The sequence below is a fragment of the Citrus sinensis genome, chromosome 3, assembly GCF_022201045.2.
Source record: "Citrus sinensis cultivar Valencia sweet orange chromosome 3, DVS_A1.0, whole genome shotgun sequence".
NCBI lineage: Eukaryota > Viridiplantae > Streptophyta > Magnoliopsida > Sapindales > Rutaceae > Citrus > Citrus sinensis.
The window spans coordinates 36,906,530-36,978,618 of record NC_068558.1 but is presented as its reverse complement, the minus strand read 5'-3'; the positions used below and the strand labels follow the sequence as shown (position 1 = coordinate 36,978,618).

At 34.3% G+C, this 72,089-nt stretch overlaps 5 protein-coding genes across 10 annotated transcripts in view; 1 reads left to right on the top strand and 4 right to left on the bottom strand.

The window, feature by feature from the left end:
* The first annotated feature begins 20,196 nt into the window (after positions 1-20,196).
* Positions 20,197-23,077, top strand: LOC107177059 (uncharacterized). 4 transcript variants are annotated; one of them, XM_052438968.1, is made up of 8 exons: positions 20,201-20,382; positions 20,476-20,526; positions 21,217-21,370; positions 21,640-21,744; positions 21,825-22,082; positions 22,167-22,217; positions 22,312-22,368; positions 22,592-23,077. In XM_052438968.1, the coding sequence occupies exons 3-8, from the start codon at positions 21,251-21,253 to the stop codon at positions 22,877-22,879; spliced, it is 879 nt and encodes a 292-aa protein (XP_052294928.1). In that variant the 5' UTR covers positions 20,201-20,382; positions 20,476-20,526; positions 21,217-21,250; the 3' UTR covers positions 22,880-23,077. The 4 variants fall into 4 exon arrangements, with proteins under 4 accessions (XP_052294929.1, XP_052294932.1, XP_052294928.1 ...); XM_052438969.1 differs by lacking the exon at positions 22,167-22,217 and having other exon boundaries at positions 20,197-20,382; XM_052438972.1 differs by lacking the exon at positions 21,640-21,744 and having other exon boundaries at positions 20,200-20,382.
* Positions 23,078-44,175: 21,098 nt separating this feature from the next.
* On the bottom strand, positions 44,176-44,679 carry LOC102619707 (protein SRC2-like; the record flags this gene model as incomplete). The annotated part of the gene is made up of 1 exon (XM_052436047.1): positions 44,176-44,679. A coding segment is annotated over one exon (504 nt), but the record flags the coding sequence as incomplete, so codon positions are not given.
* A 6-nt stretch (positions 44,680-44,685) lies between these two features.
* On the bottom strand, positions 44,686-49,833 carry LOC102614549 (uncharacterized). Of its 3 annotated transcripts, XR_008052850.1 has the most exons (6): positions 48,835-49,070; positions 48,626-48,670; positions 48,189-48,542; positions 46,317-47,826; positions 45,692-46,059; positions 44,686-44,805 (listed from the first exon to the last, which is right to left on the bottom strand). XR_008052850.1 is itself a non-coding variant. In XM_052436430.1 (4 exons), exons 2-4 carry the CDS (start codon positions 48,949-48,951, stop codon positions 47,458-47,460), a joined length of 840 nt encoding a protein of 279 aa, XP_052292390.1. In that variant the 5' UTR covers positions 48,952-48,959; positions 49,688-49,833; the 3' UTR covers positions 47,164-47,457. The 3 variants fall into 3 exon arrangements, 2 of the variants coding, with proteins under 2 accessions (XP_052292390.1, XP_052292391.1); XM_052436430.1 differs by lacking the exons at positions 44,686-44,805; positions 45,692-46,059; positions 48,626-48,670 and adding an exon at positions 49,688-49,833 and having other exon boundaries at positions 47,164-47,826; positions 48,835-48,959; XM_052436431.1 differs by lacking the exons at positions 44,686-44,805; positions 45,692-46,059 and having other exon boundaries at positions 47,164-47,826; positions 48,621-48,670; positions 48,835-49,064.
* A 14,322-nt stretch (positions 49,834-64,155) lies between these two features.
* On the bottom strand, positions 64,156-65,506 carry LOC127900808 (uncharacterized). The gene is made up of 3 exons (XM_052436046.1): positions 65,324-65,506; positions 64,978-65,137; positions 64,156-64,784 (listed from the first exon to the last, which is right to left on the bottom strand). Exons 1-3 carry the CDS (start codon positions 65,504-65,506, stop codon positions 64,156-64,158), a joined length of 972 nt encoding a protein of 323 aa, XP_052292006.1.
* A 4,137-nt stretch (positions 65,507-69,643) lies between these two features.
* LOC107175415 (uncharacterized) overlaps positions 69,644-72,089 on the bottom strand; it is a 2,909-nt gene continuing 463 nt past the window's right edge. The window contains exons 2-5 of the mRNA XM_052436456.1: positions 71,900-72,024; positions 71,446-71,490; positions 70,984-71,337; positions 69,644-70,667 (exon numbers count right to left, since the gene is read on the bottom strand). Coding sequence (XP_052292416.1) covers positions 70,032-70,667; positions 70,984-71,337; positions 71,446-71,490; positions 71,900-72,007 — 1,143 coding nt within the window. The 5' untranslated portion in view covers positions 72,008-72,024 and the 3' untranslated portion in view covers positions 69,644-70,031. The remainder of the gene's footprint in view (positions 70,668-70,983; positions 71,338-71,445; positions 71,491-71,899; positions 72,025-72,089) is intronic.

The following is a 72,089-nucleotide window of genomic DNA, read 5'->3' as shown; positions in this document are numbered from 1 at the left end:
GTTTGTTGCTGCTTATATACGTTATCTCAGCGCTAGCAGATATCCAATATGAATCGAAGCTCGCAACTATCCAATCTCTATTGTATCAAATAATAAATAATATGAATAAAAACCGTATCTTATGTTTTTGATTTTGACTAGACGCACGTACCTTGGCCGAATTATAGGTGAAATTGTAGCAGGTTGAATTGCCTGTGGGGCGAGACAACAAGTTGAAGCAAAATGAATGGCAATTAAAATTGACTAAAAGACATGACATCGAACTCAAAAGTAATATCCGAACATTTTGTCCAAATTGGGCACGACTCAACAAGATGACTCACTTCCTTTACAGTACTTCAAATAAATTATGAGATCAAAGAATTAATTAGTTAATACGGAATTAGTATGTTTGGTAAGTTTGTTAATAATAATATTATACTACATTAAAAAAGAAAGTTTTATTAACAAAATTTCCTTATTCCATAATTAATCTTTAAAAACTTAATCTCGATTTTTATTTTATAAGAAACAATGCAATAGGATATCCGGTATTGTGCCTATAAGTTCCCCCCACCCCCAATTGGTAGGTCCAATCCCTGTCATTTTCCTACGTGTTAATAAAATGAAACAAAGCCAAGACTTGAAGGATGCTTATTGTCTTGGAAGATCCGATTTATCACTTGCAATTTCGGATCAAATTTCCGACTACTGAAAAGCCTCTACTTATTTTTTTATTTTTTATTTTTTATTTTTTTAAATTATGGGTGTCAGGGTGTGCAAAGTCCAAATTAATTTTTACTATTAGATTTTATAAGATGTTCAATAATATTAAAGATGAAATTAATATTCAAAATCAGATTTTGAAAAATAATCCCATTCCCTAAAAATGTAAGATGATTATTTTGAAAAACTACTCTACCCTTAGGATACGGTGATTTTACAAAAAATAATTTTAAAAAGAACTTACCAAACACTAGATTTAATTTTTTAATTTTTAATCTCACAAATTAATTTGAAACCTCTCGTCAGCATTCTTAAAGGGGCGCAGGATTAAAAATAAAATAGCCATGAGAGGCATTTATTATGCTATTTTGGTAGTCCGCCTAAGATACATATACTTTGCTAACCCATAATCCGAAGGAATTCAGTCAATGCAATATGGCGTTATTATCAAATAAAAATTATATATGATCTCAAAATCAGCTTCATTTAGTTTTCAACACGACATCTTTGGACCTCCCAGGAAGAAAAATGATTGAACGTGATTTTGGTTTTCGAATGATTCGAAATATTTGGCACGGCAAAAAATTATGTTCCCAAAAACAAAGAGAAATTGACATGTACGTATGAAGCCAATATTGACTTTTAAAAATGATTATAAAGACCAATAAAAATAAAATTTTTGAATTCAAATGATAAATAATTGTTTAATCATCTAATCTCGAATTTTTTTTTTAAAAATAAAAGTGATGTAGTAAATATTATTTTTTAAAAGTACTTTCCTTACCGATGAATCATAAGTTTATTGGTATCACATGTGCATGAAGTAAATAATCGTTCAATATTAATGATAGTAAAAATTTAGAGAATAACGTAAAAGACTTGATCGAGGATAATTTTAACGGATTTTTTTATTTTAAGTATCGATAAACTACTAATTACAATATTCACACCGGTGTTTAAAAAAAAAAAATCATTTGTGCAGGGAGTCAATGAAATTTTCGAAATTAAACCAGATGGTCTTTTTTATCACAATTGAATGGGGAGGATATCCGAAACTGTGCCCATTTTTTCTAATTGGTAGGTTTACATACGCGTCAAGAAATTAAAGTAAACAAAGCAAAGACATGAAGGAAGCCTGTTGTCGGAGGATCCGATTGGTGACTTGCAATTTCTTTTAATTCTTCAAGGAAACAGAGTGAAGCCAAGTTAATTAGCCAACAATTGGATCAAAAACTCTTAGTGCTTTTTTATTTTACTAAACTCCTGATAACAATCAAACATTTATTATTTATATAGACAAAAAGCATCAGAGGACATCTGTCCCAAGCATAAAGTTATGAATCAACTTGTATTTTGGCTGAACATGAAAAATCTACTTGATTATTAATTATTTATCACATGTTGCATATCAGATTTGTTCAAAATTTAATTTATATCAGACAAAAATACTGTAAAGACATGTGTGTTTTATGTAATTTTTGAAAATATAAGGACTAACTTAGCAATTGACTCAAAATATAGGAAATGAAAAAACATTTATACTTGAAACAAATAGTTTATTTCATCTAATTTTCATGTTTTAAGTTTAGGGATGAGGGTATTTCCTCCACCCCACTATTATTGTAAATCCATCCCACTTCTAGAAAATAATTACAAAGAGTTTACAATATATTTTAAAAAATATTAATCAATGAAAGTTTTGTACAGTTAATCAATTAAATTCTGCTATTAATTTTTTCTTAAATTCTTTGACTATCTTTGATCATAAACTTTAATGTAAGTCTAATTTTACTATTTTATTATTATGATATAAAACGACCAAATTACTCCAATAAACATGAGATATTGTATATAATAATTTAGGTATTTAATTTTATGATTTGTAATCTAATATTTTTCAAATGAAATCTAGTTATTATTTTCACTACCCTTATGTGTAAATGACATAAATTTGACAGCCCAATAATTTACATGAGTATTGTGCCATAAAGACACTATGTTAGTTTAATTAAAGATTAACAATCATACTAATAAGGTAGTATTAGAAATAATGAGTTTAATATAAAATTAAAAAAATATTCAAAGTTCTTCTTTATTTGAATTTTTTAAAAAATAATGTTCATTTTTCATAATTACTTTCTAAAAATGATGTGGGGTATCTTGGAGCAACCAATGACAAAAGATCACTCAATCCAACACAATTGATCACAAGATCAATTGATTAACACCATAATGTCTTGTATCAAGCAATCACGGTATGATCCTATTGGGTTGGCCAAAATCCAACCCGATCAGGTTGGAGTTTTCATCCGCATCTAGTCCAAACCCGAATTATTTTAGATCGGGTTGGTATATTCGCCCACTCTTAAAATTTAATTACACATGTCATCCATATATAAATTAATTTTATTATTTTTGATGTATTGTAAAAATTCTCTTTACAAGAGTTCTAAAGATGCTTGAATCCTCTAATCACATTCACAATAACTAGGACATACTAATTTTCTGCCAATCGGAAAACTTGAAAACAAAAAATGAAAATGAAAAAAAAAAGGGCAATTGTATCGGATATATCCGCTCGATGGTTGGGCTTCCAAGATGTTGAGGGCTAAGATTCATTTCTATCCTCACAAGAAACTTCATAGCATATTCAAGTCATTTTACCTTCTTCATTTGGCGTGGGACACATCTTTCTGTCTGTTTCTGAAGGAATCGAAGCGGATTTAATAAAATCCGAAGCAATTTAACAAATGCAAACTTTCTGGTGTCACTACCAAACTCAATGTTGACGGAGCACAAAGTCCATCGGATTTTTAATATCCGTTGATGAGTTCGACATTTTACATGACATGACACATGAACACAGAGTTGGCTTTTACAATTCGGACCTAAGAAATATCCAAAAATATAGAACGGAGTAGGGTAGATTAGGGAAAATGTTCCATTTGTAAGACATAATATTATTTTACTCTTTAGAAATATTAATTTACCTTTATACAACAACTATAATGGTGTAATTTGACATGCCAAATCTGAAAAATGAATGATAAGGAACAGATTTTACTGGAGACATAGAAAATAAGGCAACCAGTGAAAAAATAAATGATTAAGAGTAGATTTTAACAGAAATAGATATATAACATGGATCTTTTAAATAATTTTTAAAGATACAAAGACTAATTAGATAATTGACTTAAATGATTAGGATTAAATGAGTATTTACGGAATATTTTACTATCTTTTGAGTGGGACAGGACACACATTTTTTGTTTTGTTTTTTGAATGACTTACCATCTACAAATATTTATAATCTGGAAATTTACTGTGAGAGAGGAAATTAAATCTCCATAGCTCTCACCTTTGTGAGTCAGTGAGAGGATTGATTACCACCACGCCAAAGCCTTGCTGAGTTGCTGGCGTGGGACACATCTTCTGCATGAAAAAAAGTGAAAGTGAATAAGACTTGGTGTAATTAAAACAACTTTTCAAGACTTATTTCTCTTCAGCAGATAAAAAGAAAATATATATTGGTGGAACCCATGTTGTTCATTACTCTCTAATTAAATCGAAGTTATCGAACTCGATCTAGTATCCGAACATTTTCCCCATTATCAACATTAACAAATATCATTATAAAATTAAAATAAACATGCAAGCACTTTACATAGATAGGGACGTAAATAGTTGAAACTCGTACCGAAGAAGATCCGACCCCATCTCACTCTATAAATAGCAGCATCGTCACATCGCTTAGTCACAGCTTTTCCAAAACAATTAACACACAATTTTTCTGTAAATCAAACCCACCAAAACCCACCATGGACGAAGAGGCCAATCAAGTCTTTGAATGGCAGAATGTGATCATGGCGTTTTGCTTTTCATCATCCGTCGAGATCGCTATCCTGTTCGCTGAAACTAACTCGGAGCTTTCTCCTTCATTCTATGTGCTTTCATTTGCTATCTTGCTGACATTTCTTTTTCTCTTTGTTTCAAAACTTATCGCCCAGAAGTTTGCCGTTGCATCCCAAGTGCTAGAGAAAGCTGCTATCATCGTTGCTGCCACAGCATTGGTCTTGGTCACCACCATCCCGTATTCCTCGAACAAGCTCAAGTATGCAGCCTGGGCTCTCTACGCCGCCTCGTTGCTTACCATCTTCATCTGCAATTTCAAAGATGAAATTGTCAAGCTCAAAAGGTTTTGTCCAACAGGCTCTACTGTCATTTGCTTTCTCAACAAATATGTCTGTTTCGGTCAATCTTGATACCAGGTGCGTTTGATGAGTATATCTGCGCGTGTTTCCAGTTATAGTTGTTGTTGTATCACTGCATGTAAGTTGTGTTATTTCAAAACTCGTTAATATAAGAGTTTGTGTTATTGTGTTGTATTATATGTGAAACTGAGTTACTTAATAATAATATCCGTCTTGTGTGCTTTAAAATTATAGTTTGTTGCTGCTCATATATGTTATCTCAGCGCTAGCAGATATCCGATATCAATCAAAACTGGCAACTATCCGATTTCTATTGTATCGAATAATAAATAATATTAATAAAAACGGTATCTTATGTTTTTGATTTTGAGTAGACACATGTACCTTGGCCGAATTATAGCTGAAATCGTATTAATCTTGAAATCGGATATATCCGAATTGAGCTTTGACTAAACGCGTGTTTTGCGACTAATGTATGCAGCAGGTTGAATTGCCTGTGGGGCAAAGACAGCAAGTTGAAGCAAAATGAATGGTAACTAAAATTAACTAAAAGACATGGAATCGAACTCGAAAGTAATATCCGAACATTTCTCCAAATATGGCCGACTAAACAAGATGACTCACTTCCTCTACAGCACTTCAAATAAATTATGAGATCAAACAATTAATTAGTTAATACGAAATTAGTATGTTTGGTAAGTTTGTTAATAATAATATTATAATGCATTAAAAAAGAAAGTTTTGTTAACAAAATATCCTTATTCCAAATTAATCTTTAAAATTTAATCTCGATTTTTATTTTATAGGATACAATTAATGCAATCGGACATCCGGAATTGTGCCTGTAAGTTTCTTTTTGTTTTTCTAATTGGTAGGTCCAATCCCTGTCACTTTCCTACGTGTTAAGAAAATGAAAAAAAGCCAACACTTGAAGGATGCTTATTGTCTCGGAGGATCCGTTTGATCACTTCCAATTCCTTAATTATCGAAGGCCACGTTGAGAAGCCAACTGCCCCACTTTCGGATCGAATTTCGGAGTTCGGACTATGGAAAGGCCTTTACTTATCTTCTATACTTTTAATTTTTTAAAATTTTAATTATGGGTGTGCAAAATTTAAATTAATTTTTATTATTAAATTTTTTAGGATGTTCAATAATATTAAAGATGAAACAAATACTCTAATTAGATTTAAAAAAATAATTTCATTCTCTTAAAATATAATTTTAAAAGAACTTATCAAACATTAAAATTAATTTTTAATTTCACAAATTGACTTTAAACCTCCCATCAGCGTTCTTAAAGGGGCACTGAATTACAAATAAGATAGCCACTTAGGCTATTTTGGTAGTCCACCTTTGATACGCACACACATATAGCCGAACCATAGTCCAAAGGAAAACAGTCATTGCAATATGGCGTTATTATCAAATAAAAATTATAGATTTGATTTCAAAATCAGATTCATTTGGTTTTCAACACGACAACTTCGGACCTCCGAAGAAAAAAGATTGAACATGATTTTGGTTTTCGAATGATTTGAAATATTAGGTGTGGCAAAAAATATCTTCCCAAAATCATTTGTGTAGGGAGTCAATCGGATTTTCGAAGTTAAACCCGATGGTCTTTTTGATCACAATCGAATGGGGAGAATATCAGAAACCGTGCCAACCTTTTCTAATTGGTAGGTCCAAGCCTATCATTTTCATACGTCTCAAGAAATTAAAATAAACAAAGCAAAGACATCAACGAAGCCTGTTCGGAGGATCGGATTGGTGACTTGCAGTTCCTTTTAATTCTTCAAGGAAACAGAGTGAAGCCAAGAATTGGATCAAAAACTCGTAGTGCTTTTATATTTTACCATACTCCTGATGACAATCAAATATTTATTATTTATATATACAAAAGAAAAACGAATGAAAAAATTGTATATATATATTTTTTAATATTGATATTATCATCATCAGTCTGCCACCACACCAATGCACGGTTGACATTGACAGTTTAAGGAGACTCATCACTCTCTGTGTATATTTATTTGCAGGTGAAAGTAAGTTCCGCCTAACTACTTGGATTTCACCCCGAAAAAGAAAGGTTTGGGCCGCCTCTGTCCACAATTATGGGCTTGGCCCATTTTTCATGCAGGAGGGTTGGGCTAGGATCTTTGTTTGGGTTTAGACTTGATTTGATGGCAACTACTTAAAAAGAGTCTCTATTATCACAGTCAGTACACATTCTCGTGCTAATAGCTATGGGGTTGGGGTGTTTATTAGAACAATTTTTCCTTTAACCAAATTTTTCAGATTTACTTAAGTCGCTGGTTTGAACTAAGTTTCTGGCTCCTGTCAAAGGGTTTTTCCAAACATCAGAGGACATCTGTCACAAGCATAAAGTTATGAAGCAATTTGTAGTTTGGCTGAACATGAAAAATCTACCTGACTAGTGACTATTAATTATTCATCGCATGTTGCATATCAGATTTGTTTAAATTTTAATTTATATCAGACAAAAATATTATTATCTTTAAAAGTTAAAATCCAATCACAGAAGTAAAGTAATTTTTGAAAATATAAGGGCTAACTTGACAATTGGTTCAAAATGTGGGAAATAAAAAAAAAATCATTTATCCTTGAAACAGATAATCCATTTCGTCTAGTTTTCATGTTTTTAGTTTAGGAATGTGGATATTTTCACTGCACTGTTTTTTGTAAATTCATCCCACTTTTAGAAAATAATTATAATGAGTCTATAATTTTTTTAAAAAATATAAATCAATAAAAGTTTTGTATAGCTGATCAATTAGATCCTTATACTAATTTTTTCTTAGATTCTTTGATCATCTTTGATCATAAACTTTAATGTAAGTTTTATTTTATTATTTTATTACTATGATATAAAACGGCCAAATTATTCCAATAAACATGAGATATTGTATCTAATAATTTAGGTATTTAATTTTGTGACTTGTAATCTAATATTTTTCAAATGAAATCTTGTTATTATTTTCACTACCCTTATGTGTAGATGACATAGATTTGACAACCCAATAATTTACATGAATATTGTGTCATAAAGACACTATGTTATTTTAATTAAAGGTTAGTAATCATACTAATAAGGTAATATTAGAAACAATGAATTTAGTGTAAAATTAAAAAAAAATATATTGAAGTTAAAGTAAATTCTTGATAGTTCTACCTTATGCCAAAGTAACCTTTCTAATCAAATATAATAAAAAAAATCTAAGTTACAAATAAGTAAGTTAAGATAGATTTTAATTAATTAATTCTCTAAAATTCTTCTTTATTTGAAATTTTTTTAAAATGATGTTCATTTTTTTATAATTATTTTCTGAAAATGAGAAATGTTTAAAAAAATTATGGGGTGGAAATATCATTACCCTAAGTTTAGGTAGAGACATTTTCAGAATTTCCACGTACTATTTGCATAATGACAGCCCAACTGAAAGTTCATCCGATTAATGTCAAACTTATCCCCGACATAACGAATTTGTACATTGTTTGCATCTTCCTTCTATCCAAACTTCATTTGCTGAGTTTCTTAATGCAAGGTTTACCATGTGATGGCTGCTTCATTAGTGTATCTTGGCACATAATTTGCTTTGAAAGGATTCTTAGGGAGAAACAAATCCTTGACTTCATAAATGACCCACCCACTTCACTTCTACGACTAATATTACTTTCAATGAGATGCTTCACATTCATGCATCCGATTCAACAATTGGTGGAGTGAACACTGTTTCAGTGGCAAGTTCCAAGCCTTTCTGAATTGCAATAGCTTCTGAGAATTCCACATCCCTTCAGAAGCTAAAAAGCAGATACAATTAAGAATTGTTCTTTAAACTTTTAATACGAGCCACTACAGACAATTTTAATCCCCAGTTCCCCCCCCCCCACCCCCCCCACCCCCAACATACAAAAAGCTAAGCCATAAGTTCTAATTTCTTTAGATTTCAATTTCCAAATGCCATAATTGATTTTGGTGGTAGGCCATTTTCAATGAAAGAACCACCGTCATTAAAAAAAAAAAAAAACCGATAAAATTACCTAAGAATAAAATTGTAACTGAAACAAAAAAATAACTAATTATGGTTTTATTATACAGAATGTGGGGTGGAGTGATCATCACCTTTAAGTTTAATTTTTTTTAAGTTTTCAAGATGTACAATTTAAGCATTTTTTTAATTAATTTTTCTTTATTTTGTCTTGTCTTTTTGAAATAAATATTGTGCCCACAAATTATTATATGTTTTTTTTTTACAGATTTTGATTTTGACCGCTTTACATTTGTAGTTTCTCCTTTCTACTCCACTTAAACTAAAATATTAATTCCGTAACTTCACTTAATTAAAGAAATTATAACTACCAATTAAAAAAAATGATGACTATCACCAAATACCACTTACCCACCGGAGTACATTAGTCAACTTTATGAACTTTCTCTTCTTCCAATACTTGGAGCAGAGTTATAAAAATCCCTCGACGGTCAACAATAAATGCTGATCATTATTCATCTACTATTGCCGCTCAAGTAAATTTTGCTTAACAAAAAGGAACAAGCAGCTCCTTATGATGCACCCAAATATTGAAGTAGACAAACTTAGCTTGGGTCATTTACAGGAGAATTTTAAAATATTTCTAAGGTATCATATTAATTATACAATAAATAAATGATGTTATGATATACACGTACTTATTTTAAAAAATCAGCATATGAGTGATAATTATATAAAATTCAACTACATGTATTATATTAGTTGCATTACCTCCAATGTATTATAGAATTCCTCCATTTAGAGGTACTTTTCTCTTGTTTGTGTATATATAAGCTTGATGTATATATTTATTTTGTGTGCATATAGTTAAAAATAAACAGTTGATACACAAACTAAATGTGTTATCGAAATATTTATTTTGTATTATCTAAATAGTTAATTCAATTACATGTGTCATACACAAAATATTCATTTTATATTACTTCTAATCTAATATAGAATTCCTCCATCTAAAAAAGGAAAGGACAATTAATAGTTAATACACAAAATAAATATTGACCTAATATATATATATATTTGGAATGGACAATCAATTTATTATTAGTTTACAATTTTATCTATTGAATTTTTATATTTTTCTTTTAGAAATACTGCATAATTTCAACTCTCCTTGTGCATGGTAATTAATAACAAAAACTTTTACATCTTCTCTCCCACTCTCGATCTCTAGACTATTTCCTTGCAACTGAATCAGCAAATTAAAAAAAAAAATTACAAGTATCAATTGTATTCTTAAAGACTATTTCTACTATTTGACATGAACAATCACATTTTGAATTATAACTTGAACTATTATAATAAAATTATAGATATTATATCGATCACTTGAGAAAATAAATTATACTTAATTAGGTCCCTAGTATTCAAACTTAGGTTTGGTATTGAGGTTGGACAGTCATAATTCAAAAGTTACAATATTAATTTTTTTGGTAAATATTAACTACCGTACATTGAAAATTAATTTACTTTAATCCTGCATTTGTATGATGAAATACTTATAATATCTTTACTATTTTTATCAAAATTAATATTTAAAAGTCATATACATTATCAACTGTTATTTAATAATTACAAATTTTTCTATAACTATGACTTAATACAGTACTTCAATACAATACAGGACCTTAGATCACCACACATACAAATTATGACTAACAATCACCCACCCATTAGAGAAGACTCAGCCGCCGGATTACATTAGTCATCTTTATGAATTTTCTCTTCTTGCTCCACTTGGAGAAGAGTTATAAAAATCCCTAAATTGTCAACAATAAAAGCATAAAATCTTCCATATTCATTAGTTCACTTGATCAGTATTCATCAAATGTTTCTGCTCAAGTTATTTTTGCTTGGCAAAAAGACCAAGAAACTCCTTATGATTCTCTCAAATACTGAAGTGGAAAAACCTTAGCCCGCGTCATCAACAGGTACCTGTACCTTTCTCTTGTATATATAAACATGGGCTAGGATCAATTGTCCTGCCCTGTTTTCTATTGCAAATTATTATGTAATATACGACCTATTAGATCAAACCACTTAGAATGATTGTCTTTACTACATGTTATTTCTTGATTCCAGTTTCTGTATATTAAGCTAACCGTGTCACAATACAAATATAAGCATATGAAATGAGATCACACCTGTTTACATTCTGAAAATGAAGCTTAAATCCTTGATGATTCTCACTTTAACACTTAGGTTCCTTTTATTTTTTAATTACCCATTACATCCCTAACTGCTGACATTGTAATCATGAATATAACACTCTTGTGAAATAAGATTTGTAATTATACAAGTTAAATCTACTCTTGCTAGTATTAATCTGATCTAGATCTCATAGTAGTTTAGTACTCCTTTAAATACTTGATAAAACTCTTTTATGCCTAAGCAAAACTTTGAAATCGATTTGGGCTCCTTGAATATTTAAAGGCGCATAAATGCTATATCCCATCAAGATTATATTTAAATATTGCTGTTTCTAAAATTTACCTTATAAATGACTGTGTATAGGAAATCTCTCTAATCACAGAAGAGAATACTGACTTTGATCATGAGATGGTGAAACCAACAGTGCACAACTCATCAAATTTACCAACCAAACGAAGAAAGCTGGTGTCAAGAGTGTGGGAGGACTTTGCAAAGGTTAAAGAAGGAAAAGGAAATGAAAGGGCTGTCTGCAACCATTGCAAAAAATCTTTTGTAGGTTCATGCAAAAAGCGGAACCACACACACTTGAAGAATCATTTGAAATGTTGTCGAGGTAAAATAAGTGAAGAACGAACCGCAGATGAAGAAACCTGTGTGATTGATCCTTTAGAAATGGTAAATATGATTATCAAGTGTGGGCTTACGTTGAAGTCCATAAAGACAGATGTATGCCACATTTATCGAGTTGAGAAGGAAAAGCTCTGCAGATGTTTGAGTGATCTCTCATGTCGTATTAGCTTCACGATTGATGCTATGTGGATCCCTTTTGATAATTATATGTGCGTGGCAGGCTACTTTATTGATGATAGTAAGATTCTTGGCTTGAAGTACCTGGAATGTAAAAGGGATCCTTTGGAAACTCTTAAAGGTTTGTTGTTGGATTAGAAAATTGGCAAGAATATATGTTCTGTAATTGCAGAGAATATTGATGATGTTGATGAGATAAAAGTTGGCTAAGTGATCGAGGTAATTTATTTCCTGTCAATGGTGAGTGGCTACAATTTGGTTACTTAGTAAATATTCTTACTTCCGAGAATGTAAGTGAAATCGCAATTGAAGTGATTCAGAAGATAAGGGGTTTGTTTCATTATGTGTTTGCGAGATTATCTAATGAAAATAAGTTCCAAAAGGCAGTTGGAAGGGCCACGTCTCTAGGCAAGAAAGCAAGTTCCGAAGATGTTAATCCTACAAGCTTTGGGATTAAATGACTTCAAATTGCTGGAGACTGCAGTGGAGTTCAGAGAGGCATTTGATGAGCTAGAGCAGATAGATTCCGATTTCAAGTCGATAAATTTGACAAAGGAGGATTGGAATGAGGCCGAAGCTGTATGCCAGTGTTGGAAAGAGTTAAATGATTTTCCTCATAGCTTCTCCGAAAGCATATTTCCCCCCGCGCATTTATATTTCTCTAAAGTTTGCGAGATTTATACGACATTGCTGGTTTGGGATAAAAACGAATCGTGGTCCGTTCGACAAATTGGATCATCTATAAGAAGAAAATTTGCCAACGAATATTGGAGAGATTCAATCTTAGTTATGGCAATTATGGGAGTTCTTGATCCGCGATTCAAGATGGACATCGTAGAACATTGGTGCAAGAAAATTTATGGCAGTGATCATGAGATACAACTCAGAAAAATCATTGATGAGGTTACCATTGTTTATAATGATTATTCAAGTTCCAGTATGGGTGATAATGCTAGCTCTGTTATACGCGGAATGCGGAATTAAGCGCACCAAATAATTATAAAAAAATAAAAAACACAAGAATTAAGTGGTTCGGTAATTAAACCTACATCCATGGGAGCAAGAGAAAAATAATTGTATTATTAACAATTATTTGAGTACAAATTTAAGTAAAGAAATCTCACTTTCCCTGAACCCAAATACACCCAGTACTCTCACACACACTCTCCAATTGCTCACACTCTCAGAACTCTCAAAAGCTTAAAAAACTAATAAGCTTAACAATTTTTGGGATGATATACAAATGAAGAATGCATCTCTATTTATAGCAAAAAACGTTGCACTATTGCACCATCCGCTTTGCAATTTGTCAATTCTCCTATCTGTCAATTTGACAAATTTTGCTAACCTTTCTCATTTCTCTTCATTTGGTGAAGGATTGTCAAAAGCCAAATATTTTACAGCTTGCAATTTGGTGCCGACTTTGAAAAACAAAAGCAATGCATGCGGTTCACTTTTTTTTTTCAACCAAAACTCTTTGACTTTTCAATAAGCTCATCAGCTTCACATGAAATGTCAGGCCACCCCGGGGATGATGTTGATCAGTCACCAAATTTAGAACTTAATCGGTATGTAAAAGAGCCTAAATTTCCTTGGCTTGATGATTTTGATAGATTAACTTGGTGGCGTATGAATGCTCAAAATTTTCCAATACTTGCAAGGATGGCTCGTGATTTTTTAGCAATACCTTTTTCAACTACTCTTTCAAATTCTGCCCTGAAGGCTAAAATGCAGAATCTTGTTTACTCTGTAGATCTTGGTTCTGATATCAAGGAGGCTTTCATATGCACAAAATTCTGGTTAGAAAATCCTTGACATAAACATGTATACTTACTAATTTGTTCTTTCAAACAATTAAGTCTTATGTTTTAATATTTCCTTATGTTTATCATGTTTTAAGTCATATTTTAGTGGTTAAATTCATCATTTGAGTAAGCCTACTTTAAACTCATTTTATCTTTGAAAAATCAATTTCAACACAACATAGACTTTCACTGCAAGCCAATACTAACGAATAAGGCGAAAACACTATCTGCATAACCACTCCAAGCTGACCCTAACTAGCTCTCTAAATCAGTTAATCATGGAATTTCAAAATATTTGACCTCAGGATCCCTAAAGGATACTTGAATCCAAGCATGACACGTGTCATAATAAAGGAGAGCGTAATCAACCATACATCATATACTCCACAGCTTGCATTCTTCGATTAGTTGTTAATGTCTTTAGTTTATGACTTCGAATACATGAAATGAGATTGCGTAAAGAACTTCATATTATGCTCTAGTTATGTTTTTCATTTTTTGAAATTATTAAACAGACTAAGTAGAATTCAGGGTTAATGTAATCAGTTATGCTGTGAACTTTATATCCTTATACTAATCTGCCTTTTTTTTTTTTTGGAAAGTACCGATCTGGCATTTTTTATCGGCTTGTTAGTAACACATTCAGTATTAATTATTTTAATTAATCTTCTGGAATCGAATAGGTGCCTTTGATGAAAGGGGGTATGTTGGAGCAATCAATGGCAAAAGATCACTCAATCCAACACAATTCATCACAAGATCAATTGATTAACGCCCTAATGTCTTGTCTCAAGCAAGATATACACCTAGAAACTAAGGGATCAAGAATTCAAATGAAATCAAATCAAAGCAAATAGACGCAGGAAACGCAGACTCTGCACAAGAGCATTCAACACCAGAACAAACTTCCTTTTCTCTTTTATTCAAAATATCTATGAATCCATAATACAAGAGAAAATGCAAAGCTTCAAAACAAGCTATATAACAGATCAAAGAACAACGAATGAGGACGTTACAAGCTTGTGAACAATGCCCAACAGTCAGCCTTTGTAAAGGCTTAGATGAACTTCAGTCAACATATCAAGTTTGCAGATGACACGACAGTTTAATAAAACTGATTTTCCCGCTCACTTACGAAACTTCAGTCTTATTGTGAACTGACCCCTAATGTTCATCAAGCTTTTCAAATTCATCCTCATTCTTATTACCGGTCAATCCTAGGAACTCCAAAAATCTTAAAAGGACACCATATGTGTTGCCAACATGTTGTGTAAAAAGTGATAAATGTTGTGCGCAGAATGCGGAATCAAGCGCACCAAATAATTACAGAAAAATAAAAAGCACAAAATTTACGTGGTTCGGTAATTAAACATATATCCACAGAGACAAGAAAAAATAATTATTTATTTAAAAATTAATATATTACAAATATTTGAGTAACGAATCTTACTTTCCAGAAACCCAAATATACCCAGTATTCTCACACTCTGTAAGAAAAATAAATTCCCTAGACACATTTCTCTTACTTCTCTAAAAAGCTTAGAAACTTATAAGCTTAACAAATATTTAGGATACACAAACCTCTCTGAATGAAGCTCTATATAGTTAAGCTTCACTGCAAAAAGTCTTAAAGTAGTTGGCAAAAGTCCTGCAATTTGGTGCTGACTTGAAAAACAAAAGAAATGCATGTGGCTCACCTTTTCTTTTTCAACCAATTTGAATATACTCACCAAAATTTTTTAACTTTTCAACAATAAAGTAATTGCGCTGCCCGTGGTAAAAGTAATTAGCTTAATATACAGTTGATTATATGAATTCATTCACAGATCATATTATTGGATGAGAGGAGTCCTGAATGCAACAAAATCCCAAATGTAATCCCAAATATAATATAAGCATCAAAATATAAAGAGAAATTATCACTGCACCACCACTTTTTTACCTTATATTCATTCAACTAACAAAAAATTCTAACATGTTCACTGTACTACCTTTTTTTAAAAATTTGTGTCAATTAGCCACTTTTTAACTAATATCGTTAAATACTTTAAATGAAATGATAATTTTACCCCTAAATAAATTAAAAAATCATTTTATTTTACAAAAACTTTGAAAAATAAAAAAATTATAATTATAAAAATACCCCTAAATTTAATAAAAAATAAATCCCAAACAAAGGTGCACAGCTGATTTTTATTTAATTTAGATTTTGTAAAATTTTAATAATTATTTTTATTAAAAAATTATAATTTTGTAAAATTTTAATAAAAATGACTGAATTTATTTATTAAAAATTATAATTTTACAAAATTTTATTAAAATAACTAAATTTATTTCTTAAAAAATAAATCCCAAAATTTTAATAATTTAGGGGATTTTTATTAAATCCCCAAATTTTGTAATTATTTTATAATTATAATTTTTATTTAGATTTTTATTAAAAATAAAAATTCTAATTTTGGGATTTATTTTTTTATTAAAACTAGGGTATTTTTATAATTATAATTTTCTTATTTTTCCAAGTTTTTGTGAAATAAAATGGTCTTTTAATTTATTAGGGATAAAATTATCATTTCATTTAAATTATTTAACGGTGTTAGTTAAAAAGTGGCTAGTTGATTAAAAAAAAAAAAAAAAGGCGGTGCAGAGAACATGTTAGAACTTTTTGGTGGTTGGATGAATATAAGACAAAAAAAAAGTGGTGCAGTGATAATTTCTCTTTTTTTAATATATGTGCAATTATTTCAAAAATAATATTATTTCTTTTTCTATTAAGAATTAGGTACTAAGTTATTATGTTATTAAGAATTATTATCGGAGTAGAATTTCTTTGTCTCTATATAATGAAGGCAATCCCTAGTTTGATTAATAAATAATAACAAGTCCTTAAAAAAAACTCTCGCTTCTCCATCTGGCTACTTCTCCTCGTTATTCTTCTCTTCAATTCGTTGCTTCCAAATTGCTAATCTGTGGGCAGCAGCCTATCAAAGATTCTACCAAACACACCATATGGCTCTTTCCGATCAATTGGCAACCGCGCATGAAGATATCTCGACAGAGAAAGTACGATCTTGGCTTTATCGTTCTTCTTCGCTGGAGACGACAAGAATAATCGAAGTGACAACCGATTATGCTGAAGATGTTGAAAATCCCAATTGTACTGAAAATAGATCACCACCGTATGGGTTGGCATCCCCTCAGGCTGAAGGACAGCTCCGTTTCCCTAGATTGGACATGATATGCCTCTTTCTCGGTGTTGAAGTCTGTCTAGCTGCACTGCTGATTCTGTCGAAGGCTGGCACATCTTTATCAGAGGCTGCCAACTCTCTCTTATTTGTGGCCAAGATTTTAGGTTTTGCTGGGCTTCTTTCTTGCCTTGGAGCTTGTATTGTCCAGCGTAGCCGCAGAGCTTCTCGACTGATGAGTGCAATGGGATGTGCTGCCAACTTTTGTGGATTCTTGTCAATCCTGGGGACGCTATTTACTGTAAATCTCACGCTATGGCTCATTGGTGCTCTCTGCGTGTTGCCTATTTCGCCATACATTTTTTTTCATTTAATCGATCTGTTTGAGTGGATGTCTTTCCCTCCTCATGACGGTTGATGACTTCATTACTTGTGCTATTTACATGCTTCCATGATCCCATATCTGTTTTACCTTTTGCTAAAAAACTTCCATGTAAGTTTATGATTGTGTTTTGAATAAAAATTATAGTTGTTTCATTTGCTTTGTTCAGAAATGCTCAAATAGCAAACAAGCACAGCAATGCTCTGCTACTTATCCACAGACAATTGGTGTAAGGCTCTAAATATTACTAAATACTTGTGTATCTAAATTACATACATGTTATCAATACAATTTCTTATATGTACAAGAAGCATCATCTAATCTATTCTAACTAAAAGATAAATCATGTTACACGTCGGTCTGCAAATATAGGGTGTTACCAGCATCCTTCATGTCGTGTTACACATCAAGCAATATTTTCTGTTGCCAACATTGAGCCTGCTTTCAAGATGGTTGGACCTCTCTCCTGTCCATGGTTTAGGAGAAGTATCACCAACAGACCCACTTCTTTTGGCTTGGAAAATACCCAACGTCAGTCTCTTTATTTGGTACTTTCTCACTCAATTTATAAATTGCACATCAATTACAATATGGTTTGCTTTCATGGCACATTGGATGAGCATGTCAACTCAGAAGCTCCCTGAGCTAAAGCTTCATACTCAGATTCAGTGTTTGATCTAGCTGCAACTATCTGTTTTCTGGAGCACCATCATCTGGTATTTCCTCACAACAAATCAAGATTTCCACTGACCAATCTCCTGACATCTATGCCCGATGCTGAGTCCGCATTACTGAGGCCTGGCAAAAAAATGAATATAGCTGAGCTCAATGATCTTGATGAGGTCACTCAATTAGAGATAGAGGGCTTTCGAATGGGTATGTATCTAAGATTGGGGATACATGATCTTCCTTTTGAGATGGTCAAATAATTTTACCCCTGCCATTCTGTTTTGGCTGGAGGAATTAGTCTTGGTGAGGAAAACTTGGATACATACAGGTAAGAATATTCGAATAACGTTTTAATGTGCAGTGGTGAATTTTTTTTTTTCCTCCACTTTCCCTTCATTTGGGTTGTCTTTTCATTTTGTCTTTTCTAAGTTACCACTCGAGGCTTTGTGGATGTTTTTTGGTTAAATATATTTAGGTATTGGTAATTACTAACTGCTGAAGTCAAACAACAGATTCAGTCTTCCTGGAAAAGAAAACTGGCTCCTGAATTATTAAATAATGCTTTTTGCTTGTCACTTAGTTTAGTTTCCTCGATGCCTGAAACCATATCCGGATGATGGGTCAAAGTTTGTTTTTGGCATCTTTGTGGGTTTCTTTTACTAAACAATTTCAGTATAAATCTTCGTTCTTCATTCTTAGAGATTTGAAGTTGTTATAGTTTCATTTGTATAGTCCTATAGTTTTGTTTTGATTATAGAATGATGTAATGAGTCGACTGCTGCTGCACTACCGAACTTCTCATGGTTCTTCTCTTGTTAATAAGATTTTATCCTTTTATTTTATTAAAAATGATCGCTTACAAGTTCACAGATAAATTTATCGGATTAACTTTGGTAGAATAACCAGATTTACTGTTTTATTGTAATTTTGATAGGTAATGTTATTATTTAATTAACAATATCTCTAGTTGACAAGATGTTTCAGTTTCGTTGCTTCTTCAAGTTTAGGTTGAAGTGACGCAGATGGCATGACATTCTCAAGACTAGAGATGCCACTATTGTTTCTATTGGATGGAGACGTTTCCAAACTATGCCTGTTTATGCCATAAGAGAACTGTTATATGTGGTACTGCATGCTGCAGTACACTCCACAACACATGCATTGCCTTGCCACTTTCTGGGGTTGTCTCGCCCCTCCTCAGATCTGGGTGGTTGCTGTTCAGAATTTATCCAACAATCAGGTTTGAGTCTCTTCCTGTTCCTATCGACTTGTCGCAAAAAAAAAAAAAAAAAAAAAATCTTGATCTAGAAATGCAAATTTCTGTAGTTTTCATGCTAGGAATATATTTCACCTCACGTATATATATATATTTTAAAGGGTGGCGCGAGCCTGGGAGGGTTGTTAATTTTACATTCTGTAATAAACCAACCAAACATCTTTCATTTTGTTCGTCAGACTGCATTTCGGATTACAGCAGCTGCAGTTGTATTTGCATTCAACCATGAAATAAAGATAAAGTAGAAAATCAAACTGCTTGGTTATCCCTGCAAGATATTTGAGAAAAAATAACTTATCGAGATATGTTTACTTAAGATCTTGAAGTAGCTCAATGTGTAGGTAAAGAGGCTCGCACAGTCAGTGGAATCCGTGGGCAAGTGAAAAAGGTGTGCATTGAATGAGGAAGTTGATATCCATGTTTCTGGTTCTTATTGTGTCTTTTTGGTGAATGAGGAAGTTTATATCCATGTTTCTGGTTCTTATAGTGTCTTTTTGGTTTGTGCCATTACATTTACTTGTCCGTACGTGATAGAAAAGTACAACATCTGTATTTCTTCTCGAAATTTATTTTTTCCACTAAATTTCTTAATTTTGGCTCCGTATATGGTCAGAATCTTTGACTGTAGTTGATGTTGTTCGCTCATTAATATTTTTTCTAATGCACACTACAAGAGTTATTATTTACGACATCACATATACAGCATTCTTTGAAGAAATGCTGTAATAAGTAATATTGACAGATTTTATTTAAAAAAAAAGCTGTAAAAAAATCTTAAGTTTTGATTCATTGTGGTGTTAGAATTAGAAACGTGTTAAAAAAATTAAACAAAGTTGAGACAAAAGAAATTATTTATTACTAGCTGGCCCACACTAAACTCCATGCACCCTCCATTACTCCATTCTATATATTTTGCTTATTACGAAACCCACGCCAAAAGCTTTTTTTATCATTTTTTTAACTCAAACAAAAAACCCAACTCACGCCAAAAGCTCACCCAAATCTAGAAACCCACGCCAAAAGCTTTTGTTATCATTTTTTCAACTCAAACAAAAAACCCAACTCACCACGCCAAAAGCTCACCCAAATCCAGAACGAGCACTCATTATTTGAAATTTCTTGTAAGTCTTCTCTCATTATCTTAGTTGCATATGTTAATTTCTTAATCTTTTAAGATTTTTTCCTCAATTTCTTAAGATTTCAATTTATTTCAGCTTGGGCTTTGATTTTACAGAGGCAAAAATTGTCTTCAGCTTCCTATTCTGGTAATTTCTTAATCTCTATCTTCATATTTCAATTTATTTGATTTCAACGAGATTGTTCTAGCTGTTTAATTGTTTTAATTTGGTTAAATTACTATGTTCTTTTTTTTTGAGATATTTGATTAAATCGACTAAGTTGAGATTTGAAATTTTTTATATGACACTTTAATTGTTCTTTTTAAAGTGTGCCATGTACTTGGTGAATTTGAGCTTTAAGAAAAAACTTATAATATTGAATGTTGTTGAATCAAATTCCTCTGTAAACTTTTATTTTATATATATATTCTTCAGTCTATGATATATATAGTTATTGCTACATATCAAATTGAAGAGAGAAGTAGAATCAATAAATGTGTATACATTGAAACCCCATACCATACTATGTCTTCTGAAAAAATAGGCATATCAATCACATTATAATTACAGTACATAGCTACTTGTGTAACCTGTTTGACAATCTGCACCAAAACTACACCTTCAATACAAAAAGAGAATACATGGAAGCTAATATTCAGCTTGGGAGCCCCTATGTTACAATTAATGTAACATACACACTCAACAACAACCACACAAATAATGGGCCCACACAATTTGTGTGGTTGTTGTTGAGTGTGTATGTTACATTAATTGTAACATAGCATTTGCCATTCAGCTTTAGATTGAGACAGTGTTGGGAATTCCCTTTTTGGTCAGCCCACCTTCTCTAGAGCGTTCTGAGGTGTTAGTCATGCTGAGGGCCAGTTTTACAAGAAAGCTTGAGGCATTGAAAAGCTTGAAACCAAGGAACATAAAATCTGAGCAACAATGGCAAAGGTTTATTAAAGAGAGAGTTTCTGCTGAGTTTAAAGTAAGTTTCTTTCCCAATTAATGTACAAGTATAGTTTCTTATTCATGTACAAGAATAGTGTCATTAATCTAACATATCTTCTTACTATAGTTGAAGAGTAAGAGGTTTAAAAAAATGAGATCAAAACAAACTAACATCCACAGGACAAAGTCGAAAAGGGATGGCTCGTTTAAGACATGAAATGGTTAGAAAAATCATATCATTAAGTTTATTTATTATTAAACAAAAAATTAGATGAGTAATCAAATGTTCTCCACTACATATTTTAGATGCAAGAGAGACCAAACTCACCGATAACTAGAGTTGATGTGTGGATTCGTGCACATACTAAGAAGGATGAGACTGTAATTAATGAGGATGTTGCTGAAAAACTAGTGATATATTCATTTCTGATTTTTTAGTTCTTTATTCTTATTTTTTTGCTATTAACAATCAAAATTCTCCATGGATTCAGAAAAAAATTAATGAATATCAGAGGACACAAGTGAGTGAAGATGCCTCAACAATTCACGGTGATGCTCTGACCCATGTGCTAGGAAAAGAACGTAATGGGCGTGTACGAGGGGCTGGATCTGGAGTTACAGCAACGTTGATGAATTTAGAAGCACTTAGCAAGTCTCATACTGCACAAAATAAAATGGAACTAAAAGATCTCAAAAAACTATTCGAGGAACTCAAGGCTGCATTCATTAAGAACACTAGCAAACAAGCGGTAATAAATATGATTAAGAAAATTTATGTTCCATATAGTTAGAAGCAACACTTGATTAATAATAGTTTTTTCATATATTTTTAGGATCGAATTGACATAGATAGCATGATGAAAAATTCTCGAGACATTCGACTAGTAAGTTAATATTTTACTATTAGCTTTGAATTATGTAATATGTAAACCAAGTATTTTGCTTACGTGAATTGTTCTTTCTTTATGATATTTTCAGGATCACAATGAGACAAGCCACAAAAGGAAATGTTTGGAAGACACTTCACATGCGAAAGTAAGTGATGATTTTTATGAGTTTTATAAATGCTATGCATCATTTATTGTTGATCCTCAAAACTCTGTTTTACACTAAAATGAATAGATTTTTGAGTTGCTGCTGATAAAGAACCATTCTCTTTATGAAAAAAAATGATTAGAACTTTGAGCTTGGAAAAACCGTTTGAATTTATTCATATTATTTGTTTGCCTCTAATCAGATTTTTTATTTGTTATTATAGAAAGCTAAAACATGTGGAAGCACTTTCACAAATATTGAAAATGCTCGTTGTAGATTACTAGATTGGATGGGAACAGGAAAAGTTGTAGGGGAAGGAACAATTGCATCAAGAGATCCACTTGCCAAAGTACATCATATATGTCTTGGACCAGATTGCTGGAAAGTTTGGGTGACAATTGCAATGGTTGAAGATACTCCCTTCTATCGTGCTACATCTGAGTTTCATGTTGTTAGTGATGCAATTGGAAGCACAATTGCTTGGCCAAAAAACTACATCTTGTTGGAGTAGGCTTATAGTTTCTAATTTTGTTCATACATATACTTGAATCTTACAAGTCAGGGAAAAAAAAAAAACATTAACTTGGGCAAGAGTTTCAGTTTACACTTTGAGTATTATATTTAGTGTAGAGATTTAACAATCTTCAACCAAATTTTTGTTGTATGGATGCCAAGTTCAAATGATTTTATGGAGATTATTTTCAATTGATTGAACTGTTATCAATTTTACTGCCAGCAGATTTCCATATTTATTTACTAATTTTTGCAGCAATTTACTCTTATAGCAAATGGCCTAGAAAACTGCATTTTAATAATGTCGTTATTATTATTTTATGCAGCGTTTCTTACAGCAGTTGAAAAATGCTACAAAAGTTTAATGTTATTTACTGCATCCTTCATTAGGACATTTTTATAAATGTTGTAATTGTGTTTTTGCAGCATTTTTGAATGGTTGTAAAAGATAATATTTCTTGTAGTGGCAAGTGAATGCATATCCTAGTAACTTGTAATTTGATTATCTTCTCAGGCTGCTAAAGAAGAGATAGGTAGCCAACCCAAAGGGAGGGAGGGCATCCTAGAAAAGGGATTGCCAGGTGCACCTTTGAGTGAGACTTCTGCTGAGCAACATTAGGGAGAGAGGTCAACCCTAGGAACTCCAAAAATCTTAAAAGGACACCATAGGTATAGCCAATGTGTTGTGTAAAAAGTGATAAGTGATTGCCCTGCCCGTGGTAAAAGTAGTTAGCTTAATATACAGTTGATCATATGAATTCATTCACAGATCATATTATTGGATGAGAGGAGTCCTGAATGCAACAAAATTCCCAATGTAATCGAACTATTTGATGTAGATTATTTATAAATGATATGTGTTCACTGTCCAACAATGAAGGACAAAACTTAATTGACTTACAAAAAGTAGATAAAACACCATTTCTTACTAAAATAAAGAATTTCATTCAAGAATTTTATAATATTAGTATTTGAAAAAAAGGACTGAGCTACGGAGCAATTCGTGCACCATAACCATTCTTTTTGTCTTTTTTGACTGCACCCCTTAATCTCTTCTATATTTATAGTTTATTAATTTAATTTTTTTCCTCTTTCGTCAACCCTCACCTCTACATCTTCCCCATTTTTTCCATTTCAATTAAACTTGTAATTAATCAATTGCAATCAATAAGAGAAACTTGACATTGTCATTAAATAAAAGAAAATCACATAAGCAATAATGAATTGAAACTTTTTATATAAAAGAAAATCACGTAAATATATTTTTGTACACATAATCTATTCATCATACAATGAAATTCAGGTGTAAGTAAATCATTTTTTTTTATGTTTTATTATTTGTCTTCTTCCCCTCTTCTCCTCCATGTGTCTCTCCACTTTCTCCTTAAATAATTTAACTCTAGGGCTTTCTAATAATTGGATTATTATTATTATTATTATTGTTGTTGTTGTTGTTGTATCAGTAAAACTCCTCTTATTATGTTAATGAGTTTCTTTTCTTAGGTAAAAAGGATATTTTAACAAATGATAAAAAATGAGAGCTTTAACCAAATTTCAAAATCTATCTTAGTTTTCATTCTCTTTGATGCATTTGATATGTTTGATCTCTTGATTATAACTTATAAAAGTGGGTACTATAACACAATGATGATGATTAGTGATTCGTGTTGAGAGAATTTGGGGAAAAAAAAATATTGGCACAAAATTTTGCAAACTTTAACTTTTTTAAATTTTCAACAATTATCATGGATTGCATTGTTAATAAACAAACAAATACATCCCTGTCTTTGAAACTACTTTTGTGTTGGATTTAATAGTAGTAGAACAAAAAGACAAAAAGAGGGGTGCGGTGTACCCGCTACACCATAGGTAGATCCGAGTGGGCAAAGCTTACCTTACATTAGCTGTATGTTACAGCTAAAAATTTTTAAACCCTTGAAAAAGATAATAATTATTGAAAAGGTCAATAATTTTTATAGTTTTACTTTACACCCCTAAGCTGCAGCCAAGTAATAGAACCGTTAGTCTTTTAATTTTTTTTTAAGTTCTCCATTTATATTTATAGCAAATTTAGTACTAAATTACTCAACTTGTTTTTCTATTTTATTTAATTGAATCTCTAACTTATTTAATCTTATATCTAATGAGTATTTATTGATTATATTAATGGTCTCTTATTTTAATATATCATGATAATCAATATTGAAGCCTTTTATGAATTATTTAATTTTATTAAATTCTTTACTTAGTTGATCTCTTAACTTATTAATTTATTTTATATTTCCTTCATTGAAATTATTAATTTCTAATATTTTGTTTACCCTTTCTATATCATTTATAGATTAATTTGAGCTTTCTAATTTATTTAATAAATACAATGACATTTAATTTAATTGATTATTTCTCCACATGTTTGAATCATTGATCAGATCAAATGGTTGAAATCTTTCGTTAAAGGTTTTGGTAATTTATTCACTGTAACATCTTTTTAATAATTCATTAGATTTATAAGATATATATCACATATAATATCTCTTATAATTCAAGATACTAAATTTAGATTAAAAAATCTGTGTGACATCACTGATAGTATGTATTTAGGATGAAAAATAGATTGAATGTGTGTGTGTGTGTCTATGTGTTTGTTAGAAGAAAAATCTAGTCTATGTCTCAAGAGAGAAAATAAATTATAAATGTAGGTACAAAATTTATTCAGAATTTGTGATTTTTATGAATATAATAATAATAATTTAAATCTTTATAAAAATATAATAAAAACTTTATAAAGTTTTAAAAATAATTATAGAAGAGATGGATGAGAAAACCATTAATTATAAAAAAATTAATGAGGACTTATTTGAAAAAATAAGTAAATATATGATTAGAAATGAAATTTTTTATAAATAACAATTACACATGTACTTCGTTTTAGGTTAAAATTATTTTTATCCATTAGATTTAAGAAATATCAAAATCAATGACATATATTTATTGATTGTTTGTTACATTATTTGTAAGGTAAGCTTTGCCCAAAGAGTGATGCTATTAGCCCGCAAGTACTGTCCGTCTGTCCCTTTTGGGGATTTGGAGCAGGTTGGTCCAGTACAATGAATAAATTATGACAAGACAACCATATCCATATCACACAAAAATTAAGCTGGTCGGCTAGCCTGGTCGAATTCCCCCTTAATAATGAATTAAGGAAGATTATCAATTCCCTCTTTATTGTAATTAATATATATTATTTATTTTTTTAATGGACAATAATTCCCCTAACAGCATTCCTTTATAATATCATTCTTATTTTTAAATATATTTTTACTTATATTTATTATAAATTAAATAAATCATATGAATAAAAATTGAATAAAAAATTATTGAAAACAAGAAATACATGTTTTGATGTTAAAAAAAAATCAATTTTTTTTCTTGCACTTTTTATTTTGTAAACATCTTCTTCTAATAAATATTTTATAATATTTTAAAACTAAATGTAAACAGTAGAAGAAAAATATTTATTACTTTTTTAATAATTTTTTATTTATCATTCAAGTTTTTTGTAATAATTTTTTATCATTTTATAATAATTTTCTTATATATTTATTAGAAGAAAATGTTTATAAAATAAAAAAAGTACAAGAAAAATATTTTATTATTGATTTTTTTCACATCAAAACATTTTTTTTATTTTAATACTTGTTTTTTATTTTAATTTCCATTCATTTAATTTATTTAATCTATAATAAATATGAATAAAAGGTGTATTTAAAAATAAAGATAATATTGTAAACTTATAAAAGATTATTTACTATTATAAAAATAATAAGAGGCAAATGGTATATATTAATGACAAACAATTGTTTTAATCTTTAAAAACATGTACATATGTTATGACCATAGTACGGTACATCACACAAAAAATGTATGATGTATTCCATTTCATGCACTGTAAGACGTGAACTCGAGCCACCCTTTGGACTCATTTAAAAGTATAGAGTCAAGCCAATTTTATAACGAGTGATGTCTTGTACTTGTATTGGTTTGTTTTAGACAACATTAATGATGATGAAGCAGCAAACTTCAATAGTACTCTGTTGAGTATTTACATAATCACACTACCTTCAATAGCACCATGTTAATTCCTTAAGAAACCTGTATTTATATTTCTCAAGAAATCCTGTAAGAACAAAATTCATTTTTAACAAAACCTTTTCACATCATTAATTTGAAGCTTTTGTAAGATCACTGGGAATAACTTTCAATTTCCTTCCGACTTCTTTGGCTTTTTAACAACTATTTGCTTTTAGATTCTTTTTAGTATGCAGAATTTATTACACATGTCTTTTGTTTTTTTTTTAATTTCTAATGGCAATGGATCTTGGGCCCTTATATATATCCTTTGCTATTACACGACCAATTAATTTTTGGCTAAGAATCATTTTCGACATCATCCGATTTTGATTTAAAGGACTAATAGAAAATCCTCAGACAGTGCCACAATTTGTTCTATGTACAATAATATGGATGTGTGTGTGTGTATATATATATATATATATGACAGTAACAACAAGTCAATCTTACTCACTATGAAGATTAAAGGCACAAAAAGACAAAAATTAGGTCCCTTGCAACAAGGAAATTTTATAATACATTAGAGGTGTCATGTCAGTCATACAACAAGCAAATTATACTATGACATGTGTACATTTATTTTAAAAAATAAAAAATATCATGCAAGTGGTAGTTATATTAAATTCAATAGGGGTAGGCAAATATGGGTTTAGATCGGGATCGGATCTACCTGATCAAGTTAAAAACAAAAAAAAAAGCAATCTGAGCTCAATTCAAACTTGTAGTTTGATTCGATCCGATTCGAATATAGTTCTGATCAAATTGAGAATTTTGTGTCATAGGTGGCTTTTGTGTCCATGGTATTTCAGATCGGTCCGATCCAACAATGATATGATCCAATTGGGATGCCCAAAATCAAATTCGATTAAGTTGGAGTCTTTATCCACATTCGGTCCAACCCCGAATTTTTTAGATTAGGTTGGTATATTCGTTCACTCTTAAAATTCAATTATACATGTCATACATACATTAATTAATTGTATTACTTCTAATGTATTGTAGAATTTCTCCTTGCAGGGGTTCTAAAGGTGCCTGAATCCTCTAATCACATTCACAATAGCTACGACCTACTAATTTTTTGCCAATCGGAAAACTTAAAAACAAAAAATGAAAAAGAAAAAAAAAAGGCAATTTTATCGGATATACCCGCTTGATGGTTGGGCTTCCAAGATGTTGAGGGGTAAGATTCATTTCTATCCTCACAAGAAACTTCATAGCATATTCAAGTCATTTTACCTTTTTCATTTGGCGTGGAACACATCTTTCTGTCTGCTTTTGAAGAAATCGAAGCGGATTTAAGAAAATCCGAAGGAATTCAACAAATACAAACTTTCTGGTGTCACTATCAAACTCAATGTTGACGAAGGACATAAGTCCATCGGATTTTTTATATCCATTGATGAGTTCGACCGTTTTAGATGACATGACACAAAAACACAGAGTTGGCTTTTACAATTCGGATCTAAGAAATATCCGAAAATATAAAACGGAGTAGGGTAGATGTACACAAATGTTTTGGGTAAATGTTCCATTTGTAAGACAAAATATTATTTTACTCTTTAGAAATATTATTTTACCTTTATACAACAACTATAGTGGTGTAATTTTGACATGCAACATGTGAAAAATGAATGATAAGGAATAGATTTTACTGCAGACAAATAGAACATAAGGCAACCGGTGAAAAATTAAATGATAAAGAGTAGATTTTAGCAGAAATAAATATACAGCGTGGATCTTTTAAATAATTTTTAAAGATATTAAAGACTAATTAGATAATTGACTTAAATGATTGGGATTAAATGAGTATTTACCGAATCTTTTATTATCTTTTGAGTGGGACAGGACACAATTTTTTTTTTTTTGAATGACTTGCCATCTACAAATATTTATAATCTGGAAATTTACAGTGAGAAAGGAAATTAAATCTCCATAGCTCTCACTTTTGTGAGGCACTGAGAGGATTGATTACCACCACGCCAAAGCCTTGTTGGCGTAGGACACATCTTCTGTGTAGTGTTTTAACCTGCTCTATAACATGCAAGACAAATAAAAACACTTCCCAGGACCTTTGATAAAGAACTATACAAGATGCACAGAAGAAGAATGAACCCAGGCAAGTGAACACAATGTGCCCAAGAACTAGAAAGAATAGAGAAACAAGAAAATAACCAAGTAACAGACAATACAAGAATCGATTACGTGGTTCAGTTGCACCAATTGGTACAACCTACATCCACGGGAAAAGTTTTCTGCAGAGCTTTTATTTCTCAGCAATGGAGGATCTTTCTTACAGAGATTGGTTTACAAGATTTCAGAGAACTCTCAATCCTTTCACTGAAATCTCTCTCTCTCTCTTCTTGAATTCACAAGCTCTAGCTAATTTGTTTCATCAGCCTGCTCTTATAGCTAACAGAGCAACTAACCAGCTAAACCCAGATCGAATAGATTGCTTACACGTAGCATAACCAACTTAACGAACTGAGGCGAGCCGTTCACGCATCTGTCACGTGCATCACTTATAAGCTTCCTTTAAACGACATGATTGAACTGCCGTTTCAAGCTTTAATCTTAAGTGATAACACACGTGCTTTTCACGTGTCTTTCAATTGCTTCTCCAATTGCCAAAACGTCATCGTTTGGTTCTGATGAGTTTGATTCACCAGCAAGCCTCACATTCTGCATGAAAAAAAAGTAAAAGTGAATAAGACTCGGTGAAATTAAAACAACTTTCAAGACTCATTTTCTCTTCAGCAGAAAAAAAAAATTGGTGGAACCCATGTTGTTCATTACTCTGTAATTAAATCGAACTCGATCTAGTATCCGAACATTTTGTTCCAACTATCAACATTGACAAACATCATTATAAAATTAAAATAAACATGCATGCACTGTACACTGATAGGGACACAAATTGTTGAAGCATGCACCGAAGAAGATCCGACTCCATCTCACTCTATAAATAGCGACATTATCACATCGCTTAGTCACAGCTTTTACAAAACAATTAATACACAATTTTCTGTAAATCAAGCCCACCAAAACCCACCATGGACGAAGAAGCCAATCGAGTCTTTGAATGGGAGAATGTGATCATGGCGTTTTGCTTTTCATCATCCCTCGAGATCGCTATCCTGTTTGCTAAAACTAACTCGGAGCTTTCTCCTTCATTCTATGTGCTTTCTTTTGCTATCTTACTGACATTTCTTTCTCTCTTTGTTTCAAAACTTATTGCCCATAAGTGTGCTGCTGCATCCCAAGTGCTCGAGAAGACTGCTATCATCGTTGCTGCCACTGCATTGGTCTTGGGCACCACCATCCCGTTTTCCTCGAACAAGCCTAAGCGTGCAGCCTGGGCTCTCTACGCCGCCTCGTTGCTTACCATCTTCATCTGCAATTTCAAAGATGAAATTGTCAAGCTCAAAAGGTTTGTCCAACAGCCTCTACTGTCATATGCTTTCTCAAGAAATATGTCTGTTTCAGTCAATCTTGATACCAGTTGTGTTTGATGAGTACATCTGCGTGTGTGTTTCCAGTTATAGTTGTTGTTGTATTACTGCATGTAAGTAGCGTTATTTCAAAACTCATTAATATGAGAGTCTGTGTTATTGTGTTGTATTATATATGAAACTGAACTACTTAATAATAATATCATTCTTGTGCTTTGAAATTATAGGTGAAATTGTACTATATTTCGATCTTGAAGTCGGATATATCCGAATTGAACTTTGATAAACGACTGTTAATTTGGTGACTAATTTATATAGCGGGTTGAATTGCCTGTGGGGCAAGACAACAAGTTGAAGCAAAATAAATGGCAATTAAAATTAACTAAACGACATGACATCGAACTCAAAAGTAATATCCGAATATTTTGTCCAAATTACGCACGATTAAACAAGATGACTCACTTCCTTTCCAGTACTTCAAATAAATTAAGAGATCAAACAATTAATTACTTCATACGGAATTAGTATGCTGGGTAAGTTTGTTAATAATAATATTTTCTTTTATTCCAAAAAAATTATATTACATTGAAAACGAAAGCTTTGTTAACAAGATTTCCTTATTCCATTAATTAATCTTTAAAAAATTAAACTCCATTTTTATTCTATAGGATACAATTAATGCAATTGGACATCCGAAATTGTGCCTATAAGTTTCTTTTTGTTTTTCTAATTGGTAGGTCCCATCCCTGTCACTTTCCTACGTGTTAAAAAAAATGAAACAAAGCCAAGACTTGAAGGGTGCTTTTTGTCTCGAAGGATCCGATTGATTATTTCCTATTCCTTAATTATCGAAGGACACGTTGAGAAGCCAACTTCCCCACTTTCGGATCAAATTTCGGACTATGGAAAAGCCTCTACTTATCTTTTATACTTTATTTTTTTTAAAAAAAATATGGGTGTGCATAGTTCAAATTAACTTTTAATATTAGATTTTTAAAGATGTTTAATAACATTAAAGATGAAACTAATACTCAAAATTAAATTTTGAAAAACAACTCCATTCCCTAAAATTATAAGGTGATTATTTTGAAAAACAACTCTATCCCTTAAGGTGTGGTGATTTTACAAAAAATAATTTTAAAAAAATTTATCAAATATTAAAATTAACTTTTTAATTTTTAATCTCACAAATTAATTTTAAACCTCCCGCAAGCATTCTTAAAGGGGCACAGAATTAAAAATAAAATAGCCATGAGAGGCATTTATTATGCCATGTTGGTAGTCCACCTAAGATATATATACTTCGCCGAACCACAATCCGAAGGAATTCAGTCAATGCAATATGGCGTTATTATCAAGTAAAAATTATAGATTTGATTTCAAAATCAGCTTTATTTGGTTTTCAACACGGCAACTTCGGACCGCCCAGGATAAAAAAAGATTGAACATGATTTTGGTTTTCGAATGATTCGAAATATTTGGTATGGCAAAAAAAATATCCTCCCAAAAACAAAGAGAAATTGAGATGTACGTATGGAGCCAATATTGACTTCTTTTATATACACATATATATGATTATAAAGACCTATAAAAAGAAATATTTTGGATTCAAATGGTAAATAATTATTTAACCATCTAATCACGATTTTTTTTTAAAGTAAAAGTGCTGTAGCAAAAATTGTTTTTTAAAAGCCCTTTCCTAGGACGCTGAATTATAAACCCATTAGTAATGCATGTGTATGTAGTAAATAATCGTCCAATATTAATTATGGTAAAAATTTAGGCTTGGCCAGTTTGGTAATACTGCAGTTTTTAAAATAATTACTATTAGCCGTGCTGTAGAAATAATTAGTTACGAAGAGAATCAGTTAAGTGTTTGGTAAATTTTATTTTTAAAAGTACTGTGAATTTTGAAAGTAGTTATGAGTATTTGGTAAATCTTATTGTTAAACTGCTGTAAAAAAATAAATGACTAAAATGTACATATGTAAGATGAAATTTACTTATACATATAAAAATGTACACGTACAATATCTCATTGAATCAAACAATTTTTTTTTATAAAAATGTGGAATTGGCATATTAACTTCTTGCCAAGCAGCATAAACAGTATTTTCAAAAGTACTGTAAAATGGGGTAAACGAAAGGTGTGCGTTAATTACAATAAAAAATTATTAAAATATTGATTTTGTTTCCAATTTAAATAAGGATAATTTAAGGTTTAAGTAATAATTGTAAGGATATTTATGGAATCATATTAAATGATAAAATTGATTCTCAAAATCAGAATCTAAAAGTTATTCCTTCCCTGCTTTTCAAAATTAGCTGTAGGAGAAGCTGATTCTGACAAAAGTGATTTTGATTTTTTTTTACCAAACACCAAAATTAACTTTTAGATTTTTAAAATCACTTTTAACCCTCCCCAAAGCAATCCCAAACAGGGCCTTATAATGATATAGAAGACTTGATCATGATGGATGATAATTTTAACTTTTTTTATTATAAATATCGATAAAATACGAATTACAATATTCACACCAGTGTTATAAAAAAAATTATGTAAGGAGTCAATCAGATTTTTGAAATTAAACCCGATGGGGTTTTTTTTTTTTTTTTTTTTTAATCACAATTGAACGGGGAGGATATCCGAAACTCTGTCAACCTTTCGTAATTGGTAGGTCCAAGCCTGTCACTTTCATACGTGTCAATAAGTCAAAATAAACAAAGCAAAGACATGAAGGCCGCCTGCTGTCGGAGGATCCGATTAGTGACTTGCAATTTCTTTTAATTCTTTAAGATCACAGAGTGAAGCCAACGATAGGATCAAGAACTACTAGTGGTTTTATATTTTACCGTACTCCTGATGATGATCAAACATTTATTATTTATACAAAAAAAGTGAGTAAAAATAAAAAATAAAATATTTTATATATTTATTTTTTTAATATTGATATTATCATCATAAGTCTACCACTGGACCAATATATGGTTGACATTCGACGTAAGTTTGAGTTTAAAGAGACTCTTCACTCTTTGTATATAATTATTTGTAAATAAGTGAAAGATAAATTCCGCCTAACTCGATGGAATTTCATCCCAAAAAAGAAAGCTTCTTGAATGAGTGGGGCCGCCAATGTCCATGATTACGAGCTTGGCCCATTTTTCAGGCAAGTGGGTCGGGCAAAGTTCTTTATTTTGGGTCTAGACTTGAGTTGATGGCGATTTCTTAAAAAGAGTCTCTCTCATCACTCTCAGTAGCAATGGTGTTTATTAGAATGATTATTTTCTTTAGCCAAATTTTTCAGATTTAATTAAGTAGCTGTTTTGAACAAAAGTTTCTGGCTTCTGTCAAAGGGTTTTTCCAAACATCAAAGGACATCTGTCACGAGCATAAAGTTATGAACCATTTTGTATTTTGGCTACAAAAATGATGTATTTTGGCTGAACATAAAAATCTATTTAATTATTAATTATTTATCACATGTTACAAATCAGATTTATTGCAAAAAAATTATCTTATCTTTGAAAAGTTAAAATCCAATCACAAAAGTGAAGACATAAGTGTTTTATGTAAATTTTGAAAATATAAGGCTAACTTGGCAATAGGCTCAAAATGTAGGGAATAAAAAAATATTTATGATCAAAACAAATGGTTTATTTCATCTAATTTTCATGTTTTTATTTTAATGGGGATATTTCCACCCACTATATTTATAAATCCACCTCACTTTTAGAAAATAATTAAAATGAATTTACAATATTTTTTAAAAATACAAATCAACAAAAAGTTTGTATAGTTAATCAATTAAATCCTTCTATTAATTTTTTCTTAGATTCTTTGTCAACTGAGCTCGGGCCTTGGGTTTTATTTATTTTTTAAAATTATTGTAAATTTAAAATAAAGTAATGATCAACAAGTTATTATAATCGTAAATAAATTAAAGAAAATGAATATTTCAAAGTAAAATAATAAATAAAGCAAATAAAAGTTCATAACTTTAATTTTCTTTAATATTGGATTCTCTAATTCAAACGCTCTTAATTAATTAACACAAAAGAGAGAGTTTAGTATCATAATTTTATCTTTTTTTTAATCATCATTGATTTATAAGTTAAGAATTTAAGTTTTCTTTTTTATTTTTAAATAACTTTTCAATTTTAATTATATTATTCTAATTTATAAATTTATTTTTAAAAAATTAGTGGGTCTGGGCCTGGCCCGTTGTTTTTTTCTTGGGTCCTTGTCCAAAGCCTCATGTGTGAGGGCCGGGCTGGGATTTTTTACCCACACTAGGATAAAATAGTCAATTTAAGCTTATGCCATATTAATCTTTGTAATCAAACATAATTAAAAAAATATAAGTCACAAAAAGTAAATTAAAATAGATTTAATTAACTAATTAGCCAAAGTTCTTTATTTGAAATTTTTAAAAAATAATATTTATTTTTTATAATTATTTTTCTGAACATGGGGTGAGTTTTCAAAAATTATGGTAGGAGATTCATCACCCTAAGTTTAGGTGGAGATATTTCTAGTATTTCCACACATTATTTGCATAATAACAACCCAATTGAAAATTTATCTGATTAATTCCAAACTTATCCCTGGCATAACGTGAAATTCTAGTTATGCAACCCAAGAGGGAGGTGAATTGGGATTCTAAAATTTATTCAATTCTAAAGCAAAACTCAATACAAATCTAAAACAAATTTAAAGCAATTAACAAATAAATTTATCACAATATAAAAAGATAGGGAAAGAGCGATTCAAACACATAGATTTTTACGTGGTTCGGCCAACCTCGCCTACGTCTATGCCTCCAAGCTTTCCAGACTTGAGAATTCCACTAAGCAAGCATCCAAGGCTTCAAATGATTACACTTGACTTCTAAGGTATCAATAAACCTTTACAACAAGAGATTATCCCCCATATCTTAATACAAGTGTATCCCAACACTTACAATCACTCAATTTGATTTTAAAGAATATTAAAAAACAAATATCTCTCACACAATTTGTTTGATTACAAATGAAGATACAGAGTGTGAGTAAACAATATGAATATAAGAATTTAAGACTCAATGAATGTTGTTTGCTCAAGACTTTGCTCAATAATAATTGTTGGAAGTGTTAAAGTTTGAATTTGATTGAGCTAATTTATAGTTGGTACTGAAAACTAACCGTTATTAACTTTCTGCACACTTTCGGATCACTGTTTTGAATAGTCAATATGACCGTTAGGCTAAATTTTCAAATTATCGGATCGCCGTTATCTAGATGTCGAATCGCCGTTAGTGTCCAAAGACTAATCTTTAATTTTGTTTGATGTTGGCAAGCCGTTATCAAGATGTCGGATAGTCGTTTTCTACAATGGCGCTATAGTGAACTATTTTTGCAAAATTATAGTTTGGCCCCAAAATGTTTATAAAAATATATTGTGGCCCAAAACTTTATAAAGCTTGTCAAATTGGTCCATTTACAAGATTTTAAGCAATACTTGTTATTATCAAAATTCTCAAAGCTTTTTCAATTGAAACCATTAACATGAGAATAACCAAAAACATTTTCATAGAATATAAAGACTTTATAAAATGAGAATGATGATTTAAAAGTATATGAAAAACTATTTTGAGCTTTTAAAAGATTAATCAATGTTAATCAAGTTTGTTATCATCAAAATTAATAATAAAGAAATATTTATGTTAACATAATGAAATTGTACATTGTTTACATTTTTCTTCTATCCAAACTTCATTTACAGAGCTTCTTAATGCATGATTTACCATACGATGGTTGCTTCATTAGTGTATCTCGGCACATAATGTTGATATAGATATCTGGTTGGTATTGTTATGACTAGGTGTCCATGCCAATACTTAAATTTGTATATTGGGAAGACAATTTATCACTATAAACTTTCCACTCGAGCAACTAATATCGACTAGGTTCACCTCCTGTGAAAATCTCCTATGTTCACAAAGAACAGTTAGAGGAACAACAAATGTTTTTCTGACGTAAACTCTCCGACGCTCAAGTTAGACATTGGGCCTTTTGGAAAAACCTGTGCCGCAACTTACATGACTTAATTATAATGGCTTTGAAAAAAAAAAGATTTAAAAGAAATTTCAAAAAGGAAAACTAAAAGAAAGAAAGAATTTTTTAGTGGGAGAGAGAAATCAGTCGTGGAGAGTGAAGGAGATTACTTATCTGGTTTTGAATTTTCAGCTGTTTTTATAGAGGATCAAAACTCCCATTACTGGATAAGAGCAATAGCCGTTTGTGGATTAGGGTCATGCCCTGATTGTTTGGAGAATATCTGCGAGTTGACTCTTGGCTAAGACTCCAGGTTGACTTGATTCAGGTCTCTCTTTGCAAGATCCTTGTGCAAGCACACTTGAAAGGAAACTGGTCGCCCCTCCATAACTCGAGCTCCATTTGAGAATACCCCGAAGAGACTTCCTGCTACCCCAATGTTGCAGGGAGCATGATTTTGTGTTAAGACGCACATAAATGTGCTTCCTCTTTTATCCCTCAAACACATAATTTGCTTTGAAAGGATTCTTAGAGAGAAACAAATCCTTGAGTTCATAAATGACCCACCCACTTCACTTGTACTACTAATATTACTTTTAATGGGTGCACCACATTCATGCACCTGATTCAACACTTGATGGAGTTAGCCCTGTTTCAGTGGCTAGTTCCTAGCCTTTCTGAATTGCAATAGCTTCTGAGAATTCCATATCCATTTAGAAGCTAAAAAGCAGAGATTAAGAATTGTTCTTTTAACTTTTAAAGTCTTAATATGAGCCGCCACAGACGATTTTATTATTATTCTTTTTCTGAAGGTAAGCCATAAGTTCTAATTTCCAAATGCCATAATTGATTGCTAGAACTGCTGTCATTTAAAAAAAAAAAGATAAATTTACCTAAGAATAAAATTGTAACTGCAACAAAAAATAACTAACGAGGGTTTTATTATATAAAATATGGGGTGGAGTGATCATCACCTTTAAGTTTAATTTTTGGTAAGTTTTTAAGGGGTGCAAACTTTGTTTTTAATTAATTTTTCTTTACTTTGTCTCATCTTTTTGAAATAATAGTTGTGACCACAAATTATTGTGTGGTGTTTTTTTTTTTTCTCCTTTTTGACAGATTTTGATTTTGACCGCTTTGCGTTTGTAGTTTTTTCTTTGTACTCCACTTAAACTAAAATCGCAATTCCGTAACTTCACTTCATTGTAGAAATTATAACTACCAATTAGTAAGAAAAAATGACCACCACCACATACCGCTTACCCACCCATTAAAGAAAGGAAGAAAAAGAATGGAAGACTCAGCCGCCGGACTACATGAGTCAACTTTTTGAATTTTCCCTTCTTCCAATAATTGGAGAGGAGTTATAAAAATCCCTCAACGGTCAACAATCTTGATCATTATTCATCAAATATTTCTGCTTAAGTTGTTTTTGCTAGACAAAAAGAACAAGAAACTCCTGATGCATTTAAATATTGAGGTAGACAACCTTGAGAAATTTTAAAATATTTTTGAGGTATCATATTTATCATACAACAAATAAATGATATTATAGCATATACATATTTATTCTAAAAAATCAGTTTGGGAGTAATAATTATATAAAATTCAGCTACACATGTCATATTAGTTGCATTACCTCCAATTTATTATAAAATTCCTCCATCTAAAACAGGACATGACAATTAATAGTTAATACAAAAAAAAATATTGACCTAAAATAATTTATTTATTTTTATTTTTTGGAATGGACAATTAATTTATTATTAGTTCACAATTTTTATCTATTGAATTTTTATATTTTTCTTTTAGAAATACTACATAATTTCAACTCTCCTTTTGCATAGTAATTAATAACAAAAACTTTCACATCTTCTCTCCCACTCTCGATCTCTAGACTATTTCTTGGCAACTGAATCAACAAATCAAAAAAAATATATATATATTTACAAGTATCAATTGTATTCTTAAAGACTATTTCTTCTATCTGACATGAACAATCACATTTTGAATTATAACTTGAAATATTATAATAAAATTATAGATAGTATATCAATCGTTTGAGAAAATAAATTATAATTAATTAGGTCTTTGGTATTCAAACTTAGGCTTGGTATTGAGATTGGACAGTCGTGACTTAAAAGTTATAATATTAAATTATTAAGTAAATTAATTATCTACCTTGAAAGTTAAGTTGATTTAATCCCACATTTGTATGATGAAAAATTTATAATATCTTTACTATTTTTATTAAAATTATTATTTGAAAGTCATATACTCTATTAACTGTTATTTCCTGATTACAATTTTTTCCGTAGCAACGATGACTTAATATAGTTCTTCAATACTATACAGACCTTAGATGACCAAACATACAAATTATGACTAACAATCAACCACCCATTAAAGAAGACTCAGCCGCCGGATTACATTAGTCGTCTTTATGAATTTTCTTTTCTTGCTCCAGTTGGAGAAGAGTTATAAAATCCCTAAATTGCCAACAATAAAAGCTTAAAAGTTATTTTTGCTTGGCCAGAAGACCAAGAAACTCCTTATGATTCTCTCAAATACAGAAGTGGAAAAACCTTAGCTCGGGAATCAACAGGTACCTGTACCTTTCTCTTGTATATATAAACATGGGCTAGGATCAATTGTCCTGCCCTGTTTTCTATTGCAAATTATTATGTAATACACGACTTATTATATCAAAGCACTTAATGATTGTCTTTACTACATGTTATTTCTTGATTCCATTTTCTGTATGTTAAGCTAATTGTGTCACAATACAAATATAAGCATATGAAATGAGATCACACCTTTTTTCATTCTCTAAATGACGCTTAAATCCTTGATGATTCTCACTTTCAACACTTAGGTTTTTTTTTAAAATGTTTTAATGAGAAATTATCATTGCATCACCTTTATTTTGACTGTTTATTCAACTACTATAAAATTCTAACATTTTCTCTGCATTACTTTTCTTTTTAAATTTGTATCAATTAGCCATTTTTACATAGGAATGACAAAATAATCCGAATCCGGCCCGGATCCACAAAGATTCAGAAGATTCGGAAAAATCCGGATCCGCACATTAAAAAATGCGGATCCGGAGTGTGCATTTTGTGAGTTAAACAAAAAGAGAAGTGAGGTTAAAAAAAAAAAAGTGAGTGTGTATTTTGTGAAGTGTGCATTGAATTAAAAAAAAAAAAGTGTGAGCGTTTATGAAAAAAAAACAAAGAGGAGCTTGAGTGTGTTGCATCTTGTGTCTTCTGCATAGATTTTTTTAAAAAAAGTGTGAGTTAAAAAAAAAGAAAAGAAAAGAAAGGTTGGCGTGAGTGTGTTGTGCTTTGTGAAGGGAGTATTTAAAAAAAAAAAGGAGAAGAGAGACGTGAGGAGAAGTGACAAGTTTGAGGCTTGTGTCTTGTGCAGTGAAAGGAAAAAAAAGAGTGTTAAAAAATTTAAAAAAAAAGGTGTGTGTTTTGTGCTTTGTGAAGGGAGTATTAAAAAAAAAAAAGGAGAAAAGAGAGACGTGAGCAGTGAGAGAAAAGTAAGGAGAAAATATTAAAAAAAAAGTGAGTGGGTATTAACAAAAAAAGGAGTGCGAGTTAAAAAGAAAAAAAAGAGGTGTAACTTCTTGTAGTTTGTGCTAGGGAATATATAAAAAAAGTGTGAGTATTTAAAAAAAAAACAAAGAGAGAGGGGCGTGAGTTTGAAAAAAAATAAAAATTGTGCGTGCAAGAAAAAAAAAAAAAACAAGTGTGAGTGTATTGTGTATTGTGCTGTTGCAGGGAATTAAAAAAAAAGAGAGAAAAAGAAGAAAAAAAAAAGGAAAAAAATGTCAGACAAGGAATCCAACCCAGCTATGTGTTGCGGACCGCCCAATTCGCTAGTCCAATTGTCCACAATTTTGGGCTAGAGAGCCAACACAAGGCCAAGAGTGCTAGCTTGACCCAATTCCGGAAAGTTCTAGGAAACTCTAGCATATGTGAGCTTGTAAATACTCTAGAATTCTCCATAGAATTCCAGCACATGTAAATAGCTAGGAAGTAGTAGAATTCTCTAGAATCTCTAGAGCTTGGCAAGCCTCCCCTATAAATATGGGATGGCATTAGGCATTTGGATCCAACAAGCATTGTAAGCAACTCAAGCATTGTATTCTTTCTTTGTGCAATACAAGTTTTCTTCTTTGGCTCAATTGCTTTCTTTTCTAGTTCGAGAAGCTCTAGGCTTACTTAGCAACATTCGGCAAAGTTGTTTAAGTGCCGCACGGGTTAGCTGCGCAAAACACTCATCCCGTGACATATGGGTACATTTGCAATTAGAGAAACAGTGGTTAGTCTTGAAACAAAATTACAAAATTTAGAAGTCACGCTTAAGAATTTGACTCATTTTCTTGGGGGGCAAAATAACAATTTCCAACGACAAAGGCGAGTTGACATTGGAGCAGAAAACAATATTCTAAGGCAGCCCAATATTCCTCAAAGAAATTTCAGACTTTACTGGAATCAACTTTACAATGAAGATTCTAGTGAAGACGATGAAGAACTAATGCCACCAGAAAATAACCAAGGACCTCAGCAAATTGACTACAGAATGAAATTTGAAATTTCACAATTTGACTGCCTATTCATGATCGAAGAATTTCTTGATTGGCTCGCTGAAGTTGAAAAGTTCTTTGACTATTAGGGATTGAGGAGCACATGAAAGTTAAATCGGTGGCTTATCGACTCAAAGGAGGTGTGTTTGCTTGGTGGGATCAATTACAAACAACATGAATTCGGCAAGGAAAGCACAAAGTTCGAACTTGGCAATGCATGAGAAAACTAATGATTGGGCATTTTCTTCCTCCAGATTAGGAGCAAACACTTTTCAGCCAATATCAACATTGCTGGCAAGCCAACCGAATAGTACATGAGTATGTCACCGAATTTCACAAACTTGCTGCACGCGTGGATATTCGTGAGACTCAAAATCAAAAAGATTTCAAGGTTGATTGATGGACTTCGCACCAATATCTATGATGAAGTATTCAAGCAATCACATCACACACTATCTAGTGCAATACAACTGGCCTTGAAGATTGAAGCACAACTTAACAAAGAGGCACTGGTATTCAAGTTTCTTCACAATCTTCTACACCACCACAAAAGCTTGATTGGAATGAAGGACAGACAATACCCAGATCACGTGAAGAAGTATTTAGGCCAAATTTCTCTCAAAACCAATCGACGGGACATTACAAAATGAACCAGTGAACAAATCCAAATCCGCCAATCCCTATGCAGTCCCAAAGGGAAACAAATGTTACAGTTGCAGTCAGAAGGGTCATTACTCCAATCAATGTTGACAATGTAAACCGATCAACTTAGCTACACATGATGATGACATTGAAGAAGAGGAGTATCCAGATGATGATAAGCATGACAAAGAAGTTGAATCAGAAGAGCTCACCTATGAAGATGAAGGAGTATAATTAGTAATAAGACGACTAATGTATACCTCGAGAAAGGATGAGAATATTCAACGACATAACATCTTCAAGACCCAATGCACGGTCAACCAATGGGTATGTGATCTTATCATTGATAGAGGAAGCAATGAGAACACAGTATCCAAAACCATGGTAGATAAGTTACAATTACCAACTCAGCCACACCCATCTTCGTACTGTATTGGGTGGATCAAGGATGTCGGCGAAACAAAAGTGACTGAACAATGTCGTGTTCCTTTCTCTATCGGTAAGTATAAAGATGAGGTAATTTGTGATATTGTTGATATAGATGCTTGTCATATGTTATTTGGTCGTCCTTGGCAATTTGATTTAAATACAGTGCATAATGGCAAAAATAATATTTATACATTTTATAAAGACAACATAAAGTTTGTTCTTGCCCCAATGGAGCAGTCTAACAATCCAACATGCTCAAAGACCAGGAACAACCAGTTGGAAGAATCTACTACAAAATACTAGGCCATTGCTGACACGCACATAAGATTCAAGTCATATAAAGCGGGTGATTCGGTCATGGTACATCTGCGCAAAGAACGAGTTTCCGCAAGAGAGTACAATAAGCTCAAGCAGAAGAAAATTGGTCCTTTTCGCGTCCTTCAAAAGATTAATGATAATGTCTATATCATCGATCTCCCCGAATACTATGCCATTTTTAACACTTTTAATGTTTAAGATTTGTACTAGTATCATGAACGAATTCCTTGACTAACTCGAGGACGAGTTGTTTTTAAGAGGGGGAGAAACTGATGCAGTATAAAACATAAGGGCCCAAATAGTGGAATAGAGTAGGTGTGTTTTGTTAGTGGATTGTAGTTGGTGTGTCTGTTGAGTGGAATGTAGTAGGTATAGCTGATTAGGAGTACAATAAATATTTGTTAAATCTATTGTAAAAATCATCCAATTTTCAATTAAAATTTTAGTTTTTTCGTTTCAAATTTTAATTCAGAATTTGTTATACCTTCTTCTCTCTATAAGAGCGTAAGTTAGAGCGAAATCTAGCAAACCTCTGCGTCAGTCAGCTACCATTTTAAGCATGTGCAATTGTTTTAAAAAGAATAAATTGTGATTTTTTTTTTTTGGCATTGTACGTGGACATAAATTTTTTGCTTATGTGAAACTAATGTACATCGTACCTATTGTTTTCGCGAATAAAAGCTATTTGCACTTACTTTTTAATTTGCAGCAACCAACAATCGGATCAAAATCTCCGACTAGCTCTCCCTTATAAAGGTACTCAAAGCTCTTGCCACTAACACACTGAAAAAATGTCCATTACTTCAAGTATCAAAGCATATTTCACTTTAATCATAATCATCTTTCTTTCACTCTTTGTTGCAAAATCTGCCGTATCACAAGTGTTGGAGAAAGTTTCCTTGCTGCCACTTCATTCATCATCACCATTACAATCCCATTTCCGCTCTGGCTCAAATCCCATATTGTAAAGGAACAAGCCATGAGTAATTATGGGTTTGGATTTTTTTTTTTTGGGTAACAAGCTAAGGCAACTATGGGTTTGGTTGCTGGCTTGTGGTAGTAACTCACAAAAGTCAAAATTTATTGGTGGAATAAACTCGACTAAAGCAACTAATTGACTTACGAAAAGCCAAATCAAAAGTGAAGGGACATTGGCAAAAGTTTTGATGCTGGAAAAATTGGTTTCTCTCTCTCTCTCTCTCTTTAAAGTACGGAAAGAAAAAAATTAGTGGCTAAGAAAGATATGCTTTGATACTAGATGATAGAGTTTTAGGATTTTGATTAGAGATTTCAAAAAAAGAAGATGGAGAATTTGAGAACTCAGAGATAAGATAGAAGAATTAAAAGGGATTAAAATTAATTTTATTATTACTTACTGAAAAATATAATGAGAACCACTTATTTATAATAATTCAACACAATCTTAATTCTAATATAAGTCCCTAAGGGTGTGGTTGGGTTAGTTGCAGTATAGATGTATTCTCTACCAGAACCCGGATTCGAATTTTAGAGATAGTAAGGGGGATAAAAAATCTATTTGGGCTTGCCCACCCCTCTTACCTTTTTTTAAAAAAAGAAAAACTTAATTCTAATCTAATTAAAGCCTTAACATAAAAAGTCAGTAATCTCTGCAGTCTAAATATTCCAAAATCATATTATGGTTCTCAGTCATAATCTTCAGATCAGGGAACTCGACTACTTCTGATTCTGAGCAGTCTCATCAGCAGCCAAAGGTTTAGGCACCGTAGGAATTGCCATCACTTCAGGTGAATAAGTAGCATATGGAAGAGACAACTGAACAAGTCCTGCTGGAGAATGGACGAAATCAGTTGAAGAAAGAGAGAACTCTTTCTCCAACTTCCCATTATTGATGAGTACTTCCGATAAAGGAACCAAAGTGAACCCCAAGAACTGGTCTTCAAGATAACTCGTTATCCTACTCATCATAAATATTTCACATTTGAGGGAGGAATCAACAGTCTTGACATCGAGCTGACAGTTTTCATTGAAAACAGGATTCCTGCCGCCACCATAGATGATTTTGGTGGCTACAGTGTTTTCAGCATCACTAGTGAGGCAGAGCTTGGCATAAACATCTTGCTTGTAGTAAATACTGATGTTATGAATGTCCCTAGCTCGATGCATATAAACTTCAAGAACACCGCTGAAGTTCTCCAAATTAGGCGCAACAATTTCTAATCTGTTGGCTTCAGTTTCTAAGTTACCAGAGGGCGCAAAGAAATCAGATTTATGATTATCAGGCTCAGCAATAACTGAGGACTTGACTACTGAGACAACAGTTTGTAGGGACTCCATGGGCATAACCTGGAAAAGCACAAAAAGATGAGTTGGTGGTAAAATTGTGGGGAATGGCAAATGTAAAGAAATACGACAATAATGGTGGAAATTTATTATGTAAAGTAATGTGTTTACAACTAACTCTGTATGTAGGAAGAAACAGCAGAAATTTTGTATGCTTCAAGGCACGTTACAAATGTCGCTTTCCTTAAGACATTATTTGCCCCCATCAATTGAGTGATGCACATGGGTTAAGCAAATACGCCTCCAGGATACAATGAAGCACTTGTTTGTTTACTTGAGTTGTGCATCGACGAAAGCAAACTAAAATACTCTTGAATGTTGCAAGCTTGCCAAGAAACAATATATTGTTCCTGCAGAAAACAATATATTGGAATGTGAATGCACAAAAGAAATGGGTGTTTTGTGTTGAAATTCGTACTAGAAGATACAATTAAATGGACATGTCCTTACAACAAGACATCATTTAATTAGACATGTCTTTAGTGAAATGTACATTTTCTATAAGGCACAATTAATAAGACATGTCTTTACCATAAGACACATTTATTTTGAAATTTTTCCAACAAGATGTAATCGAAAAATCAGGACAACCTAAATGAAATTCCCAAAAAGTAGTCCCATACCTTGAATTAAACAAAATCCAGAGTTGAGACACAGTTACAAATCTTAGAATGTCACTAATACTGAGCTGAAATTCACAAACCTACAAAAGAAAATACTTCCAAAAGAAACATTTCGAAGCAAAAATTATCACAACTTCTCAAAACCGTTAAAACTGAAACTTTTTTGTTCTAGTGAGCTACTACAAAACACAGAACGCCACAAACTTAAAAGCAATCAAAGAACTATAAACGCTGCACATAAACAGGTAGGTTTGGTGTATTTCAACCTTTATGGGTTTTAATATTGATGGATCACAATGCTCAGTGGTAAATCCTTCCGCATCGATGCTGTGATTGATCTGATCAATCCGACATTTTCCTTTAATTACAACGGTAGTAGCAAAATCTCCTGTTTTGATTGTCTTATCTTCATCTCCACCCCCTTTTCTCTGAGCTCGGCATCTCTCGAAATGATTTTTCAATGTGTGGTTCCTTTTTTACTCGAACCGTGAAATGTCTTCTTACAATATTTACATTCAGCCTTTGCACTTCCATCTTTGTCTCTGTACTTTGTCATCTCATTCCAAACCTTTGACCTCCTTGGTCTCTCGCTCGATGAGCTCCCTATGTTTTGTTCTTGGACCTCCTTCATTTCCTGTCAAATATCGGTCAAGAATTTGAAATGAATACTGAAAAGTTAACTCTTTAATTAAGAATGGATTTGCATGCTTAGCCTCTGTCAACTTATGGGTTAAGCTTTTAATTGTCGCTACAAGACAGGCTAATTGGTTTCTATTAAATTCTTAGTCCTTCAACCAGCACATTGGACGGTACTAATGATATTCTTCAACCCAATATTTTTTCTAAACAAAAACAGCATGAGAGTTTATTAAGAAATTGGCGAAGTTTTACCTTCTCTTCTTGGTCTCTGGCTATCTCTGATTTATCTTTATCCGCACCAGCTTCTTTTCCCTTAGCTCGGCATCTGTCTGAATGATTTTTCAGATGTGTTGTTCCTTTTTTGCTTGAAGCGTCAAACGTCTTCTTACAGTAATTACACTCAGCCTTTTCATTTCCATCTTCGTCTCTGTATTTTGTCATCTCATTCCAAACGTCAGACCAATTTTTTTACACAAATGCTTTCCAAGTTTTAAAAGGCACACAACTGGCCGCCACCATCATGAATAAGTTTGCCACTGTCATTTGAGGTTTGTTTCAAATGAACAAAAATGGCTGTATCTTCTTGTATTGCTTTACATAATTTTGATACTATTACACATTATAAATTTATGTTATTGAAATACTAGTAGAAGCCGGAGGTTAAGCAGGAGGTGCTTTTTTTTCCCCTCTCATTAATCTTTTATTATGTCATGTATTACGAAATAACAAACCACTACATAAATTATTGAAAGATAATATTTCGCTTAAAAATGAGCCTGATTCAGTTCGATATCATGAGCTCTCGATGTGTTTGTGTGTGTGAGAGAGAGAGAGTGTGTGTGTGTAAATATATATATATATATATATATAAGTTTCGAAGCTCCGAGTAAGGTCAAAGGCCAATGGAAGCAAGACCAAAATGGCTCAGTTTTCATCATCCGACCCTGTACAAATATTTTTCATTTTTCTACTTTTCTAATTGGTGGGTCCAAATTGTCAAAAGAAAAAAGAGGCATGTTATTTTTCCGCACGTTAACGAAGCAAACAAAGCACCAAAAAAAAAAAGTAGATCCAATTGATGAGCGTAATTCACTTTCTTTTTTTTTTTAATTCTTCAAAAAATCCAGAACCTGTTTTCTTTTGATTTTTTTAAAAACACTTCCATTTTATATATATAGTATATTGAATTACATAGAATCATTGTTTAAAGTTTTTTTCCAGAAACCCCAAAAAATTGATCTAAACATCGTGGGTCCCCTGACTTGTTTTTGTGAGTGCAGGAGAGAAGAGGACAAAGATAGATGGGGTCCTTAAATCTTGCTTATTCGAGTGAGTACGAGCAGCTTTGCGACCCACAAAAATAAATCTAAGTGTTGACAAACCAACCTGATCATCAACACGCATACGACCAGAGACTTATATCACCATCACTGTCAGTCTCAGTGTTTTCTTGGAAGATAATTCCTTCCTCATCGAAGAAAGGAGAAGCAGGGGCTAAATCTCTAGTTTTGATTGATTTATCATCAACCCCAGAAGCAGCAGCTTCTTTTCTCTTATAATTAGCCCGGCATCTCTGTAAATGATTTTTGAGGTGTGTGGTTCCTTTCTTGCTTGAACCATCAAACTTCTTCTCACAAATACTGCATTTAGCCCATTCCTTTCCATCTTCTCCTCTATATTTTGTAAACTCATCCCAAACCTTTGACTTCAACTTTTTTCCATTTTTCTCATTTTGTTGATCTCTCGCCACAATGCCGGCTTCCTATCAAACATTAATTAACTGGTCAACAATTTTAATGAATTATACAACTGAAATTATAACTCTTCAAGTATGACTTGCTTGCTAGGACTCTGTAAACTACTAAATTATCATCAATTCAATTGACAAATTTATACTTGCTACCACAGACGAATGCTAGGTTATAGCTTGTTTGTTATGTAAAGGGGAAAAAAAGATTCGTGATTTAATACTTCAAATACTCATCATTTGCCTATGCTGTTTTAATTGGCATAACAAATGCGAAAATTATGAAATGGTTATAAAAGGATAAAAATAATATGAACAATCATATGCAAAGAAAATGACAATAGAGTACAATAAGAAATTCATTGACCGAGTTTTACCTTCTCTTCTAAGTCGGCTTGGAGCGTTGTCATTCCTTTGGCATCAAAGCTGCTTTTGTTCAGATCAATCACAGGTTTTTCATTAATAACAGCTACATCTCTTGTTTTTATCGGTTTGTCTGTATCTCTGCCACCTCCTTTAAATTTTATCTTAGCTCGGCATCTGACTAAATGATTTTTGAGATGGGTGGTTCCTTTCTTGCTTGAACCATCAAACTTCTTTTCACAAAGACTACATATCGCCCACTCGATTCCATCTTCTCCACTGTACTTTGTGAATTCATCCCAAACCTTTGACTTCAACTTCCTTCTTTTGATCCCATTTTGTTCTGATCTCACCACGATGCTGCTTTCCTGTCAAAGATTAGTTAATTGGTCAAGAATTTTAATGAATTAGTACTGAAATTAATTATATCTCTTTTCTCCTTAAACCTGACTTTGCATCATCCAATTGCTCAGTGTTCGGTAGATAGAGAATGGTACTGAAAACAAATATGGTAGACTGTTACTAACAAATAATGCTACGCTGTATTAGAGCCCTTAAACTGTTGGCTTCAAAATGTGGAGACAAATTTTGATTCATTAATCTTATGTCGTATAAAGTTGATGATAATACTAAATGAGATAGAGAGAGAGAGAGAGGTACTTGTTGTCTGTGGTGTGGATGTGTTGCAACATGGCCATCATTACTCAAAGCCATTCTTCCTTCGCTAAGGGATGACAAAGACCAAGACATCTCCTCGTCGCATTCCATTATTGTCATATGTACGTCTGAAGTAAATTACATAAACATTGAGAGAGAATTAAAAGGAAACTTATTTAAGGTAAAAGAAAAAAAGGAATTAAAATAATATCACTTAAAAATTAGTCAATACCAATACCAAAGATAATTATGTAAGAGGAAGATCTTATCAACAAAAAAAAAATGTAAAATAAATATAAAACTAGATTTTAACCAAGACATGCAGTCGCCAACATGGTCTGACTTAAATTGATTTTTTTTTTATAATAGACTTAAATTTCTTTCAATTGATATATATCAATGGCTAAACCTTTAATTTCTTTCTCGTTAACATATAGTATTATTTGGTGAACAAAATTTTCATAAAATCTAAATCAACAACTGATCCAAGTAAGGTCAAACAAAAAGATTCAAGAATTTGGTATGGAAAAACTTCTTTCATAGCAGCCAATTAATTTTTATGAAAAATATAAACAACTTATCCAATGGATAAAAATTTTGTTTCCGCAGCTCAAAAGTCAAAATTATAACTTGTTCCAGGAATTAGTGACTGAAAAAAAAAAAAATACATCTTCCACCTCATATAATTGGGAACTGAAAAGCAGAGAGCAAAAATCCTTTATAAGAGTATTTTAGTCAAAGCTTTTGAGAAAAATAACTAGTTCTCGATATTTAATTTCTCAGTAGGCTGATATCAAACAATTACCATTGTAAGATGACTCGAAATTAATTAATCTTAATGCTTATTTTAAAATACCTGGCAGCTGATAAAATGAAATCAGAGTTCAGATCCTGCCTTATTATTTCTCTTTCTTCTTCCAGACTTTCCTTAATCAAAGAACTGGTATTAGATCTGTCTCTTAGAAATGAGCCTAACTCAGTTCTATGTCATGAGCTCTCAATGTATATGTGTGTGTGCGTCTCTTTATATATATGTGCGTGTGTAAAGTATTCGAAGCTCCGAATAAGGTCAAAAGGGCAATCTAAACAAGACTAAAATGGTTCAGTTGTCCTATAAAATTTCCTGGAGTGCTACTTTCATTTTATTAATGTGTATTGACACATTAATTTATATGCAGAAAATTTGTATAAGGCTTTGTATCCAATCGATAATCTTTTAGGAGTCTTGAGATACTTTTTTATTATACACACACATATATTGTATTCTTTAATCGTAATCTTGCAAAAAAAGTTTTAAAAAAAATTAATTCAGAGAAAATGTGTATAAGAGAATTTCAAGTTTTTCTTTAGTAGTAAAAATATGTTTCTTGTACTCATGTCTTAAGTTAAGATGCGATTTTGCAACATTTGTTTTTTTTTTCCAAGAACAAATTAAAAAAACTTAACATCATCACAAGTAACACCTAAGTTGCAGTGTAGGTGACTCGTGATTGGCATCACTGGCCTGATCCGAACGTTTAGAACCGCTTAAATTGAATAGACTTTTTCATCATCGGACCCTGTGCAAATAATTTTCATTTTTTTTACTTTTCTAATTGGTGGGTCCAAATTGTTAAAAAAAAAAAAGCTTGTTACTTTCCCACATGTTAACGAAACAAAAAAAAAAAACAAAAAACAAACGGCGGATCCAATTGATGACTGTAATCCTCTCTCTCTCTCTCTCTCTTTTTAATTCTTCAAGGAAACAACAAACAAGCAAAGCTAACCATCCAACTTTCGAATCCAAATTTCGGACCAGTAAAAAGTCTTGTTCTGATTTCAACAAAGTCAAATTCCTTCAATTCAATCTTTTTTCTTTTTTCTTTTTTCATTTGCTAGTCGACAAGACAACCCACGGTCCAATCAAAACCTCCGATTGAGTATATTAATTTTATGAATTATTTTCCTTAGCCTTTGGGTTCGGCGTGCATCATCACAGTAAAAGTCATAGCTTAAGCTTCTAATATTGACTAGATATCCCATTCTGTGCAAATATTTTTCATTTTTTACTTTTTTAATTCGGACGAAGCTATGCCTTAGATCTAATAGGCAACTCACAAACGAACAAAATGGAGGGCACCAAGCACCAGGTCCAGGTGCACGGTAATTGGTGGGTCCAAATTGTTAAAAAAAAAAAAGCTTGTTATTTGCCAACAAGTTAACGAAACAAACAAAGCCAAAAAAAAAAAAGAAAAGAAATGGTGGATCCAATTGATGACTGTAATTTTCTCTTTTTTCCTTTTCGATTCTTCAAGGAAACAACAAACTAGTGAAGCTAACTATCCGACTTTCGGATCAAATTTCGGACAAGTAAAAAGACTTGCTATGTTTTGAACAAAGTCAAATTCCTTCAATTCAATCTTTTTTCTTTTTTACTTTTTCATTTGCAAGTCGACAAGACAAACCACAGTCCGATCAAAAGCTCCGATTGAGTGAGTATATTAATTTTACAAATCATTTTGCTTAGCCTTTGGGTTCGGCGTGCATCACCTTAGTAAAAGTCTGACTGGAAGAGTCAATCAAATCCGAATCGAGCTTTCTCCACATTGCTTAAGCTTCTAATAGTGACTAGATATCCCATTCTGTGCGTACATAATTGTCCCCCCATTTTAGCTTTCGTTTGTCTAATGCGTAGTTCCCTCCCAGTTATTTTCCATTTGTGAAGAATTATTAATTTGAAGCCAAGAGTTAAAAGATACCGCCGTACCAATGATCCGAGGATCCGATGGATGACTCGCCAACCTTTTTTTTTTTTTTTCTTTTCAAATTCTTGTAGGTACGGCTAGGCCATATCTCCCCCATAAATCTTTGCATTGAATGCTCGTGCCCCAAATGTTCATCAAGCTTTCCAAGTTGATCCTTATTCTTATTACCTATCAACGCCAGAAACTCCACAAATCTTCAAAGGACACCATCGATATATAACCAACGTGTTATGTGAAAAGTGATTAGTGAAAGCCGGTGGTAAAAGTAATTAGCTTAATATACAGTTGATCATATGAATTCATTCACATTTCATATTATTGAATAAGGGGAGTGAAATTCGTTTCCTAAATGCAATACAATCCAGAATGTAATGTAACTATTTAATGCAGATTATTTGTAAATGATATGTGTCCAGTGTCCAGCCATGAAGGATCGACTTAATTGATCTGCAACAACCATTCCTTGCTAGAATAAAGGATTTCATTCAAGAATTTTATAATATTAGCATTAAAAAAAATCCAAATCTAGTTAAAAAGAAAAAATGATACAAATCAATCGAGTACCCAAAAAAAAAAATCCGAAATTTTCGCTAAAATATATACAAAGATGGATTTGTAGTCGGCAGCAACTGTGTTGGGTCAAGCCCAAACTTTTGTTGAGAAAATGGACAAAATGGCTAAGGAAATTGAAGGAGATTTTGTATTGCGTAAATCCTGCAGGTACTTAGGGTGTGTATGAGATTGAGATTGACCAACTGTAATTTAAAAGATACAGCACTAAAGTGATTAGTAAACATTAGTTGTTGTACCTTGAAAATTATGTTGAAATTTTTTACTTGTATCATGAAAAATATATTATATCTTTAATAATTTTGTTAAAATTATTATTTAAAATTTATATTTACTACAAATTATTAACTTTTGTTTCATACTTATAGCTTTTTTTCCACAGTAATTGTAGTTTAAAAGTTACAATACTTCAACCCCAAACAGGACCTTAATGTCACGGGATGAGTGTTTTGCACAGTAAATCCGTGCAGCACTTAGACAACTTTGTCAAATGTTGCTAAGTAAGCCTTTGAGCTTCTCGACTAGCTAAGCCTAGAGGTTTTCAAAGAGTTAAAGAGAAGAGAGCAATGGATCCGAATAAGGAAACTTGTATTACCAACAAGAGAGATTACAAGAGAGCTTACAAGTGTTTGAGTGGCTTGTTCTAAGCTTGTTGTTCAAATGCTAAATGTCATACCCTATTTATAGGGGAGGTTTGCCATGCTCTACAATTCTAGAGAATTCTACCACGTGCCTAGAATTCTAGATATTTACATGTGCTGGAAATGTATAGAGAATTCTATATATGTACAAGCTTAAATGTGCTAGAGTTGCCTAGAATTTTTCGGAATCAGGCCAAGCTAGCACTCTTGGCCTTGTCTTGGGCTCATGGCCTGGAATTTGTGGGCAATTGGGCGGTCCGCAACATCCTCCCCCACCTAAGCTTGCATTGTCCTCATTGCGCTCTCGTGCTTGAAATTCTGGATGTGCTCAGTGAATTGCCACAAATCATCTTCACGTTCCCAAGTGGCTTTGCTCTCAGGGAGGTTTTTCCACTTCACCAAGTACTCGTTGTATGGTGACACGCCTCTCCTTCGAATCACATGATCCGCAATGATGTAGTCCACATCTGTGTCGAACACGGTGACAACGGCGGTTGGTGCACGCCTCAATTCTCCGCGTCTTGGGTCTTCCGTATCTCCATGATATGGCTTGAGAAGGCTTACGTGGAAGACCAGATGGATCTTGACTCTTGGCAAAAAATGGAGTTGATACGAGACGTTGCCCACACATCGTACAACTCGGAAGGGTCCCTCGTAGCGCCTCACTAACCCCTTGTGGACTTTCCACAATGTCTTAAATTGTTAGGGTAGGAGCTTGATCATGACTTGATCTCCTTCCTTGCACTTAACATGCCATCTCCTTGTATCCACCCACTTTTTCATCTTCCTTGCAGCTTTGTCGAGGTAGGCTCGTGTGATGTCCGCTTCCTCGTGCCATTCGCGGGCGAGCTTGTGTGCCGCGGGGCTTTTCCCTCCGTAAGTTGAGAATATGGCATTAGGGGTCATGGGCCGGAATCCCATGACGATTTCGAATGGACTCTTGCCTGTAGCCTTACTTCGATGCAAGTTATAAGAAAATTGGGCGATGTCGAGTAGCTTCGCCCAATCCCGTTGATGAGCGCTCACATAATGCCTCAAGTACATCTCGAGGAGGCCATTGATGCGCTCGGTCTGCCCATCCTTTTGTAGGTGGAAGCTTGTTGAGAACTTGAGATCGGTCCCCAACATCTTAAAGAGCTCCGTCCAAAAACACCCAGTGAACTGAGGGTCTCGGTCACTCACAATGCTCTTCGGGACTCCCCAAAGCTTCACAATATGCTTAAAGAATAGGCGGGCTGCCTCGTTAACTTTGCAATCGGCTGGTGTGGCGATAAAAGTGGCGTACTTGCTATAACAGTTGACAATGACCATGATGCTGTCGCACCCTTCGGACTTGGGCAGTGATGTGATGAAGTCTATGGAGACACTTTCCCATGACCTTGTTGCGAGTGGTAACGACTCCAATAATTTCGCTGGGAGTTGGTGATCCACCTTGTCTTGTTGGCACACAAGACAAGTTCGCACATATACTTCGATGTCGTCCCTCATGTGCAGCCAAAAATAAGAGGCTTAGACTAGTGCGATAGTGCACTGAATTCCTGGGTGACCAGTCCACTTGGAATCGTGGCACTCTTTGATAACCTCTTTCCATAAATTTTTCCACCTTGGCACAAACAGCCGATCTCCCTTGGTGAGGAGGATGTCTTCCTCTTGCCAAAATCGCCTTGTTTTTCCTTCGAGCACCTTCTCCAGCAAATCTTTTGCCAGCGAATCTTGTTGGAGGCCTTCCTTGATGCGTGAGACAAGGTCGGACTTCGGTTGGCTCATGCTAAGTGTTGCCCATTCAGCCTTGCGGCTTAGAGCGTCCGCAACGACATTGGCTTTGCCCGATTTGTACTTGAGCCGATAGTCGAATTCCGCCAAAAACTCTTGCCACCTTGCTTGCTTCGGACTCAACTTCTTTTGCGTTTGAAAGTAGCTTGTTGTTACGTTATCCATCATGATTGTGAAGTGTGAGCCAAGCAAGTAATGTCGCCACACCAATGGCAAAATCTGAGGCATCCATTTGTACTTCGAAGGGCTTTGTGTGGTCCGGAAGAGCGAGGACTGGTTCCTCCGAAATTGCCTTCTTCAATTCTTCAAATGCGCGTTGGCACTCTTCGGACCAATGCCACGTTCTGTTTTTCTTGAGTAAATTTGTCAAGGGTGCCGCCTTGGTTGAGTAGCCCTTGATAAAGCGTTGGTAGTAGTTCACCAACCCAAGGAATGAGTGAAGCTCGGGCATTTTCGTGGGAGGTTCCCATTCGAGGATGGCCTTCACCTTAGCGTTTTCCATCATGAGATTTCCGCCCGCAATCTTATGGCCAAGGAACTCCACCTCTTACTAGGCAAATGAGCACTTCTCCATCTTGAGGAAGAGCTCGTTGTCTCGGAGTCCTTAGAGGACTTGTCGCAAATATTGGGCATGCTCCTCGAGCGTGGTGCTATACACCACGATGTCATCCAAGTACACGACCATAAAGCGGTCAAAGAATGGGTGGAGTACCTTACTCATTAGTGTACAATAAGTAGCGGCTGCATTGGTGAGGCCAAAAAGGATGACAAGGAATTCGAAAGACCCGTACCTTGTTGTGCACGCTATCCTCGATTTATTTTCCTTGGCGATGCGCATTTGGTAGTACCCGGAGCGCAAGTTGAGTTTGGTGAAGTACTGTGCTTTGCCAAGCTGGTCGAACAAGTCCACTATCAAGGGAATTGGGTACTTGTTCTTGATGGTGATCTTGTTGAGCGCTCTATAGTCGATGCACATCCGCAGCGAGCCATCTTTCTTCTTTTGGAAGAGAATGGGTGCACCAAATAGGGCATTTGAGGGGCGAATGTAGCCTGCGTCCAATAAGTCTTTGAGTTGTCTCTGCAACGTCTCTGCAACTCCTCAAGTTCGGGTGGCGCCATGCAGTAAGGCGACAAGTCTAGTGGCTTCGCGCTTTATTCCAGTTCGATCGCATGATCTACCTCTCGTCGAAGTGGGAACTTTTTTGGAAGTTCAGGAGGCATCACGTCCTTGTACTCTTTAAGGACAGTTTGTATTTTACGGAGGGACTTGGCTTTGCTTATTTCCGCAATCTCCTACCTCATTTAGTTTCCGGATGGAGACCAAGAAACTTGGGTCCTTTTTGAAAGCCCTTTTGAATTGCATAGCCGAAAATGTCTTCTCTTCAGACTTACCTCATTCCGTAGGAACCATGCATGATTTACTCCCATCGAGAATGCTTAGTGAGTTCGTAACGGACAACGGGAAGGCATGGACTTGGTCGAAGAATTTCATGCCGACCATCTTGAAGTCGTCCATGGGCACAACGGAGAATCAAGCTTTCCACTCCACGTACCGAGGGTTATGTGCACGCCTTGTGCAATACCCGCAATTGGTTTGGTGGGTGAGTTCACTGCCTTCATCGTGCCTCCTTCCTTGGTGGTCTTGAGGCCTAGGCTTTTGGCCTCATCTATGGACACAAAGTTGTGCGTTGCTCCTGTGTCGAGCAATGCGCGAACGGACTGGCCGTTTATCTTTGCGCTTATATACATGAGTCATTTCTTCGTGAGTATGGGCTGTTGGCGATTAAGTGTGCCGAGGCATTAGAGAGAACCCATGCTGAGTTGGGTTTCCCCCGAGGACATTGTGGGGTTGTTCTTGAGTTGGGCAGCAAGAGCGTTGAGTGACTTTTTCTCCGGACAATCTCATACCCAATGAGGACCGTTGTAAATGAAGCATGGGCTTCGTGGCTTTGGCGCCTCCTTCTTGCCCTCAGATTTTCCTTGCCCGCTCTTATTGCTAGGTGGCTTTTTCTGCCCCCAATCTTTACGGTTGTTGCCCTTGTCCTTATGACTCTCTCCCCTTCCTTTGCCTTGGTTGGCCTTTTTGTCTTTGGATTGGGAGAAGTATTCGGTAAGCGATTCCGCAACAACGATGGCGTCATCAAGTGTTTGAACACCCCGCCTATCAAGCTCGGTCTTGTCCCAATCCTTGAGGCCATCTTGGAAGTAGAAGAGTGAGTCCTTGTCGAACATGTCGCTTATCTTCAACATGAGGGTAATGAACTCGTTGATGTAGTTCCGAATACTACCCGATTGTTTAAGACGACGTAGGCGCACTCGCGCTTCCCTCTCTGCGTTGTTTGGGGCGAACTACTTTCGGAGTTCTTGTTTGAAGTCGGCCCCAAGTGTCATTGGTGCAACTGTCCTTGCCCATTTCGCCATGCTTCCGACGCCACCATAGTTGTGCGGCGCCTTAAAGATATATGGGTGCAGTGCCCACTTTCAATGCTTCGTCTCGAATACCCATGGCATCAAAGTATTGATATAACCCAAATAGGAAGTTGTCCACGATTGTGGCATTGCATGTGCCACGTAAGTGTCGGGCTTTAGCACGTCAATACGTCGCGCACACTCATGCTTGCGGAAGCTGGACTAGCGGAGAGTGTGTGCTTGTGCCATGCCCAATTCGAGCAGACTTCCTCCACTTCCGCACGGACAGCGAGTAGTTCATCCTGAACAAAGCTGCGAAGTTTAGCAACTCATCATGAAAAGATCGAAACTCACCTCAAAGAGTGTTCGCTTGATCTTGGATGAGGGCTTTTGTTGCCACAGTGAACTCGACGTATTCTCCCTCGAGACCGTCCACTCTTTCCTCTAATCCCTCAAGGTTGTCCTGAGTGGCGGACAATGCAGTTTCAATAGAGTACCCAAAAAAAAAAACAATTCTGAAATTTTCGCTAATATATATACAAAGATGGATTTGTAGTCGACAGCAACTGTATTGGGTCAAGCCCAAACTTTTTGTTGAGAAAATGGACAAAACGGCTAAGGAAATTGAAGGAGATTTTGTATTGGGTAAATCCCACAGGTACTTAGGGTGTGTGTGAAATTGAGATTGAGCAACTGTAATTTAAAAGATACAGCACTAAAGTGATTAGTAAACATTAGTTGCTATAGCTTGAAAGTTATGTTGAAATGATTTTTCACTTGTATCATGAAAAATATAATATATCTTTAATAATTTTGTTAAAATTATTATTTAAAATTTATATTTACTATAAATTATTAACTTTTGTTTCATACTTATAGCTTTTTTCCACAGTAACTGTAGTTTAAAAGTTATAACACATCAACCTCAAACAGGACCTTAAGCCCTTTTGGGGCTTTTGAGGAGGTTGGTCAATTATTTCGCTTCATGCACCATAAGATGTGGACTGGAGTTAGGGATGGCAAAAAAGCCCGGGCCGGCCTTGTCTAATCCTACAAGCTTTGGGCTGGGCTTCCCGCATGAGGACCTAGACAAGAGCTTAGGAAAAAAAAAGCTCAGGCCAGGCTTAAGCCTTCTATTTTGAAAAAAATAAATTTATAAATTAGAATAATAAATTCAAATTTAAAAAATAATAGAAAAAAAAAAGAAAGGTTGAATCCCTAATTTATATACAATAATGAATCAAAATATTTAAAATTGTAATATTAAACTCTCTTTTTTAAGTATTAATTAATTAAGAGAGTCTGTGAGTTAAAGAATCCAGTATAAAAATAAATAAATATATTAACTTTTATTTGCTTCATTTTCTTTATTTATTATTTTATTTTTGAAATATTTATTTTCTTTAATTCGTTGTTGATTATAACAACTTGATTATTATTAGTTCATTTCAAGTTTACAACAATTTTAAAAAATTGAAAAAATAAGTAAAAGTCCAACCCTAATCCAGGCCCGCAATGGTACCTACCCAAGAACATCCCTTACACTTATAACGATAGTATACTATTAAACCATATGACTTAATAACTTTTTTAAATTTTAATAAAGTTTAGGATCCTAAACTAAATTAGTGCTATATATATATATATAATCGTTCTTAAGTGTAGGCACTTTCATTTTTTTTAATGCGAACACGCTCTTAAGCCAGTACATTTTATAACTATCAAAATTTTGAAATTAAGTTTGTCAAAATAATGATTATCTAGAAAACAAAGGAGGTGTTTTAGTAAATTATATAAGAATGTAATTAAAAATACATGTAAAATTATTTAAATAGAGCTAAAATTATAAATTTAAAAAAAAGGACGAGAATTTTAGAGGGATTCTGAACAACGCCCAAGAGTATGTGATGTAATAGAAGGAAAAAGTCAAATATCACCACAATTTTATTATGAGATCTGTCATAATAGAGTGGGATACTGCCCCCTCGTTAGAATCCCCTTTAGAACGCCACACCCCCCCCCCCCCCCCCCCCCCAAAACAAATAAATATTCTGGTATAAAAAAAAATGTTAAATTATTATCACTCACTTAAATAATAGCAGCAATAACTGGAAAGAAGACAAAGATATAAACAATTAAGTGATGTAAACAGCATGTATTATTCATGATTTCCTTAGCTGTTACAGAGTTTGTACTGGGCTTTATAGCTGTCACATTATGTGATCATAAGGCTAGTTTTTCATGTTGAATACAAAAAATAATGATGAGAACCGTTATGCTCAGCTGTCTTTATACGCTGCACACACTTGATTTCTACATCTTCAATCTCAGCCCTTAATCAAGAAATCTTCAATTGCTTCCAGATTGTACTCCCACATTGCTTTCTCTTCTTAGGCTTCGCCTTCATCAATTGAAGTTCATCTGAAGCATATCGAAGAGACAACTGAACAAATCCTGCTGGAGAATGTAAGAAATCAGTCGAAGAAAGAGAGAACTCTGTGTCCAACTTTCCATTATTGAGGAGTACTTCTGATAAAGGCACCAAAGTGAACCCCAATAACTGATCTTCAACGAAACTCTTTATCCTACTCACCGTAAATATTTCAGATTTGAGGGAGGAATCAACAGTCTTGACTTTGAGCTGACGGCTTTCATTGAAAACAGGATTGCTGCCACCAGCATAGATGATTTTGGTGGTTACGGTGTTTTCAGGATCACTAGTGAGGCAGAGCGTAGCATAAACATCTTGCTTGTGGTAAACACCAATGTCATGAATGTCCCTAGCGATGTATATGAACTTCAAGAACACCGATGCCAGAGGGAGCAAAGAAATCAGATTTATGCTTCTTAGGCTTAGCAATAACAGGGACTTGAATATTGAGACAACAGATTGTGGGGACTCCATGGGCACACCCAGAGATATTTGAACCTGGAAAAGCACAAAAAGATACAATTGAAAAATCAGGACAACCTAAATGAAATTCCCCAAAAGCAGAAAAAGCTAAGATATTCAAGCAAATTGAAGGCACTTCTGATCTTTGGAACAGAAATTCATAGACTAAGAACATGCTCAGAGAGCTTTAAAGCCCTACTTTTTTGGCAAAACCGTTGAAATTGAGACCCAAACGTCAAGCTAACTTCTGAAATATAGGACCCAGGAAACCAGCAATGCCTCCAAGCCCAAAATTGAATTAATAGTCAAAATTAAAGACTCTGAAGATGCAAAAGCCAATTTCACAAAAGAAAAATGAACTTCTCAAAAGCCAAAAACCAGCAAAATGGAGACTTTTAATGATCAACTTCAAAAAGTAGTCCCCATACCTTAAAATTAACCAAAATCCAGAGCTGAGACATAGTTACAAATCTTAAAACCTCACTAATCCTGAGATGAAATTCACAAACCTAGAAAAGAAAATACGTCCAAAAAGAAACCTTTCAACGCAAAAATGATCACAACGTCCGCTTAAAGCTGAAACTTTTTTGTTCTAGCGAACTACTCCAAAACGCAGAAAACACAGAACACCACAAACATAAAAGCAATCAAAGAACTCTAAACACTAAACATAAACAGGTAGGTTTGGAGTATTTCAACCTTTCTGGAGTTTAATATTGATGGACCACAACGCTCAGTGGTAAATCTTTCCGCATCAATGCTGTGATTGATCTGATCAATCGGAGATCTTTCTTTAATGACAATCGTATTAGCTGAATCTCCTGTTGTGACTGTCTTATCTTCATGTCCACCTCCTTTTCTCTTAGCTCGGCATCTCTCTAAATGATTTTTCAGATGTGTGGTTCCTTTTTTACTCGAACCGTCAAATGTCTTCTTACAATATTTACATTCAGCCTTTTTATTTCCATCTTTGTCTCTGTACTTTGTCATCTCACTCCAAACCTTTGACCTCTTTGGTCTATTGCTCGATGAGCTCCCTACGTTTTGCTCTTGGACCTCCGCCATTTCCTGTAATATGTTGGTCAAGAATTTGAAATGAACACTGAAAATTTAACTCTTTAATTAAGGATGGATTTGCATGCTCATCCTGTGTCAACTTATCGCTTAATCTTTTAATTATCCCAAAAAGGCAGCCTAATTGGTTTCTACTGAAATCTACTCCTTCAACCGGCACATTGGACAGCACTAATAATATTCTTCAACCCTATATATATATATATATATCTTTATTTTTTCTAAACAAAAACAACATGAGGGTTTATTAAGAAATTGGCCAAGTTTACCTTCTCTTCTTGGTCTCTTGCTATATCTGATTTATCTTCATCCCCACCAGTTCCTTTTCCCTTAGCTCGGCTTCTGTCCAAATGATTTTTCAGATGTGTTGTTCCTTTCTTGCTTGAAGGGTCAAATGTCTTCTTACAATAATTACATTCAGCTTTTTCATTTCCATCTTCGTCTCTGTATTTTGTCATCTCATTCCAAACCTCAGACCTTTTTCGTTAGCCACCAGACGAGCTCCCCACATTTTTTTCTGCGAGCTGAATCACTACCTTTGGAGACTTTGAATGAATGCTGAAATTATAACTCTTTAAGATTAATGGATTGCATGCTTCTCTGTAAAACATATAAATTAAAATTTGCGTACCCAAGAAAGAGAGAAGAAAAGGAAAAGGAATTAAAGAAAAACTAATATAAGCCGTTCCTTACTTGAAAATAAAAGGCTGCTGAACGGACTGTCAGAACTGAATCAGAGTTGGAGATCCTGCTTTATTATTTTCGCTTTCTCCTTCCAAGGCATGTGAGTGTGTATGTGTGTGTATACGTATATATATATAGGTCTTCAAATCTCCGAGAAGGGTCTGTGTTTGTCCATTGAATGACGCTGTGGTAAGATACTTATTGAGTGTGAAAGGCTAACTGAACAAGTGCTGTTGGTTGAAATTCTGTATTCTGCTTTTTTTTTTTTTGGTTTAAACCATCTGATTTCCGGCGACCGCATTGGGCCCTGACTAATTCGGATTCGGGGTGTAGTTACAGTTAAGGCTCTTTACCCCTCCCAAATGGTGTGTTTAGTGGAGATCGAACCCGAGAGCTCTTCCCACTTACCCAGCCTGCGTTGCCAACTGAGCCACAACCGTTTGGTTCTGTATTCTACTTTTCATAGGGTGATGAATTGATAAAGCAACGTACCTGACAAAAATATTTTAAATGAAATTATTATAAAAGTAAACCTCTCTTATTACTAAGTTACCCTTACATCTACCAATATTTGAACCACAAATGCTTTCCAAATTTTAAAAGGTACAAAACTGGCCGCCATCATCATGAATTTGAGGACTGAGGTTTGTCACAAATGAACAAGAACTGCTGATCTTCTTATATTGCTTTAAATAATTTTGCTACTATTACACAGATTATACATTTATGTTATTGAAATATTAGTAGAAGTAGGAGGTGCTTTTTTTTAAATATTTTTCCTAGTATTATCCTTTTATTATGTCAAGCATTATGAAATAACGATACATAAATTATTGAAAAGTAACATTTCACTACATTAACTTTTTAAAAGTAATAATGATAATGTCACAATGATGTCATATAGGTAAAATCATATTTTCATCAAATAAAACCTAATATATAATTAAGTCTCTGGGTTATTATCCTTTCACCACAGCAAGTATTGTAAAATAATAAATCACTATATGAATTATTGAAAGGTAACACTTCACTATATTAATCATTTAAAAATAATAATTTATTACATTTACGTCAATTTACAATTGATTATACAACATATCAATTGTAGGGGCAATATTATCATTTAATCATCATTATAATTTACGTGATAATAACATGTTGTTTACACCAAAAGCAAGGTAAAATTGTAAGAGTTATTCATTAAAGACAAAATTGTTATTTTATAAATTAATTGATTGATCAAATGATAGTAAATTATTATTTTTTAAAAATTACTATAGTAAAGTATTATTTTTCAATAATTTATATAGTGATTTATTATTTTACAATACTTAGCATAGTAAAAGGATGATAACTTTTTTTTTTCGTTTAGATAGAGTAGGAGGGGCTTATTACATCAAACATTTGGTAAAGAACCCGTAGGGCTCTATTTGGTACCATTAAGCTACAACTGCAAGGTGGGGCTCACTACAACTCTTTGCTTTATCTTTCACTTTAAACGGAATGCACTTCTAGACTAGACACAATTGAAAGCATGTTATTAGAATCCGAACCATAATCCGAATGAATGCAGTCGTATGTAAAATAAACTATGTTACCATAATACCCTTCTTTTGTCTTTTATGTCGTTAAAATCCCCTTACTTTACCGAGTGATCACTGGCGTACACCGACTTTGTTATCATATCATCGATGTACACCTCCATGGTACGACCGATTTGTTGTTTGAAGACCTTGTTCACCAAACGCTGATAGGTGGCGCCCGCATTCTTCAAACCAAAAGGCATAACCTTGTAGCAGTATAACCCACGATTGGTGATGAAGGCCGTTTTATCTTAATCAAGCTCGTACATTGGAATTTGGTTGTACCCGGAGAAAGCATCCATGAAACTAAGCATCTCGTGCCCAACCGTAGCATCGACCAGCTGGTCTACCCGGGGAAGCGGGAAGCTATCCTTAGGGCAAGACTTGTTTAAATTTGTGAAATTTACACACATGCACCATTTCCCGTTAGACTTCTTAACCAATACAACATTTGAGACCCAATCGGGGCACGCCGCCTCCCTAATAAACCCCACTGCTAACAGTCGGTCCACTTCTTGTTCAATGGCGTCATAGCGTTCCTGGTTGAAAGCTCGACGTTTTTGCTTGACAGGCCTATGACGTGGATCGACATTGAGCTTGTGACAGGCGATAGAAGGCGGGATACCCGGCATGTCCACGCGAGACCAAGCGAACACATCTAAGTTTTTCTTTAAGAACTCAATAAGCTGCTCTCGGTGTTGTTTAGGGAGGTTGGAGCCTAGCTTGACCATCTTGGTTAGGTCCTTATTGCAGATCAAAACAGACACAAGATCCTCAACCGGTGTTCTTCGCTTTTCATCTTTCGATACCCGGGGATCCAAGGGTACCTCGACTTCTCCCATTGATGCTAAATTGGGACTTTGGGGTACTAGTGGTGCCCCAGGAGCTACCACGTCCACTTCCATTAGCCCAGCTTCATGCGGCGCTTGGGGTACCTGGGAGTTTGTGGACCGTTAAGCTTTCTTACGTGCAACTCTCCGGCGTCTAGCCAGTGTCCGCTTGGATAGGCTGGTAAATGGCCTTGTGCTGACGGGGTACCCCTCCGGGAACATATTGGTGGTGATTTGATAGCTCACTTTCGATGCGACCGAGTAGCACCCTCGAGCCGATTGCTGATCCCCTTTGATCGTGATAACTTCCCCAGCGATTGGAATCTTCATGGCGAGGTAATGCATGGAGATTGCCACCTTAGTTGTTGCTAAGAATGGTCTTCCCAAGATGATATTATAGGCACCTGGGTGATCCACAATAAGAAAATCAATCATATGAACAACACGGTGAGGTACATTACCAAGTGTAACGGGCAGCGTGATGATGCCTTTTGGGATAACCATATCGCCGGTGAACCCAATAAGAGGTGTAGCACATGAGGTGATCTTTGGCGATTCAATCAATAGTTGATCCAAGGCACTTTTGAAAATGATATCAACGGAGCTGCCGGTGTCTACAAGAGTTCTTGCTACCTTACCAGTAACAACCTTTAACGTAATTACTAAGGCGTCATCATGGGGGTACGAGACATCTTCAGTATCTTGCTCTGTGAAAAGAATAGGCGAGGGATGGGTGGGGTACCCCAGGTACCCTAAGTTGATTTTGACAAGCGAAGTTCACTTCTTTTTCAGGGCGATGCAAAATTGGTGGCTTGCTGTAACGTTTGATGGCCCGTCTAGATTCCCCAGCGAGGGTAAGACCCCCTACTATCATTCGAACATACACGCCTTTCTTAGACCCCTAGGGTATCTCGGCTTCGGGATGAGGGTTATCAACTTGTTTACTCTTATCTTGCTCCGAGAATTTCCTTGGCTCACGCATATCAGCCACAAATTCCTTGAGATACCCACTTATAATCAATGACTCAATTTCTTCCCTCAAGTGAAAGCATTCGGCGGTGCTATGGCCGAAATCTTCATGAAACTCACAATACTTCAAGCTACACTTCATATTAGGGTATTTCTGAATTGGCTTAAGTGGGCGAAGCATCCCCGTATCCCTAATATGGTAAAAAATTTATTTTGGAGATTGATTCAAATGGTGGAAAGAGTTATATTTGGATTTTTGTGGTGCTTCCCGTTGCTCTGGCGGTAGCGGTGGGCTATGTACTCGAGGTGCTCGGGAGGGTACCTGAAGTACCCGGGGTACACTAGGGATATTCAGTCCTCCCCCACGTGGGGTTGGACGAGGTGGGCTGTGTACCCGGGGTGCTCGAGAAGGTACCTGAGGTACCTCGACTCTCTTGGGTTTCTCCTTGTTTCTCACAACTTTGACTCTGTCTTCCTCCCGCTTTAGGTTACACTTCTCATCCATTTCTATTTGTTGCAGGGCTCGAGAATGAGCTTCCCCATATAAAAGAAGGCGATGTTTTTGAAATGATTGTCATAACTTCCCCAAACGCAAATTATTTTCAAAATGAGTGAGAGTATATTGGTGACCAAATGTACCGGTACGCAACACCTCTTGGTGGAAGCGGGTTACATACTCGGCTAAAGACTCTGAATCCCCTTGCTTGATGAAAGCAAGCTTGGAGGATGTTATATCTTGGGCGGATGCATAACCAAACTCATGAACAAAATCTTTTAAGAGCTGGTCTAAGGAGGATACACTACCTGCCTTCAACGATCGGAACCATGACTTGGTTAGTCCGGTGAGGGTATGCGGGAACATCCGGCACATAGCATTGTCGCCCACTCCTTTAATCATCATCTGGTCACGATATAACTCAGCATGTTCCACGGGATCCGAGGTACCCGAGTATTGTTGTATTTGAGGCATGGTGAACGCTTCCAGGAGAACCGCTGTCCGAATCTCCATAGTGAATGGCGAGTTATGCACTGCTGGCGCTAGAGCATTAGTGGGGTTTTGTTTTTCAGAAAGGAGCTTCACTTAAGCTTCGAGGTACTCTATTTTTTCCAGGAACTCACGGGATACCCCAAGTGCACCTGAGGAGGCCACTGTTGTCTAGGAAGCTCTTTTAGCATTCAACTTGTACCGGAGATCTTCATGGGCTTTTTGTTTGCATTTGGTACCCTGGCTACTACGGGAATAACAAGAGGTAGTGGAGCGTTCTTCCCGGGAGCCGGCGGTTTGAAACTTTGAACGGGTGCCTGATGGCCCATGCTTTGGTCTACTTCCCTCCAGTATTTCAGATCTTGGTATGATCTGTTTCTCATTGCGTGGAAGCGGGACATCTTGAGTTACCGAAAAAGTGGCTGCTTCGGGTACCCGAGATCCTACTGCTCTGAGAATCGCATGAGCTAAATCCTCAAAGTGTTTATGAGTAACGGGCTCCTCGTCGGGTTGAATACCAGCTGATTGCTTAACTGATTTGCCTTTCTCTAGGTGGGATGCCCTCCTTGTCGAGTCACCCCTCTCATCACCGCTGTGGTCCTCTGCTCCATCATGACCTAGCATTTGGTTATCAGCGGGTACGTCAGGTGCCATGGTTATGCAAGCATACGTACCGACAAGCTTAGCACTGTGTGGAAGCTTTTTACTCGTGTTCCCACAGACGGCGCCAATTATTTGCGGCTGATTTTGGGTTAATGAATAAAAAACCACAAAACCAACCCAAGAGCAATAAATTTATATTTTTGTCAGGGAGCGGGGTACCTCGCTTGTTCGGTACGTGCAGGCTGTTTGGGCTTTTTGTGGAGTGGAGGAGGATTGAGATGACGGTGGTTATGGAGGGGGTCTGACTTCAGGTGCGGAGGGCTGGTGAAAACTCGCCTTAAACCTGCGAAACAACCAAAAAAGAGGTCAGAGGTGGAGCCGGGGGTGGCCGACGACCACACTCCGACGCTCAAGTCAGAGTTAGGTTATCTCAAGTTAGAGAGCTTACAAGCTCTCGGTAATGGAGATTTTGAGGTTGAAGAAACCCTCTTTTTTATGGTGAGTGTGTTCACCCTCTTGATAAAAATCAAACCTGAGTATTTATATGGTGTACCCCATTCGCTGTGCCACCTGACGCTATTTTAGTGACGTTTCCTGCTGTCATGTCAGGAATATTCTTATTTTCATGTGTATGGCAGCTTAAACGTTTCAAAAATATCAGTGAAGAGCAAGTTTATGTCGTATTCACGTGTTGGGCGTAGTGGAGTGGTCCCGCGTACCTCTGCAATTCCGTTGTAATTTTGCAGGTGTAGCAGGAAAAGCTGGTGGTCCCAACTATCACAATATCACACTTTTGGTGGATTCGCTGGCATGACAGGCGGTTGTCTCCTCTTTTGCGGCATAAGATTTCCTTATTTTTCGACACATATCAAACCAATCTTTTTGAGATTCGGGGCCCACATATCACTTCACATATTTACGAAGATTTTTATATCTTTTCATGGTGTACCCGAGGTACACCCGGAGTCCTTAGGGTAGCCGGGGTACCTAGAGTACCCGAGGTACCCAGGGTACCCAGGGTACCCGAGACAAATTAATCTCTTAAATATCGACATGTGGCGCTTCATCATTGGCCTCATATTTTCTTCCCAAACTATAGGATAGAAAATCGAGATAACAAGAAATGTGTTATGGAAACTCTTCCACCCACGTTACAGAATCACAACAGTGGAGGACAAATTTAGCCAGCACATCTGCTCTGTGATTACAAGTTCTTGACACATATCTGTTGAAGTGTGAGCTTAGAAATTGGATTCAAGAGAAAGTGCTGCCTTATCGGTTGGTTGAATAAGTGTTGTATGTCTTGTCAGTTCTGGACTGAGCGACATGTCGTTGGAATAAGAAATGGAGCAGATGACAACTACTTCCTGTCAGCCGAGCTTCATTAGCATAAAAAGTTTGTCACGTGCATTTACTCATAAAGCTTAGCTGAAAACGACAGGCTTTAAGGGCATTTTGATCTCACTTACTTTTAAGCACGAGAGCAGCACATGTCTGAAGCAGTTTTTGGCTGTTATCAAGAGCGGGAGAGTCCTGGGTTGAGTTGCAACAAACCCAGAACACAGCTGATGAATGGGAAACATCATTGAATTTGGAAAATTCAGCAGCTCTGCACATGATTGATTTCAAAACTTCTATTCTAATCCCTCTGTGGCACATTGTTTTGCTTGGAATTACACTTATTGGTTGGTGCGTTGTATATTTACAATAATTAAATTAAAAAAAATCAAGACAGAAAGTCAATAAAATTAAATATAAGTATTTAAATAGGATCTGAGAGTTGTGACCATGGCAATTATTTTCCTCTGTGGCACATTGGACTAATGAAGGTTTTCAGAACTTTCACCATTATATTTTGAGAGATAGATGCCATGCAAATTCTAATGTAAGAGGCGTAACTATTTTAAGGACAATTTATTTCTCCTAATCCTCGAATTTTTTCTTATGTTTCTGTTTCAATTTGATTATTGTTTTGTAGAAATTTATATCGATCTATCTATTAAGCAGATAGATGGAACTTTGATTTATCAATTCCTAAGTTCGTGGATCCTTACCAATGATTTTTTAGATACTTTGTATTTTCAGTTGCTATCTGTAATTTGTATTTCAGATATTATCCTCTTATCAGTTATCACCATGTATTTCCTGAAAAATTTAAACAAAAAATTTAACCGAGAAAAAAAGAATTAACTATAAAACTGTACTATAAAAGAGAAAAAGAATAAATTAATCAATTTCTTAGACATTTTTCGCCTCCGCCTATTCAGGGAGTCGACCGAGACTGACTCTCGAACTTCATTATGATCGGCTCGCGCTAACCCGAAATAATAGAGGAAAATCCAAATGAGCCCTTGAACCCCTCGTACCGAAAGCGGCTTGGTCATAAGCCAAAAGCCGCCTCCTCAGCCGTCTCGAAAGTTCCGAGCCCAATCCGAGCCCGGCCACCCTAAAACTAGTCATGTATTTCAAGCCCATACTTTTCTCGAGGACTCAAGCTCCATTTAGTACAACTTACCGCAGTAGAGTTTATTGGATTAAAACATACATCAATTGAGCTTTTAGATAAAAAGTTATTGGATGTTTAGTTGTTAATTAAAAAAATATTTTTGAACTATTAAACAGTTTGGTTGTATGAAATTAAAAGTATTTTTGTGTAATTAAATTACCAAAAAAGATATGGATTCATAATTATATAACATGTAACAAAATGCATCCAAGCTATCAATTAATAAGAAAAAAAATCAGTTCAATCATTTCTTTAATTTTCAAAATTAAAAATTACATAATTGATATATTCTCTTAAACAAAAAATATTATCCAAATTAAAATGATAATCAATAATATAATTGAAATGTTAACAAGACATGAGAAGTGTCGCATTACCTGGCATCCTCCTCACCAAAAATATTGGCTATGACTATAATTGCTCTCTTAAGTGTTGGTTATGTATAGGGATTGCAAACTTAAAGTGCTGATTATTTTTTTTAAAAAATAGATAAAGTGAAGTGGTGGCAGCAATATGTTTATTAGCGGCAACAATTTTCATGGGGCATGTTTTATACAAAGGGTATTATGTAATTAATGAAATATGTCAAGGATATTTTTTATATTATATATTTTTTTAAAAAGCTCTCTAGCCTCTACTCCCAAAAGCTTAAATTTTAGGTTTTTTCTAGTAGAGGTAAATTAGATTATTTAAACTAAAAAATCTCTACTAAAAAAATAACCAAACACCATCAAAATTTATAAAAAAACATTTATGGAATAAAATAAGTACTTATGGTTCTTAAATAAGTCATAACAAACTGGGACTCAGTCTCATCCCCTCTTTAACACTTTTCCTCGGCAGCGCCAAGGCAGTAGCCGATTGATCCGCCAGCGCCTCCGCATCCGCCGCAAGAAAATTAGCTTGAAACCCCTGATCAGCTTCGGCTTGCTGTACCTATGGGACCCATCCAACGGGGAACGCGTCTCGCAAGAATCTAAACACAAGCATGTCCTCTAAGTCGTCCTCCTTCAAAGGTAGGTCCCCCCAGTTGTCAGTTAAACAAGGGTACAGTGAGGTCCTGCTGCAATGAGGAGGAGTCCAGTTGGAACTCATTGACACGCGGAGTCCTCTCTCCGATTCAGCGAGCAAGTGGCGGCGAACTGACTCAGATGCATTGTAGCTTCTCAGCCCCTGTGGAAGTGGGTGCGCGTTTCGCATGTCAATGCCAGTCACAGAGTTTTCTTGGAAGATATTTCCTTCCGCATCAAGGCACACACTCTTACTTAAATACTCTAAATATTGAGTGATAGGCGAAGCAGGGGCTAAATCTCTAGTTTTGATTGATTTATCATCAACCCCAGCAGCAGCAGCTTCTTTTCTCTTATAATTAGCTCGGCATCTCTCTAAATGATTTTTGAGGTGTGCGGTGCCTTTCTGGCTTGAACCATCAAACTCCTTCTCACAAATACTGCATTTAGCCCATTCCTTTCCATCTTCTCCTCTATATTTTGTGAACTCATCCCAAACCTTTGACTTCAACTTTTTTCCATTTTTCTCATTTTGTTGATCTCTCGCCACAATGCCGGTTTCCTATCAAACATTAATTAACTGGTCAACAATTTTAATGAATTATATAACTGAAATTATAACTCTTCAAGTATGACTTGAGTGCTCAGCCTCTGTAAACTACTTAATTACTATCAATTCAGTTTACTAATTTAAATTTGCTACCACAGACGAATGCTCGGTTGGCTTGTTCGTTATAAAAAGAGGGGGAAAAAAAACGATTCATGATTTAATACTTTAAATATTCATCATTTGTCTGTGCTGATTTTAATTGGAATAACATCACCTGCAAAGAAAATGACAATAGAGTACAACAAGAAATTCATTGGCCAAGTTTTACCTTCTCTTCTAAGTCGACTTGGAGCGTTGTCATTCCTTTGGCATCAAAGCTGTTTTTGTTCAGATCAATCACAGGTTTGTTATTAATATCAGCTGAATCTCTTGTTTTTATCGGTTTGTCTGTATCTCTACTAACTCCTTTAAATTTTATCTTAGCTCGGCATCTGCCTAAATGATTTTTGAGATGGGTGGTTCCTTTCTTGCTTGAACCATCAAACTTCTTTTCACAAAGACTACATATCGCCCACTCGATTCCATCTTCTCCTCTGTACTTTGTGAACTCATCCCAGACCTTTGACTTCAACTTCCTTCTTTTGATCCCATTTTGTTCTGATCTCACCACGATGCTACTTTCCTGTCAAAGATTAGTTAATTGGTCAAGAATTTTAATAAATTAGTACTGAAATTAAACCTGACTTTGCATCATCCAATTGCTCGGTGTTCTGTAGATAGAGAATGGTACCTGGAGGCGGCGTTGAAGGGCTGAGACTTCGCCTTCTTTATCAATCTTTTTCACGCGTAAGAAAACAAAAGTAATCAAAAAATAAGGTTCGATTGACATATCACATATGCACGGTAGAAAACGTCTACATTTGTGTTTGTCGATGGAATCAAATTCCACTTTCTCTTTTTCAATGAACATTAATTTTGCCATCTCTACTCAGAGAAAAAGGTACGTTTACATGTGAAAGGAGTTTTGAAACTTAAATCACTATCAATCCATTTGCAAAAGAAACAATAGACTGAAAACAAATAAGGTAGACTGTTACTAACAAATAATGCTACGCTGTATTAGAACCCTTAAACTGTTGGCTTCAAAATGTGGACGCAAATTTTTATTTATTAATCTCATGTCATATAAAGTTGATGATTGAATAAAATACTAAGTCTAAAGAGAGAGAGAGAGAGAGAGGTACTTGTTGTCTGTGGTGTGGATGTGTTGCAACTTGGCCATCATTACTCAAAGCCATCCTTCCTTCGCTAAGGGATGACAAAGACCAAGACACCTCCTCGTCGCATGCCATTATCTTCAGATATGCGTCTGAAATAAATTACATAAACATTGAGAGAGAATTAAAAGAAAACTTATTTAAGGTACAAGAAAAA

What these genes read in the sequence shown, in the direction of transcription:
- LOC107177059 (XM_052438968.1), top strand. Translation starts at nt 21,251, where the DNA reads ATGCTGAGGGCCAGTTTTACAAGAAAGCTTGAGGCATTGAAAAGCTTG. An exon ending in AGAACACTAGCAAACAAGCG is followed by an intron (nt 22,083 to 22,166) that starts GTAATAAATATG and finishes ATATATTTTTAG; the next exon opens with GATCGAATTGACATAGATAG. An exon ending in ATTCTCGAGACATTCGACTA is followed by an intron (nt 22,218 to 22,311) that starts GTAAGTTAATAT and finishes TGATATTTTCAG; the next exon opens with GATCACAATGAGACAAGCCA.
- LOC102614549 (XM_052436430.1), bottom strand. Translation starts at nt 48,951, where the DNA reads ATGACAATAATGGAATGCGACGAGGAGATGTCTTGGTCTTTGTCATCC. An exon ending in ATCCACACCACAGACAACAA is followed by an intron (nt 48,543 to 48,834) that starts GTACCTCTCTCT and finishes AATCTTTGACAG; the next exon opens with GAAAGCAGCATCGTGGTGAG. An exon ending in AAGCCGACTTAGAAGAGAAG is followed by an intron (nt 47,827 to 48,188) that starts GTAAAACTCGGT and finishes AATGTTTGATAG; the next exon opens with GAAGCCGGCATTGTGGCGAG.
- LOC127900808 (XM_052436046.1), bottom strand. Translation starts at nt 65,506, where the DNA reads ATGGATGAGAAGTGTAACCTAAAGCGGGAGGAAGACAGAGTCAAAGTT. An exon ending in GTGTACCCCGGGTACTTCAG is followed by an intron (nt 65,138 to 65,323) that starts GTACCCTCCCGA and finishes CCTAATATGAAG; the next exon opens with TGTAGCTTGAAGTATTGTGA. An exon ending in ATTCTCGGAGCAAGATAAGA is followed by an intron (nt 64,785 to 64,977) that starts GTAAACAAGTTG and finishes AAATCAACTTAG; the next exon opens with GGTACCTGGGGTACCCCACC.